The sequence below is a fragment of the Condylostylus longicornis genome, unplaced genomic scaffold (assembly GCF_029603195.1).
Source record: "Condylostylus longicornis isolate FDR11 unplaced genomic scaffold, ASM2960319v2 ptg000001l, whole genome shotgun sequence".
NCBI lineage: Eukaryota > Metazoa > Arthropoda > Insecta > Diptera > Dolichopodidae > Condylostylus > Condylostylus longicornis.
This window is the reverse complement of record NW_026577970.1, coordinates 5,314,038-5,372,501: the sequence shown is the minus strand read 5'-3', so window position 1 is coordinate 5,372,501 and position 58,464 is coordinate 5,314,038. Positions and strand designations below refer to the sequence as shown.

Here is a 58,464-nt window from a genome sequence, read left to right as displayed (position 1 = left end):
ACCGATACCGATAAAAATATTTCAACCGATTAAAAGAAGCTTTTTCATACAAATTTTTGTTTTTGTAAATTGGAGAAAAAGTTTTTTTTTTCTAATGACATTTGTTTTCTTTCAAAAGTTATTTTCAAAAAATTTTTAAAACTATTTTGAATTTGGTTTTGATGTGCTAAAAAGTTGTTGTAAGCAAATTATTTTCTGTTAAATTTGTAAAATAAAAATATACATATATCGGGAAAATGTCGCGTGCATTATATTTTGAAAGTGAAGAAACGGTAGTAAGTGAAGAAACGCAAGCTATTCAAAGACGACATATAAGAGATTCAACTAATCCATTGGATTTAGACAACAAAATGTATGTTTATGTACCTATTTTATTTTATTATTTATATAATATGTACACATTTTTTAGGTTTATCCAGAATTTCAGATTATCATTCCTTGCCAGGTTTAAGTCCTCTTCCATTTTTTCTACTAACCGCGCAATTTGTTTTTTGTTGCTTACGATTTTACTCCTAAATAAAATATATGAATAACATTTTGAAAGAAAATAATTTAGAAAAAATGCTTACATTTTAAAAAAGCAATTAATTACACCAGTTTCCTTGATAAAATGAAGATTTTACAAAAAAAAAAATCTGTCGTCTAAAAATTTGTACCCGCTTTTAAATCGGTGAAAATCCGACAATTTATCGTTTTCATAATACCAGCTAATATGTTTCCTATACAGGAAAAAAAGCTTTCCCGACTCCGATAAAATTTACCGATAAACAATGTTGGTAATACAAACACAAAATTTTGCCGATAAATTATCGTTTATCGGCCGATACCGATATACATAATAGAGGGGATTGTAATTTTGTAATCAGAGCTACTGTCATTTTAGGTAATGCAACTAACATGTTATGTCAAAATAGTAAACTCTAACTGGTGATAAATTCATTTTATAAAGTCAGTTTAACTAATTTTGAACTACAAATTAAATTAAAGAAATTTATTACTTAAAATTGCTTGAGTTTTACCAATGTCTAAATTTTCATTCTTTTATTCTGCCCCTTTATACAAGATTTTATTGTAATTTGAATACGATAATATTTTTATATAATATTATATATTTGTATAATTGTATGTATATTTGAATAAGTGTAAACAAAAAAACTTTGTAAATAATTTATTATTAATTTATTTGTGAAACAAAATATTAAAAAAAAATTAAATAAATAAATTTAATGTAATGTTTGAAAATGTTTCAAAAATATATGAAAAGTAAAAAAAAAAAATACAAAATTATTTTTATTTTTATTTGTGGGCACTTAACCTGAGTTTCCCTGGATTTGTACAGCATTCCATGAACAAGACTTTTCCAATGTTTTATATCACTTTTTACTAGAATACTTCACAACAGAAATTTGCTTCTGAGTTCAAAAAAGGCATTGCACGAATTTTAAAAATGAAACTCAATTCATATTTCGAATTCTAGACCTATTATTAATGATAACCAATTTACTTAGGAATATGTCTTGAATTCTCCAAAACTGTTTTGATATAAATAAATACATTGAGCAGTTTAGTACATTAATGACATCATAAACCAATTTTCAAAATTTGTTGAATAAGCATCCAAAGCTTATGCAAAATTAACCCACTTTTCCAATAGCAAATTTACTGAAAACCGAAAAAAAAGTTCGCTAATAATTTTTCTAAATTAATGCAATATTTAATTTTATTACTTATCTTAAATATTTTGAAGAATTTTTAATGATTCTTTAACAAAAAAGTAATTATTCTACTAATTGTCGTATGCAATAATATTTTCTAATTGTTAAAAATAAATTTCGAGTCTCGAATTCTGTCTTTTTTATAAAAATTGAAAAAGAATATTGAATCTTCAAATTTTTGTTAATTATTTTATTTAAATTTATTTTAAACCTACATTTTTTACATTTTTAATATTTTAGACATTTTAGAATTTAGACGATAACAAAATTTTTAATGTATTCTAAAATTATGCTAGTTTTTTTTTCCTAATCCCATCACCTGCTCTGATTCAAATCAGTTCTCCTGAAAGTATGCAAATTTTTTGTAGAAAAAATTTTCAGTAAGTATCAAACTTTTGATGTACGTTGTATAAACTTGTATAACAGTCTGTTTAACAAAATTTATAAACTTGTATAACAGTCTGATTAACAAAATGTATAAACTTGTATAACAGTAATTAAATTTTTATTTTGAGAGTAAAAATTATTTAAAAATAAAAAATGGTTTTTATTATGTTTTTAATTATTTTTATTTTTTACTTTATTAAATATTTTATATATATACAATCTAAAAATTATTAATATATCAAATATAAATAAATACAATTTGCAAAAATTTAAAATTAAAAAATCTTAAAATGCAAGTAAAATATAAAAATTAAAATAATCCCATTATAGTGTAGACTTAAATCTCATAAAGATGAATTGATGACGGTAGTGGTAGAACAACCAAATTTCATGAAACTAAAAATAAAATAAAAATGCAAAATGGTGATTTTTATGTAATCAGTAATTGATCCAACTCTCAATTATCTATTGAAAAAAAAATGTGTGTACAGAATATCTGCAGCAATTTTAAAATCCCATTGAAATTTTCCAATTTTTTTTTCTAGATGATAAAGAAAGAGGAGCAAGTTCTGATATTCATAACTTTTTTTTTCCTGTGTTTTTTTTTTGTTTTTTTTTTTTCAATTAAATATTAAATTTATAAAATTGCCTATAGAATGTTTTTCTTATAAAATGCATTTAAATGTACTTAAATAATTGTGAGGAAAAATTAATTTTAAAATGAATTTCCAATATTTGAAAAAAAAAAAAAATGTTGTGTATGCATTTTGGAAGAGAACAAAAATCCTCCTTTTAATATTTTTAATAAATAAAATCTTAATGTTGATTTGTTTGTGAATTTGATGTTGCTGGTGAATTTTGTGATGGATTTTTATCTAAATTTACGTTGTTTGTGTAACTGTTATTTTTGTTATTATTATTATGAATTGCATGATTACTAATAATTCTCAATTCGTTAATGAGACGTTCAAAAGCTCTCAAATATTTTGGTATAACAGCAGAAATTTCTGAAATTGTTGTTTGAACAGCACGTGTTGCATCTCTTAAGAAAATATTAAACATATTTGAAAATGTATTTGTATTATTAATATTTGTTGTTATTGGCCGATAAGGACGAACTGTTGTCTTAATTGAAGGATATTTAGGTGTTGTATTTATAACAATATTAGAATTTTCTGGTTTATATACATTCATAGATTGAGAACCCATTTGATTTGTATTAAATTCTGTATCGATTTCATTTTCACTTGTATCACGTTGATAATATACATCACGCTTTCTACGACGACGACGGGGTCCATGTTCTGGTACTGCTTCAACAGTTATTTCCTTAGAAGTTGCTTGATCATTTTCTGCTGTTGAAGTTTGAATTGATCCAACAATAAATTGTGAACGTCTTCGAAGAATATTATCTTCTGGCATATTTTCATTTGTTATCATAATATTGTCGGCTATGTTCGGTTCTGGTGTAACAATCATTGGTAAGCTATTACTTTCAGTTTGAAATGATTTCTCTGGTTCGGATGACTTATCATTACTATTAATTTGCATTGAAGTTGATTGTAAATCTTGGTATGGATTTTCAGAGAATACCATACCGGGTTGAACATTCTTTTCTATAAATGATTGTCGAATATCTGAGTAACTAGGTTGATGATTTTCATAATAATGTGTATCTCCTTCTGGAAAATATGAATCACCAACTGTCTGTTCTATATGCTGATCCATCATATTATGTTGGTCATCCGGCATATTATCTAATTGATCACCTGCGCTGTCCTGTTGAGCTTGCTGTGTTTGTTGTTGCTGTTGTTGCTGCTGTTGTTGTTGCTGTTGTTGTTGCTGTTGTTGTTGCTGCTGTTGCTGTTGCTGCTGTAATAATAATTGTTCCTGCAATAGTTTCTCTTTTTCAAGTTGTTGTTCTTGATATGCTTGTAAATATGTGCTTTGTCTGTACATATCTTGTGGATCATTCGTATATCTATAGAACTGTTGAGGATATTGATCTCTTCTTTGTAATGGATTTGGACCATAACCATTATATTGTGGTTGAGAAATAGCTGGATAATTGGGTGGAGCAACATTACGAATTCTATATTGAGCTGGTGGAACTGGACCTTGTACAAATTTTCCCATTGGTCTTGGTCCTAAATTAGGTCCTGGTTGACGTAAAGTATAACGTATACTATTCCTGTAAGGTGAATTCGGAGCGACAATTTGACTATAATTTTCTTCTTCTGTAGCACCTTCTTTCGGAGCATATTCATCATTTGGAAATGGTGGTAATTCATCTTTTCGGTCAGTGATTTCATAAGAACGACGAAGAGCACCAAATGGCGCTAAGAAATATGTTGCTAAACCAGCAGCAACAGTTAAACCTACAAGTCCCATTCCAACTGTTGGCATTACTTCCCGTGCCAAATAATTGTAAATTTTTGTTGCAAGTGGCTTCTCTTTATTTGTAGTTGATGATAATTTAGATGGTTTTTTTGACAGTTCATTTTTATTTTTATTCTTTTTAGATTTATTTTTTTTAGGTTTTTTAGTAGTTCCAGGCGATCGATCAGCTGGTAAATCGAAATCAGCATCTTTTGGTTCCATAATTAAAAATGTTGTGGATTCAACAGTGGTGGATGAAACTTCAACCGGTGGTTCTGGTGTTGTTTCTATTAATTCTGTACTACTCGATGGTGGTTCTGTTGTAGTCGTGGTTGTAGTTGTGGCTTTAGTTTTTGGTGTTTTTACTGTTGGAGCCATTGTTGCCGATGCTTTTTTAACTATCTTCTTTGCTAAAGTTTCACCAATTGTTTTTACAGTTGTTTGCTTAGTAGGTCTTGCAGTAGGTGCTGCAGTAAGTTTTTCATTTGGAATTTTTACTTTTTTATTATTTTCTTCCAATAGTGATGGTATTTTAGTTACTTTTGCATTTGGTTTCTGTGATGGCTTTACAGATCCATTTGATGAAGATGGTTTATATTTTGGTTTCATTGTTGTTGATATTTTTGGTTTTTGTATTTTTTCAACTTTTGCCTCTTTATGTAATGGTATTGGAGTTGGTGTCATACGTTTATCATTCTGTTCATTTTGATTTAAGAGTATCCATGTTGAAAGACTTCCCTTTGGTGTTGAAGTTTCAATTAATTTACTATGAACATTTGTTGCCGCTGGTATATTACTAGCAATTTCACGTTCTAAATCTTCTTGTGTAAGTGGTACAGCAACACCCATATGAAGTGTATCATAATCATCAGTATTTGAATTTAATTTTGTTGAACCAATATTCTTTGGTGAAGGTTTTACGGCTGACGTTTGATTAACTTTATTCAAACTTTTATGTAAAATGTGAGGATTTGAATAAGCTCTAAAAGAAAAAAAAAATATGTAAATAAAAATGAAAATTAATATATCATAAATAGAAAAATGTCTACACGTATATTTGTAAAGATATTGGGGCAACTGAAAATAAGAGTTTTAATGTGATGCTTTATATTCGATGTTAAAAAAATAAGTATAAGAATTTAGTGAAAATATAAGGGATGAAAAGAATAGCAGTTTTAATATGGTTTATTAAATTCAATAGTTTTTAAAATTGTTGAAGAAGTGAATTAATTTTACAAATGAATATAAAATCTTAGAGCTACTTACATTCTTTAATGAAGTTTTTAATTTATTACGTTCATGATTTATAATACAAATGTGTGTTTTTTTAATGTAAAACATGCAATTTATTTCACATTATTATTAAAAATTTTAGAAAAATATTTTAACTTCGATATTGTCAATTTACTCTATATCGTCAAATTATTATGTAAATTTGACAAATGTCAAAATATATGTTAAATTATTTTTCTTATCGTTACAGTAATTTATATGACAGCACATACTTACGTAATAATTGTGATATGGAATAAATTACAATTGTTTTGACATTATCGAATGTAAAAATACTCTGAATTCAAAATTGCAATAATACGTAACTAATTCACAATTCACTCTTAAGTTGTAATTATTGAAATGTATAACAATACGGTATTACTGCATTTTTGAAATTAGGGAATATTATATGTGCTTAATTTAGTAAATATTATAAAAACTTACAGTTTATAACAGTTTTTCTGAAATCTTTAATCTAAAAAAATATTTTTACGTGGATAATTAAAACTACAATGTTATTTATTTCTTATATTTGAATTTTTTATTTTTAATTATTTTATTTTATTAAAACTAAAAAAAAAAATTTATTTTAATTATTTCTATAATTTTTAGTTTTGAACTTTGGTTAAATAACAATAAATTTATTATACAAAATAAATACAGGTATGTAAAAGTCTTGTTAAATATTAAAAGAAGCTTTTGTACAAAAAGAAATTTTGTTTTTTTTTATTATTATTATATTTATTAATAATAAAATTAATAATGTTATTCTAGTTTTAGAAGTAAAAGAGTAAGTATTTATAATTCCGAATTATTTAAAGAGTAAATTAAATTTTTGTTTAGAAGGTAAGTCTTAATTTTGAATTAGAAAAGAGAATGTTTTCATTAAGAGAGGAAAGCGTTTTAATTTTATATATATGTACACTTTTTAAGACTATTTTATGAAATATAAATTATTTATATTTAGATAATTTTACAGTTACATTATTTTAAACGTTAATTATTTAGTGTTTCACTTCTAAATTACAAACATTTAATGTAAGCTAATTAAATTTATTTATTGCATGAAATAATACTAAATTCACAAAATATTACGAATTATTTAATTAATTCAATTAAGAAATACTAAAATTTAATGTAAAAATCGATTGTATATATTTACTTATTAGCTGTGATTTAAATCAGCCTGACATATAGTCCAAAAAAAAATGGTTATAAAATCTACAATCGAGAGATTTTTGAACACACAAAATTCCAACTCATGTCAGAAAAATGCAATACAAATATTTTATTGTCAATTGTATTACGATCATACATGATAGTGTCAAATTTTTTTTGGTTCACAGTTAAGATTATGACACATTGTATTTACGACGTCACATATGCAATTACGATGTCAGGCACTATGATGAATAATAACAATATTTTGAATTTAATATTATTTCATTCCAGTAATTGTACGATTGTAAATATTTTTTTATAAAAATGTTATCATAGTTTTTAGAAATTACATTTGTTTTATATATAATATTTTAATTTACAAATTACTATTCATTATTATTTAATATTTAAGATTATTACATTTAGTTTAATAAATAAAATAGAGAATTTTACATAGCAGCTAGAATAATTAAGATAAAAAATAGAATATAATTTTTTTTATTTTTTTTATTTTGAATAGTTCGAGTATTGAAAGCCAAAAGCAATTTTCATTTTTGAAATTAAAGAATAAAGACATATGAAATAGTTTAACATTTACAAATACATATAGAGAATTTTAAAGAATTTCATATATAGTTATAGACTATAGAGTATTACCAAATAGTTATAGAATATTACAAAATTTTCTTTATAGAGTAAAATAAAAGTATAGAGATAAAAAATAAATTTATTTTACATTTTAAAGTTATTTTCATATAAGCTTTTAATTTATAAATAGACTTAAATTTAAAGTTAATTTTTTTGTTTTTAATTTAGAAATAATTTTATAAATAATAATATAAATTACATTGTTAAAATACTATATAAAAAAATTAATAATAATTTTAGGTTTAGAGACAAGCGTCTTTAAATAATTTAATTAATTTTGTACATTTTATTTTTAATTACAGTTATTATTACAATTTTTTATTAAATTTTAGATAGAATATAAGGTTTATAATTATAGGAATGGATTAACAAAGATAATAGCTATATATAGATAATGAAAATTATTGAAACTATTATTTATAGAGAATTTTTAATTTAGCATATAGAAAGTAATACATAACTTAAATATTAAAATAAATGACGAGATAGTGATCTGATCCAAAATTTAATTTTTAAAAATAAAATTTAATACTGAAAATTATATTAAAAATTGCATAAAGAAATTTTTGTTAATATGGCAACTTTACGTAGTGGCATTTTTTTAACACATAAAAATTAAAGGCATTATTGTAAAAATTTAAACTTCAATTCCGAATTTTTCTTCTTCTTAATATTGAAAACTGCTTTGCTTCAGTTGAAATTGCCCCTTGAAATTTAATTTTGATTTCAAAAATATGAAGTATTTAATATCGATATTCTAACATGGAATATTTAGAGAATTGTATAAGTTTCTTAACTACCTAATAAATTTTTTTCTTATTGTGCATACACTGCGAAAAAAAAATTTCAGTCATTTTAATAAATGCATTGCTTTCAAACTAATTATCTTTGGTCAAAAGTAAAAAAAAAAAATATTTTTTATAATTTTAAATTATTTGAAAATTTTTCTAAAGATTTTTTATAAAATTGTTCTATTTTCTCTAAATATTCCATTTGCTCAGATGAAATGGAACGCGGTTCTCTAGTTCGTTTCAATTTCAATTGATTATTTCGACCACTAGAAGAATTTACTTTTCGAACTCTACTATAATTTTTTAATACTATTGGTAAAATTGTAGGTTTTGGCTTAAGTGTTAACTGTGGCTGTGGAACTAAAATGGGCTTCTGAGCTATTCCTTTAATCGGCCGTATAATAACTTTATTTTTTGTTTTTTTATTATCAACGTCACTCGTATTATCATTTCTTCGATATGGAAAATCTGATGTTTCAATTCTAATTGGATCAGAAACATAAATTTCTGGTTGTGACCATTCATAAGATTGTTGTTGTGATAATTCTTCTGATACAGGATGATGACTACTAGTTATACCAGAATTTATATTTGAAAAACTATGATGGTATTTTGGTTTATGATTTTCTATACTTTGTGAACTATAATAAGAAATAGGAATACTATGATATTCTGGTTTATGTGTTTCTATTGATGAAGAATGATAATATGAACTTGGAGTTTTATAAGTCGTTGTAATATATTTTGGTGTAACAATTTCATGATTAAAAGGTTTTTTTAGATGATGATGGTTTGAAGTATGACTATGATGAGATGGTGTCCAAACACCATGTTTTACATAACTATTGGGAGTTTGAAGTTCATATGATTGCTGATAAGTTGTTACGGGTTCTTGATGATGATGATGATGATGGTAATGATGTTCCTCATATTTGTGTGGTTGAAATTGTGGTGGATTATAATGATATGAATTATGTTGTTCTTTGGGATAATGTTTGTGTGGATGATGATATGAATTTGGATGAGTAGGCTTATTGGGTAAATGTACATGAACAACTTTTGTTGGATGATGTTTATGAATTTTTTTTGGTTTCAAATATCTGTGTCGATGAACTACAATTGTGGAACCAGGTGACCTTTTAGGTGTTTTAGCCGCATCACCAATCACAAACGCTGCCAATGGGTAAACAATCATTGCAAGCATTGCACTTTTAGCTAATAAAATTCCAAGAGGTGATAACATCATCACCCAGAAGCTAAATGTAAAGGGATTAATTATTGATACTAAACCAAAAAATTTCATAAATACCAATGCAACCATCTGCATGCCAGTATAAAAACTATTTTGAAGTTTTTTCTTTTTACGTTTATGGTGACCACCTCCTCCACCACCACCTCCGCCTCCCCCAGCACCAATACCATGTGCTCCAAGAAGAATACCATGCGGATCTTCAATGATTGCAATAGTCTGTGACTGGGCACCATGATGGCCACCTCCACCACCAAGTCCTCCACCTCCTCCACCCACGAAGCCTCCGCCACCTCCTCCTCCCCCACCACCAGTAGCTAGACCACCAAATGGTGATATCAGATTTCCCCCTCCAGCGGTAATTGGGGTAGCTACCGATAATGAACTTGCAGGATCGACAATTGCTGCAGCTGCACCAAGTCCACCTCCACCCAAACCTGCCCCACCGAGCCCACCTCCTCCCAAACCTGCCCCACCAAGCCCACCTCCTCCCAAACCGGCCCCACCAAGCCCACCTCCGCCCAAACCTCCTCCACCAAGACCTCCTCCAATACCGAGGCCACCTGCACCTATTCCCGCACTCCCAAGTCCTCCTCCACCAACTCCTGCACCACCAATCGCCCCAAGGCCCCCTCCGCCCAATCCTCCCCCTCCTATTCCCAACCCCGCTCCTCCAAGTCCACCGCTTCCAGCAATGGCACTGCCTAAGCCACCAGCTCCAAGAGCACCAGCCCCAAGGGCACCAGCTCCTCCAAGCCCTGCACCAACAAGTCCTGCTGCGAGACCTCCACCCAAACCGGCACCAATTCCAGCACCTAATCCTCCACCCAGCCCAGCACCAAGCCCTGCCCCAAGCCCTGCACCCAGTCCGTTTCCAAGCCCTGAACCGAGACCAGCTCCCAGCCCGCCACCAAGAGCGCCACCAGCAGCACCTGCTGCACTTGCTGCGGCTACAGATGCAACTGGAGCCGCAACAGCAGCACCACTCAATATGGCTGTTCCGGCAGCACCACCTGCTACTGCAGGTGATATGAAAAGCGGGGATTGTTCGGCTACTACGGCTTGTGACTCCAGAAGTGCTGCTTGCTGAGTTTTATCTTTGTTCTTCTTTTTATCTTTTGCAGTTTTGTTGGGATCATCTGCTGGATCTGTTTCTTTATTCAGATTAACATCAACTTTCCCGCAAGGTCCAAGATTTGAATGCAAATTTAAAGTAACCTGATCAACTGTTACTTTAACATCAGGGCATTTATTATTTGGTGGAGCGATTGCCTCTGATTTTACATTTGATTGAATGTATGGATCTTCAGTTGTACTACCATATTGGTTTCCAGTTTCTGTCTCTTCTGAAAAGACAGGATCTGGATCAGAAGGATCTTGGAATGATAAATGTTCTGGTTGTGGTTTTTTTCTTTTCCTTTTTTGATTAGAAAACAAAAGTTCCATATCTTGTTCCAAATTATTTAAGTTTGATGAAATTTGTCCTGAAGAATTCCATGTGGATAGATTATTCTGATTTAATACAACAATTTGCTGTGATTCCTCTACAAAACTGGGAAACGTTGGACGAACTTCGGCATAAGGTTGACTACCATTAGAATTTTGACTCATATAAATATCTGGCGGATCCTTTTTGTGAGGTCGTGATGTTATAATAATTGTGGGTGTAGGTGATGTTGTAGGTTTTATAAATTGATCTGAAAAGCTATTAAACATTTGTTGCTGAAATGGATCAGGTGGAGTTTGATTTGGTAAAACGGCAGGTAGAACTTGAAGAAATTGTTGAGTTGGAACAACAGTTGGATTTTGTAATTTCTGAATTTGTTGTTGTATTACTGGTGTTACTGGTATATAATAATGCAATGTTTGATGACTAATTATGTCACCTGCATTTTGAAAATCTGGAATTATTTGTGTGCTTTCGACTTTAATTGGTTGCTGCTGCATTGATTGTGGGAAATGTGAAAATTTATAATTCAATGAATTTTTTGGATAAATATTATATAGAAATGAATCGGATTGTTTTTGTTCCACTTCATCTGATGATGACAATGGTTCTGTTAGATTAGAGGCAAAATTTAATATTTTCGAATTTGTAGAACGATCGTTCAGTAAATAGTGTACGCTTTTCTTAAAGAATTCATTTACAATATGATTACTTGATTTTTTATATTCATTAAATAATGGATCAACACTATCTTCCGTAACAGAAGTTAAATTAATAGAATTAGAAGTAGTAGATTCTAATGTTTTAAATAGATTTAAGAATGTATTATTAGAATTATCTAAATTAAGTTCTAAATACCTGCGATTTGAATATGGTAAAACAGTTGGTTGAATTTTATGTGTTGGATTCAATGTCGTTTCTATAATTGACTCAGTTGTCGTTTTCATAATTTTTTTAAAAGTTTCATCTAATTTTTCTTCATTATCTGAACTTTGATTACCATTTGTTGTTGCTGTAGTTGTTGTTCGAACTGTTTCTGTCGTATTCGATACTGTTGATTTTGAATTTCTTGAAAATCTAGGTGGAATACGAACACTGTTTACTAAAAATGTTGAATGTGAATAAAGAATTGCTAAAAATAATATCGTTGATTTCCAATTCATTTTGAATTTCAATGTTTGATTTATCTAAAATGAAATAAAAAGAAAATATTTATTAATTTTTTAATTAAAAGTTTTGATCAAGTTGAAATTTGAATAATTATTAAAAAATAGAAGACATTTCTACTTTTGTGACATAAAAAGACTAAATGATATTTTTGGTTTTTAAATTCTTACACTCAAAAATTTAATTTTTGTTAGAGTTGACGAATGTTAGAATAAAAAAATGATTGTACAGAGAAAGGTGAACCCATGACAATTTTTAGAATTTTTTATTTTATAAAAATCCAATTTTATAAAATAAATGGAGAAAAACTGTAAATATCGGAAAACACAAAACGCCTCCTTTTCTCACATGTCTAGGATAAAGACTGCCCCAACAAAGGTGTAAATCATTTCATCAATAACAGAAAATGTGAAGTCATCTCAAAAAATATTGAAGCAATATAATAGTTAGAGCTAAACCCTCAGAATAAGAAAAACGACTACCTAATCAAATTCGATACAGCATAACATTAGTTGCTATCATTTTCTAAAAATTTCCATAGCGTCGCCACAGTAAACTATATGACATCCCAAAGCATAAACCGATTTCCTTTCTATTCGAAAACCCTCAATTTTCAATCTTGCGCAGTTAGTATGGTCATATAGAAATCATCTTTAAAATTCGATAATAAATTAGTAAAACAAATTATATTTGAATTTACTATTTATGCAAACTTTTTACAAAATATTGCCCCAAAAGATAACAAAGTATAAAGTTTTTTGTTCTAGAAGAACTCAAATTTACTGGCCGTGTAAACAGTTAATTTAACAAGTGAAATTACTATTATCATTGATCTTTAAATAGTCCAGTACCGAAAAAAATCAAAATGGTTCACCAGCCAACAAAATATTCAAATACAAATTATAGATTTCCATCTTTAGAATGAGGTAAAAAATTAATTTAAAATAAATTTAGGTTTCCAAAGAAACCTAAACAGTTCTTAAATTTTTCTTAATGATAACCAAATAAATAAAATGTATTCAAATTTTTTTTATACAGTTTAATCTAATATCTTCAAAGTTCACTAACGTACCTACCAAAAACTGAATTAAAAAGGAAATTGGGTTAAAATCTTTCATAATCGTTACGAAAGATACACCTTTTTTTTATTCTACAATTTCTATTATTTAAATTTTGCGGTTTTGACCTGATTCGAAACATAAATAAAGTACCCCAGTTATACACATACATACATACAGCTTACATTTTAAATTCTACGTGTTAATAAATTCAAAAGAATCTTATTTTTTTCTCTTCCAAATATGGAACTGAAACCAAAATATAAAAAAAAAATATTAAAATTAGAATGGTACTAAAATATTAATCATCATTGCCATGCCAGTAAAATTCATGCTATTCAACAATCGACACCAACTTTAAAATTAAAAAAAAAATGAGAAAGAAAAAAAAAAGCAGAGCGTAAAGAATGTGAAAAGACCCACATTTCAATTTTTTTTTCTGCTTTTTTTGTTTTGTGTTTTTAGTTCGTGAGTGTGAAGTGAACGAATAATAGAATAAAACGACCAGTTTACAGGGGACATTGACTTTCATATTATGAGCACCACAAAGTTTAAAATTGTTTTCTTATTTTGTTATTATTTGTTTTAATTTTTATTTTTTAATTCTACTTTTTTTTTTCTGAAATTTCTGAATGACATGCATGATTACAGTGAAGTCTTGTTTTTAAAGAAACTCAAATTTGTTCTTGCACCCATTTACTTGTTTTAAAATTTGACAAATATTTTTATTATTTTTTAAATTCATATTAAGTTGATTGTCCAGTCGAGTTATTTCCCATTATAAAATTTTTGTAACTTGGAAGTTTTCCATTATTCCATTAATTGCGTTCCATTGGCATGAAACGAATAGTTCGTATTTCGTAAATAGAACGTGTTTTTTTTTTATTCTGTTATACAAGAGATGTTTTCTGTTATACAAAAAACGTATTCTGTTATACAGGAGCGAAAACCAACCTACAAATTTAAATTTGAAGTATTTGCCATTCATCCTTTATACAACAAAGTAAAAAGTAATCTATTTTAAAGTAATCTATTATTTATGCCTATTACAGTTTCTTTCATCCAAATTTTTTTATAAATGTTTTATATAATGAAGAGTATGGCTAGGTAAAAATATTATTGTGCGCTTAAAACAATTACATAATACAATAATTTTTATTTAAAATAAATTATAAGTACTTTGTTCTGCATACTGATATATGGTAATTTTTCTGGCGCCAGTGAAATTGACATATACTATATTTGATGATGATCTAGACTTTAAAACCCAATAATTCTAAAAAGCAAAATATTAGAATTTAGAAAAGAAATGTAATTATTATATAACAGTACAAAAAAAAAAAACAAAAATTCATTGAGAAAATTTGAATTACATTAGACGCGAACTATAGAAGAAAATAATCAAAAATATTGAATTGTGTTTGCACTTAGAAATTCAGAAACAAGACAATTATACCGAAGTTTTACTGTTTTACCACACATTTTTGTTTTTAAATTAAATTAAAACTAGCTTACGGTAAAAAAACTGGTCAAAAACTGTTATGTGTTGTACATATTTTGTTTTTATTTTATTAATTTTGGCATTTTTGTTGTTTATGACGTGAATGAAACGCTTAAAGCGTTTAATGTGGTCAGAAATCATACTAACATGAGAAGTTTATAATTTGTTGCTTTTGTTAACTTATGTAATTGATCCGAGGAAGTTGATGTAGAAAAATTATGTATTTTTAAATTATTGTAATAATATGGAAGAAGACAGAAATGCTTAAAAAATAATAAAAAATGGTAATTGTTATAAGAACGTTATGAAAGAAAGAAATGAGAACAAAATATTAAAAAATTAAATTGGCAGAAAATAGGTTTGTAATTAATTATGAAAATTAGTAATAGAATATTATAAAAAATTGGTGGTCTTCATAATTATACAACCATTAATACGAGTAATAATGTGAGTAAAAAGCTGGAAAATAGAATTTTAAAGTTTTCAAAATAGAAAATTTTTTTTATCATAAAATTTTTACGGTCAAATTTTTTTAAAAAAATTCTAATTCTTAAATGTCAAAAAGAATAAATATCGTGCAAACTTATTTTTTTTTTTTGAAAAATTCAATTGTCTATAATTTTCGTGCAATTTACTTACACGCCATTGTACCTTTTGTTCATAAAATCATAACCTTTATAATATTTTTTATTTATTACAATAAACTAGTTGGTAACGGTATTTTTGAATGTAATATTCTTTGTATATTCTCACAACATGAGAACATTCTCTTTCTAACTGCCAAGAGGGAAAGAAATTAAAAAAGAGGGACTATAATAAGAAAGTTATGATTAAACAACTTATTCTAAACTGAATGATATCTTAATTAAGAGTAAAAAAATAGGGACTGACTGATTAAGAGTAATGAAAATAGGGAACGAAGGAAATCGTTATATGGACTGATTAAACTTTATAAACAATAAGTATTTTAAAACTTGCTTGACCAGGTTTATGTTCTTTCCATTAATATTGTGAGCGAATAATTTCGAATTTTGCCGCTATTTCGAATATGTTAAGTAAATATCATTCAAAAACAACATTTTTAGACACAGGGAAAGATAATACAGGTGTCCTCCATAAACCTTCAGAAAAAGAAGATCAAGTGCCAAGGCAGAAAAATTAAAAATCTTTTTTCATTTAATCAAATCCGACCCACTGACCTAATGGCTATCCAGGTGAACGTTCTACTTCTGGTACATTTTTTCATAAAATATATTCTAGGCACATGCTACACCTTTCGACTAAAACGCGGTAAACAATTTACAATGCGAACGTATGCAATACACAGACTTCTTTCAGCAAAGTGAAGACGGCTTAGTTGGCTGAATTTAGTTAAAACAAAAAACTTATATTCAAATATTTTAGAACGCCTATTACAAAACAGTTTATAACAAAAAATCTAAAGAGTGGATCATAAGCCTAATCATATTTTCTCTATACATATATTTGTATATTAATTATGACCAAAAAGTTCTAATGTTGACATTAAATCAAAATAACTATGAAAAGAAAAAACCTGACAGCCATTTATTTGTATGTAAACCTTAAGAGTACAAAATAAGGGGCGGAAATAAAGAATAAAAACATGCAATCAATACTCATTACAAAGTTAATGATAATTTAACAAACCGTTATAAATTAATGAGAGAATTCGAAACTGTTTGTATGTAGGAATGTAATAAATTTGCTCATAACTATAAATATGAATCGAAAACAAAAGATGGGCGTAAAGCCGTAAAATGTTTTTTTCTTTTTTATATTTTTTAACGTTCTTTATGTTTTTCTTTTTCCGAAATTGATGACATGACGACATTAAAAAGAATTGTGTTAAATGGCATTGTTAAAGAGAGAAATAATAAAGGCGATTATTAGTCAGTTGGAATTTGGAAATTATTTTAAAAATGGTATTGTTATAAGTTGTTCTTCATTTGGAGATCTGCATGAAATCTATGTAAATCATATTGACTCTATACATAAATGGTTAATAAAACATTGTTTCAAAAGAATGTCATTTAATATTATATTTTTTTATTTAAATATTCTTGTATATTAAGTTTTTTATATTATAACATTAACCTAATTTAACAAAAGACTTATTATGTTGCATTTAAATAATAAAGAGATTTATTGAAACAAAAAAATTAATTCTTTAATCGTGAGAAAACTTTAAATTTTACATAAAAATGCATTATGATTTTCAATAAAAATAAAATAAAAAATCACAGATTTGCTTTAAAAAACTAAAACGTCGCTGTTTCATTAAAAGATAATCGTGTATTAGAGACATTAAATGGATGTGGTCACGTTAATGAGAAAATAATTTCCATTTTCTTTTTAATCAAGTAATTAATAAGATTTTAATAGATAAATTTTTTAATTAAAGATTCAACTGGTTTGTGAACTTACTAAGGTTTTTTAATATGAAATTCGTAATGTAAACGACCAATAGCCTAGACAACAACATGTTACTTTATGCGTATCAAAATTGGAAAAGTTATAGTTCAAACATCGATCAAGTTTTAAATTTTATTATTTAACACCTAGATTTTCTGTACTAAATTCGAATGTGACGAACGTCGCCCACAGTATATTTTAATGTTTAAAATCATATGAATTATTGTTGCACATGGTCTTTTTTATATTCTAGCTAAATTGACCTTAATATAGATAACGGTTTTAAGAGTTTTTTTTTAATTTAGTTTGTCTAATTGAAATATTTTACGAGTTTACTACAATTCTATAGCTATAGCCTAATTGTTTGGAGTTAAAAAGAACTTTTAACATTTTTCCATTCCATTCGTGAAAAATAATTCTAAGAATGTCTGAAACAATTGAAAATTTATTATACGAAAGTAATAATTCTGACTGTGAAATATATGATGAAAACACATTAGAACAATTGGAATGTAAAAGTGATAATTAATGGGAAACTGTGTATATCAAGAATTTTCTTTATATCAAGAATAGTTTTTACTTTTATATAAAATTAAATAATGTATACTAAATTAAATACTTAAATTTGATTTTATGATAATTCCACACATAGAATTGCGCTAAATTAAATTGTCTGCACGCGTACTATTCTTCGAGATTTAATTGTAAGGCAAGGGCTTAAAAAATAAATGTTAATTTCAAGTATGGACTTTCAGTGCTACACATTGGAACACAACGCATTCACATAACATGATTTTTTTTTGAGCGAAAAATCAATAAAAGACACTGTTGAAATGAATTTTCGGGGAATTGTATTATAAGCTCATAAGCACTCAAAAATCAAAGTTTCAATGGAACTCAATGGACTATGCCAAAGCTTTTTTCATTGCATTCATTTAAGCGGGGTAAATAACAACCCCACGAAATACAAAAATTAAACTTCTAAAATCACTGAAATTTTTATGCACTCACTATGCAATATGACAATATTTTTGACAAATGCCAAATAATTTAAATTTTCTGCCAATTCCATTTTTATGAAATATTTATGACAAATAATAATAAATTTAATTAATAATATTAAAGTAAAAATTCAGATAACAAGAATTAAGATCAAATACAAACTTGCAAAACATATTAAAAGTGTCATACGCAACACAATCATTGTAAATTTGTTTACGAAAATGCGATATTGAATAGTCGCTTTCACGCAATTTCGAATCGGACTATTGTGAATGCGCTTTTATTTACAAAGACTATGCAAATTAACGCTGAATTTAATGCGAAAACTTTTCAGAAAAAGTAAACGCAAAATTTATTATATTTAAAAAAATTGCGTTTTATTAAAAAAGATTTAAAATTAAATAAAAATGTTAATTTTTTTAATAGAAAATTAAATGGTATTTTCTTAATCTTTTTTCATTTAAATCTTTTATATAAAATAATAGACTAAATTCTTTTATTTTTTAATATTTCAAAAGCTGGCTTACTTTTCTAATGAAATTGAAACAATAAGAAAGAAACAATAAGAAAATTTTTATTATATTGTGGAGGATAATAACATTATTGGCGACCCCAATTTTAACATTAGAGCTTATATGGCCAACTCTTATATACCAAAATATGCTTTGTATATTGTTTGAATGTAATTTAAATCAAATAAATCAATGAAAATTATTTTTAGGAAATTTCGTTTAACAATTAATTTCGAAAAACAAAAAAAAAAACTTTTATACAAATAAAAAACTTTCTCAAAGCACTCGCATATTCCAAATTTAAAATGTGACGAAAAAAAAAAACGTAAATAAATTCCTAAACGTTTTGAATTCTTAAATTCGCGTTTTTTTGAATTAAAAGAAAAATAAATAAAATTTTTCAACAATTTTCTTTATTTTACTTAAGTTTTTTTTTCATATTTTAAGAAAAATCCCTAATTATATTTTAAAAAAAATTGCTTTTAAAGCAAATAAAGGTAATTTAATGACATTATTATGACCATATTGAAATTTATACATGACAGAGCCGGATTCATTTTGCACCTCGCCCTAGAATAATGCGCATTATAAGAAACAGTAGACATTTTATAAAGAAATTTTAATTAGAAGATTTTACATCCAGCAAACAAATTTTATTTTCAATTATTAGCAGGGATGGGTATAATTTCATGTATATCGATATTACGTTAAAAATTATCACGATTTTCGTAGCGACAGTAAAACTGTAGTATCGATGTATTTATGCAGTATAACCGACTATCAATGTATTACGCAGTTTATCTTTATATACCAGATTTCATTCTAAACTAAATGTAAATTTTCAATATTTCTCAAATTTTCATAATAAGAGGTTTAGGCAACAAATTCATAGGCTCCATAATGTTTTTGAGCACTAAATTTTAATATTTTTAGCCAAAAACAAAATTAAAAGTGATTTACCAATATTGCAGCCCTTTTGAAAAATTGCATTGAAAGCTGAATTCTGTTTAGCCTAAAAATAATCTATCCAATCAAACTATGCATAAATGATATGTCAAATAAACGTACAATAAAGTTGGTGTTTCGTTTTAAAGAGCTGAGAATGTAAAGCTTATGTACTAAAGAAATCTGGAAATATATGGGTATACTGTGCTCCCTATATGTAAATTTTATAACAAATGCTTATGGAAAAAAATTAATATAGGTAATGAAATGACAGTTAAGAGAGCTCCATCTTTAAAATTATCATTGTTGCCTCCAATAGTGTTGACAAATAATTAAAATAATTGGAAATTCGTTCAGGCCTGATATACAATAAAAATATTATTGAAAATTCAATTATCTCAATCATAATTATGAAAAACCCTCACCAATTTTATTCTTGCATACAATTTCAGTTTTTTATTTGAATGTCTTAAAGCTGACCAAATTTTTTCCCTATAACAAAATTTTTTTTTTATTTAAATTTTTTTCAATTTTAATTAATTATTCAAAATCTTAAAGAAAATAAAAAATAAATTTTAAGTACATGTACCTATAACATATCAACAATGAGTAAGGTAACTATGATTAACATTACGTAATATTAGAGTTTTTTTTACCTATATTTCATCAAGTACTCTCAACATAATATTGTGCGTAAATCTTAATAAAATTTCAATAATATTATGATATGGCGTCCTCCTTAAAATAGATTCAAATGGAATTTTTTTTTTCCTTTCCTTTCTTTTCATCTTAAATTTAATGGCCCTTGGTATGTACTTTGAATTTCCGGACATAAGCATTTTTATATTTTTTTATACATTTTTTTTTTTGTGAGACAAAACCGTATAACAATAATGTAATGAAAATAAAAAATAGCGACAAACCTTTTATATAAGCGCATAATAATTTGGTATCATGTATGAAAATTTTTTTATTGTATACGGCAATCGAATAGCTACTCAAACTGAATCAGAAAATTTTTGATTTCTAATAAAAATTTTGAATTTAATTTGGGCAAATTATGACGATAAATTAAAAATTGTACTTTTAGTAAGTTCTAAATATTCTTGAAGAGCATACCAATTTTTGCATTTCTCCTAATATGATACTCTAAGTTTTACTAAGACTCTATCACTCCTTTCTTCTTTCTCATTGACTATTCTCAGTGACTATTTTACATATTATGCGTGTTGATGGTGACTTTCTTTGGCTATTCCGTGCTTTGCCTAAGCAATTCATAATACAAATTGTAATGTAACAACTGAGATATATAATAATGAATAATCAATATGAGTTAATAGAGTCTATTTTTGTTTTATAATTTGATTTTATGCTTAAGCTAAATTCAATGCTATGTTAGGTCACTTTCTTCTCTCTTAACACTTAAAGTGTAATTTTTGAGAAAGAACTCACGTTGTTGCCGTTCTGTGAACATGACAGCAAAATATTTTATTTTTATTATGAAAATCCTTAAATTTGTAAATTTTTCTTAAATTTTTTCTTTGGTAAAGGGCAGATGGACGAAATTTCTTCGTCCATCTCAATTTTCATCTTAAATTTATAAGAATAATGTTTTTTTTTGTTTGCCTTTTATTAAATTTTTTAACAACATACATAAATCTTTCACACAACATAATTTATTGGACTTGATTTAAATCGAAATTTAATGCTAAGATTAGCAAGCACTACGGGGTGATGACATGAAGAATTTTAACCATATGCCCTTTTAGAAATTGGAAAGATGAAAATAAAAATTAATTGTTGTATTTTCATTTTATTTGTAAATTTTTTAAGGCCCTTCGTCACACCTTTTTTTGTTTTTTTTTATTTGCTGTATCTTTGTAGTATAAAAATTTCAAGAAACAAAAATTTAATTGAACTTCTTTTTTAGAAAAAAAAATTAAAAACGCAACAAAAAGAAAAATAATGACCAAAAGACAAAATCATCCTAGCAAATTTTCAATTCAATACTGAATCACTTGCTCGATTATACACACACGCACACAACCATAAACAAACTAACAAAAGATTTAAGTGAAAAACTTTCTTTTCCGACTCTTAAAGAATTTCAATTTTTCTTTAAAAATAAATGAAAAGGAAAAAAAAAGAAAAACAAAAAATGTCACCATAATAGCACATTATGCATTTTTCAGTTATGGTCATAAATGCAATCTTATCCAAAAATCCAAAAGGAGCGGTGTATCTGATGGTTTTTTGAACAAACACAAAATGTGCTCAACTTGTTTAAGAGAAGAAAATGAAAAATTTCTTTCTTGCTTTCTTTGGTTTAATGTAAGTTGAGGTCTAAAGTGTAGCCTTTAAATCGAAAACTTTTTTTCTGGATTAAGAAATAAATAAAAAAAAGAGTAAATATTTTTTTGTTTTTGTTTTTGTTATTTTTCTTAAGTTACTTTCTTCTCTCTTATAATTTTATTTCCATTTTTAAAATTCTGGAAAAACAAAAAGATTATAAAAGACAGACGATGTTTATTAAAAAAAATATGCTTGAAAATAGAAAATTAAAATTTTTACGGTATACAAATAGACACACATACACACGTATAACAGAAATATATATGGAAAGCCTTTACAGAAATATTTATCGAAAACATAAACACTGGGTGTAGACAAGCCCATTAAATTTCATACTATGTGCACCAAATATTTAAAAAAATTATAGGAAAAGAACGGAACACGAGTGACAGAATACTTACTTCGTTTACGTAAATGACAATGATACTTTTGATAATGATACTTTGAGAGCAATACTCATAGAATATTCAAATTGTTGCCACTTTCTTAGATATCAATACACCACAAGAAACTTAAAATTGAGAAAGATGCAGAGCACCATTTATTTGTACAGACTGAGATAACCTTTTAATACGTACATGTGCTATTGAAGAACAAAATAAATAAATTAAATTTAAAAGCCGAACGATTTTGCTGCGGTATTGAAACTTTAAAAATTCCGCATTCTAATAAAAAAAAATTGCACTTGTTCTTTTTTGTTCAAATGGATGTTTCTTCTACACCTAACTAGTCGAATCTGTACTCAAGAATACCAGCCTACATAAAACAAACCTTTCTTTAATGGGAATTCAGATACTAGAAATTTTTACTAAGGTTATCAACTAATTGATTCAATGAAAAGTATGATGAATTACTTTTTGAATGTAGCTTTTAGTATGTATTTTTAAAAGATAGATTGCATATTTTGGATTTCACATCATTTTTAAAAACACGGAAGCTTAATTTATTGTATTGAATAAAATTTTTGACTTTACACCTTGTATTATACATTGAATAAGTGCATAACTATATTTGTTAATTACTAATAAAAGAAAATGCATATAATGTGCATATACATATACATACTTGCTATATATTACATGATTGCTATATATATATATATTTAATTTACTATGATAACATTAATAAATTGCGAAAATTTCACTATAAAATTGTTATTATTAATCATTAAAAAATTTTACTCTTAAAATTATACCAGAAATTATAAATCATTTGATATTTTTTTTTTCTGTGTTTATAAGTTAATAAAAACAATTATGGTCATCTGGATCATTTTATGGACCTCATAATACCACATATACATATATTAAAATTAAAAGTGGTCAACATATTAAACCGTAATTGTCATATTAAATATAGAAATGCACAAATGTATAGATGCCAGGTGAAAAATCAAAACAAACAAGCAAATTTCTAAGCTCGATTACACCATTTCTGTTTATTACCATGATTTTTTACCATCTTTCTATTTTTCTTCACCATCTTTTTATTCTTCTTCTTTTTTTACATTTTAATATGCAATAAAATGTAAAGATGCACATAAATGTATAAAAAATTGTAAAATTTCAGAAATTTCCCATGTCTAATAATAGAAATTCAAGATACAAATAATTACCAGTCAATTTATTAAAGAGTTGAGGGAGAAGGGGAATGGAAACTTAACGAATTTTATTAGATATTTTAAAGTGATAAATAATATTGTTGAAGGTGGTTTACAAAAGTAACAAATAGGTGGCAATACGTGTACTTGTAACTGCATTAATATTTTGTGTTTGTTTGTGTGCGTCTAAGTGAGGTTTTTAAATATTTTGTTCATTTTTTAATTTTTAACATAAAATTGTTGTTAAACTTTTTTATGTACCATTAATAAAGGAATTTGAAACATTAAAAGCTCATTTCAATATTTTTTTATCATATTTTCACATGACAAATAACAAATTTTTTTCCAGTGAATTAAAAAAGATTTTTATATAGTTCTTATTTGTTAACTGACCGCATATATATACAATAAGAAAGGTATTGTAATAGCAGCCAAATTTCGCATATCAAGTTTTCAATGGAAATGCATTTTCCCATATTATACAGTATAGGACATGCATTATTTTTAGAAACATGTCAGTATGTCTGTGTACATTTTGGAGATGTAAGATGAATTAATAAACTTCTGGAATTTATAACTAAAGAAGTTTATTGAAATTGAATATTCATCAACGAATTTATCAACTCGGATTTTGTGAATTTCTACTAAAAATCAGATTAAAATCATAGCTTACTTATAATTTGAAATAAGTGTTTGAAGAAAATTTCCAAAATTTTACAAGAAAATACACAATGCGGTCAGTTATGTGTTGACCACAGTACATTTTAAAAAAAATGCTCTTCTCTATTAAATTATTTTGATATTCGGAACATGATAAATGTGATACTCATGTTAAAAATATTATCAATTTGAATTTTATCTTGTCCAATTTTCTTACTATTTATTTTTTATGGCGGAAAGTATTTAAAAAAAAAAAAATACGTCATAGTATACGTGCGCGTTTACACCCATTCATTCAAAAATTTCTCGAATTTATTGACAAGCATAAAATAAACTCATGTAACATGTGGTAGGCCATTTAATATTTTATTGTAATATTTTATGAATTATTCATTTATGCGTATACTTTACAATTTTATTCTTTTAATGGACATATTACCTGTGTTGTGTGAACAAAAAAATATTTTGTTTATTTAGATTTTTACCGCATAAATATTTTAAAACCTCAAATGTATAGCATTATCTTTGAGTATATTTTAATTTGAATACAGAGGAAATATTGTTCAAATATAGCTAGAAAACCCTAAATTTTAATTACAAAATTGAAAAGTTAAAAAAACTTATAAGTGAATTACATAACTCGGAACAGCTCGGAAATTCACTAATAATTCAATATATTTATAAAAATTTCAATTAAGCTATGGAAACACTTCAAGAATAGTCCAGTGGTCGAAGTGGGATACTCAAAGTGGTGGGAATGGTAAAAAAAAAAGTATTATTTTAGTTATTTTTTAAAAAAATAACTAAACAAAATTTACCAAACTTTGGAAGTAAACTAACGAGAATATTTTTATATTCAAAATTAAATCAACTAAAAATTGAATCAAAAACTGTGCAAATTGTAACCAAAGAAATGCATATACTACTATGTAGTAACGAAAATTTCACTAATAGAAAAAAATGATACGTTACTATTTGAAATTGGTCTTATTTAAAATTACATATATTTAATTTTTTGTTAAAAAAATTTTTAAAATTCATTAGAAAATTTTCTTAAATTTTAAAAAACATGTTCCGGAACGCATTTTTCTCTCCTATTAAGTAGTGGGATGGATTTCCAATTATTTAAAAGTACTGGGATGGCATCCCACTCCATCCCGCCTCACTTCGAGCACTGGAATACCCTAATAGCACGCGCTATTCTCCAATAAATTAAGAATAACTTAATACTGATAAAAATAATTGGCAGCTTTAATGACATGACAGATAATTATGTAAATCAATGTACATTTCAACTACTTGCATTAAATTAAAATTTAAAATAAACGCAATAAATGCAGTTAAAAATCATGGTTTATAATTCGTAATAAACAAGTCTAAAACTTCAATTAATTTACCATATCACTAATATAAATTAAAAATTAGAGCAGATATAGTCGACCATGTCAACTCCGTGATACCTGTACAAATAAATGATTTTAAATGTCGGAGATAATTAACATACAGTTTTATACAACCTATTGCTTTTTATATATCTAGTGTTATTTTATACACACCATATAAAGCCATACAATTTAAAAAAGTTTTATTGAAAATGAATGCCACATCACCAAAATTAAGGCAACAATTGCTCAAAATTTGAGCAATTTTTGCCCTAATAGTTTCTAAACTATAAATAAATAGATTAATAAAAAATCAAGAGTAACCACCTTACCAACGTATTTGCTTGTGCAAATTTTCAAAACTCTTCGCTGAATAATTTCTGAGATATGAAAAAATAACTTTTGGAATTGACAGCTATCACAAGTGCTCATGAAATCTGAACAACTTTCAACGAATATAATTTCCATTTTACTATATTTGTCTTGCAAAATTTCAGTACTGTAAATTGAACAGTTTTTAAGATTTAGCCAAATAACTTTTCAGGTTGTATGACAGCTACCAGAAGGCAATTTCAACGACTTTAATAAAACACGATAGCCCTAATGATATATTCGCTTGTGCGAAATCTCAATACTATAGCTTATATAATTTCTGAGATATAGCCAAATAAATTTTGGAGCTGTAGCCAATTAAATCCAATTTAAATAGAGTTCCGTTTATATTTCATTTAAATTAGGTTCCGGAATTTAATACTATAAATTATTTGTAAAAATTTATTGAGCTTAGCTCAATTAGTTTTTGAGTTATTGCTGGGACGGAAGGTCAGACGAATAGACGGGTACACATGGCCAAATCGACTCAGAATTCAACGTTAATCAAAAACATATTCTTATGTATATCTCAGATCATTATTTCTTAGCGTTACAAACGGTACTAACAACAGTATTTTCAATAACAATTTTTAATATCTCTTCAACTAAATTTAAAAAACTTTATAGAAATTTGAACAAGTAAATATGTAAAGATAAAATTTTATATGAGAAATTATTTTGAATAGCTACATAAATAAAAATTGTGTATTTACATAAATTGATTAAAAATATTTTAAAATTGATTTTTTAATTTTTCCCATTCGATTTAGATTTCATATCAATTTACAAATTAGAAACACCTTCATTCAATTATCTTTCATTTTTAAAAAAATGACACATAAAATTGTCACAAAATAAAATTTCATTTAAAAATATTTTTTTATTTCATTCATAAACAATGATTTTCTTTGAAAATTTTCTTTTGATTTATAAGCATTATATTAGAAAATCAAATTTATATTTATGTGTATAAAATTTTATTTTAATAATATATTTGCATACATAAGTTATTTTTATAAAACTAAGAATAAATTCATTTAAAATGTATTTTAAATATTTTAATTTAAACAATCAAACTCTGTTCAAATGAACTTATGATGGAGAATTTATAAAATATTTCCATAGCACTGAATGAACAGAACAATTGTTATAGCAAGACCATAAAGTACGTAGACGCGTCAGATGAATGCCACCATGAACATTTGAAAATCCTAAGTAAAATGATAGGTAATTGAGCTATAAGGAGTGTAAAATAGTTTGTGTGAAATAGTAAATTGGAAATATGACCTATAATTAGGTGGGCCTTTTCGCAATATGACAAAAATTTGACAATCATGTCAATTAAGTAGTTGATATTGCAAACGATAATCATTTGTAATAAAACAATTTTTGCAATTGACATAAAAAATATTAAAACTTTGTTAATCACTTAGGCATAGGCATTAATCTTTAAAAAAAATCAAGAAAAAAATTAAAATGAACTTGCTTTGCGTTAGCAACTTCTATTGGTATTAATAATCCTTGCAGTATGACGACTTAGAATTTATGATTCTTGCTATATGCTTCCTGTTAGTTTCAACTGAAATTTAGTGTTTGTTTCAATTCTACTCAGGTTCATTTAAGTCTGGCATTCTATATAATTTGAAACTTTACTACATATTCCCCGACATTATGAAATTTTACAATACATGTCAAAATTTTATTTTATGACATCTATGAAATTATCAATTTTAATTTTATCTTATTGGAATTGTTATTTTTATTTACTTCATCATTTTTTTAAATATTTAAATTAATTTTTTTTATGAAAAATATAAAATATTTTTGAACTTTCCTAAACAACTTAATAATTTTAAAAAATTTTATGTGTTTTACTTTTAATACAAAATATAGTAAACTTGTCCAAAAAGCAAAATTTTTTTTCTATTATTCAAAAAAACAAATTTATAATTCAAAAACAGTAAATTATATAGAGAAAATTCATGAACGCAATCATAACCAAACAATAAAGAACTTACGTTCGTTGTTAAGGAGACAAAAAAAATATCAAATCAAGTGAAGATCAGTAGCATGTCATTATAGAAAGAAAGATGAAAATCTTGTAAATTGTGAATTTAAAAAATGAAAAATTTGAATACAAAAACCCTAAATTTAATTTTTTTTTTAATTTTTTTCTTTGTAGTTAAAATGATTACGGTATCGGGTTACAAACTCAAATGAAAGTCTAAGTATAATAATTATTCAATATGATAAATAATTTTTTTCAACTCATAAACAATTCAAATAACTTTTAAAGGGTTAAGTAAACGCACAAAATAATATTATTGTTGCTATTTTGGAAGCAAAAGCGAAAAATTTTTTTTTTATCAGAACTTAAAAATCAAAACCAAAACGGCAACATTATTAAATTTTCAGGAAAAAACATCAAAAATTTCACTTGAACTTTTCCTCTCATTACTAATGGCAAGCGTAAAGACATTTTTTTTAACTTATCCAAATGGGTAAAGTTCAAGAAATGTCGTAAATTTAAATAAAATAGAAAAAAATGAAAAAGAAAAATCAAAATTTCCGTATTCCAAAGGTGTAATTTGTTTTTTTTAATTTTTACATTTTGCGTCTGTTACGTGCAAATTCTATTTACATACATATATTTTTTTTGTTTCATTGACAAACTTGACATTTTCTGCCAAAACTAAACTCTCTTTTTTGTTTTCGATTTGTTTACGTTCATATTAAAAATAATCAAAAAAATTATCATGACATAAAAAAATAAAAATTAAAAAATTATTTTCCACTTTAAAGATTTTTAATCACAACTCTTGAAGTTGTCATATACACTTAGGCAAAAACTCTTTCTTTTATCATTGTATATAATAGCGCATATAAAGGCATATGTGTTAAAACTGCTTCAAATTATTTTTCTATTATTATATCTGCCAAATAATTTATGTCAATGTTATACTTTTAATATGGTTTGTATATGAATTAGATTAAACATAATATGATGAAAACTTCAGACAAACATACACATATGTACATACATATACGAATATTTATTTCAAGAGCATGAAATCATTAAAACTTGTAAGAATCAAATATGTATAAAAAAAACCTAACACGAAAATTCAAAGCCCATAAAACACATGACACTGCTTTGTTTTTTTTTTAATAATTTAAAACAATTTTAGAAGAGAGAAAGAGAAATGTGAAATTTTATGTTTGATCAAGTCATTAATAAGTCTATTATGAAATTGAATTTTTTATTGCGTACTAAAATTAATCGATTCTTAAACGACCCAATGCGACGACCTAATGCACTGCGATAATTCAATGCGATGTGATTTGTATTTTGCGAATGGTTTCTTACACAAACATTCATTCTTTTATTGGAAATAAGCTAATTTTTTGTATACAAAATTTTGAGGTTTTTTTGGACGAATTTCTAAAAAAACTTTCAATTAATTGAAAAAAATTTAATTTAAAACTTCAAAAATCAATTTCCCCAAAATTAAACATTACTACGCAAAATAAGTGGAAATAAATTATTGTCGACATTTAAACAATTTAAAAACGAACGGATAAAAATTGGAGTTAAATCAAATTTCTCAAAGAGAGAGAGAGAGAGAGAGGAAAAATTCTGGATATTTTTTTATAATTCATGATTTTTCCAATTTTCAAACAAAAATGTTTTCCAATTAAACTGAAATAAATGTAGTGACCGATTTACACTTAAATAGAGAATGAAACATATTACATGAATTATTCATCTTTGAATTTGGTATTACAAAACATGCGGTAAATTTGTTATACACTACATGCTCTCAATTCATCTATATATGTACGTACATACATGAAATGATAGAATCGGAAAACATCAAATAATCAAAGTTTTGTAAAATAACTTTAATTTTTTTTGGAAAAAATCCAAAAATTCAAATTTTATCATTATAGAATAAAATTAAGGAAGTATTTAAAGTAGTTTTGTATAATTGCAACAATCGTCAGCAAAAAATAAAAGAAAATAAATAAAGATGGGAAATCAAAGACAATTTTCTCTTCTTTTTTTAAATTAAATATTCAAGAAAAATAGAGAAAAAAAAAAATAAAGTTTGTAATGCTTAGCTAAAGACTAACGATCTTTAAAGAGAAAATAATTATTATTGAAGGCACATTCTTCTGTTTTTTTTTTCTTCTTGTTGATTTCAGTAAATCAACTCGATCAGCGTGAACATTTTTTTAATCGTGCAATATTAAACAGAGAATTAAAGAGAATTAACAGAGGGCTAAATAAGGTGTTACCATTTTGTTTCTTAATAGAAGTTTAATTTGTTTTGTCATTTTATTTATTACTTTTTCTCTTTCTCTCTCTCTCCTATACTTAATGATTTATATATACTTAATGATTTATAGACATATATAATGTTATAATACTCTAAGTGGATGACAATCAATTAAATTTCATTCTACAAAAACAAAAAAAGTCTCTTTGATTTTCTATAACATTTTAATTAAAAACGAAAATTTTGGTCTAAATAGAAGTTTTTAAGTAATTGTGCATTACAAAATGTTAAATAGTAAATTTATAGTGTAGAAAAAATAAACCGGAAAATATTTTGACACGCACGCATAAATATTCAGTCGCATATTTTACAGCATTTAAAACACTTAATATGTGTTTTGTAATTTTAATTAAAATACTGGAAAAGACAATATTGTATTCATTAATTTATTAGTAAAAGTAATTCAGGTTATTGTCAAGTTAATAATAATTATTTAATCAAAATAGTATCTAAGCAAATTTTAAACAATCGCATTGCATACATATAAGGGTAGTCCTGAAATGTCATTAAATATAGCATGTTGAGTTCTTACGGGAATATATTTTTCCATAATAAAACATGTGAATAACCAATTTTTGGTGAGATTTTACTATGTCTGTCTGTTCACTTAAATATCTTCATTTACTAAACCGATTCTAATAAAAAATTTTTATTTATGTTTACTTTAACGGTCATGTGACAGATTCATAAACTTTTAAGGTATGTCGCCAGGTTTCATAAATGAAATACATATATAAAATGATATTATAATATAAATGAAAGTGATGATCGTCTCCGTTCCATTAGAAAGTGAACCTCTTCTTATAAACAATAATTTTTTTCAATTCAAATTTTCTGCCTTAAAGTCTAAGTAAAATACCTAATAAAATTATTATTTTTTATATAGTTATACCAATTTCAATTGAACTTAATATCCCATTTGCAATCTTATACTTAAGCATATAATTAAATTTAATTTTAAAATTGACTTAACCACGCAGCATTAAAAATTTTTATTTAAATTTATTTAAATTTTTCCAGCTTTAAATGGCACGTAATTACTAACGTAAGTATACTTAACTCTATTTTCTGAGAAATTTGACAGTAATCTACGGTATATACTTCAACACAAGGGAGTGTTTATTATTCAGTGATTACGTTATCTGCAATATTTTTATTCTCTATGTTATGAACCACACAAATGGTATGCATGCTATGTTTTCCTTTTAAATATTTTCATGTATTATAAAAAAATATAAAATCATAAAATCGCTAAACTTCTTTTAATTTAGGGTTATAAATTATAATTAAGAAAATTTTAAGAAATAATTTCAATTTGGTAAACGTGTATTGCACATTTCTTTAATATGAATATAATTAATTTATATAAATATAAACAAATTATTTGACGTACAGTTTTCAGAGATTTCAATAAAGAATGAAAACGCAAAAATTACCAGATTTCCTTCTAATGACTTGAATTCCGTAATTTACTAATACATATTTTAAGTAAATTAATAAATAAATTGCGACATTAACGCAATATTAACTTTGTTAGCTAAATAAATATGGTCAAGAATTAACCGCAAGAAGTCATATTTCAAACTGTTATTTCGACAAATAAGAGAGAATTAAAAAATTTGACAGAGATTTGCAGTAATTAATATTATACGATATAACGCTATTTTTGTGTTTACGCGAAGTTAACTTAAATTTTTCACAAATTTTAATAGATATGTAAAGTCAAGTGATTTGCCCAGTCAATGAAAAGAATTGGCGAGAACAAATATGTTGACCTCACGAATACCGTATCGTATTAGTTTGTTAAAGTAACTTGCTCCCCAAAATTGTCAATTCTTTTTCACAATTTTTTAAAATATAAAATTTTATTAGAAAAATAAAGTATGATTTACATATGCCCCCAAAATATAACAATATTAAGTTTCAAAAAAAATTAATATATGCAAGTTTGTACGTCATTAATTTTATATGCTTAGCGTCTACCACACACACACACCACTAAATAACGGTTAATGATCTACTAAATTATCATGTGAATATGAAAGTCAAAAATTTAATTTCGTTATTTTTATTATTACTTGTAATAACTTATAATTATTAATAACAATTAAATGTAGATGTAGATGTCACTCAAATAATACACGAATTTGTATGCTTATTCTTATTTGATATTTTTTAATATTTTCTTTATATAATTTGAAATTATTCATAATTTTTATTATTCATGATGGAATCTGTAAAAATATACTTATTAATTATAGCCATATTAATTTCTATTATAAACAAAGAATAACAGTAAATATTTGACTATAAAAAAAAGTTAACGTACAAAGAAAAAAAAAGAGGTAGCAGAGTTTTAATCATTAATTTCAATACGATGCAGTAGGTATCGTATAAAACCTTATTATTCATTCAGCGGCAAGATTAGCACTTGTTAAGCATGTTCTTCAATTTCACCTCTTTAATTGTTATAATATTTGTTTTATATAATAAATCTAGATCAAAAAATTTATATCGTTCATTAAAAGTCGCATATAGCTAGTGTGCCACCTTTATATTGTAACTATGTAATTATCAAAAATTAAACCAAAAATTATTGTATAATCTGTATGTATGTATATCATTCAATTGTAATTTAAAGAAATTTTCATATTATTATTAAAAATTTTCAAATACTATATTGAAAAGAAAAAAAAACTCTCATTGTGAATAAATTTTGAATCTTTTATATATTTCTATATTATATCGCACTCCACCTTGTGTAGATAAGAAAAAACAAAGAAAAGTTTTAATAATAAACACATTCACCTGTCACGTAATCACTTTCGTCACAGTAACATTATAATTATACTATACAGTTAAATTAAATAAAGTTATTCTTCGGGAGTGTACTTATAAATAATCAAAACTGAATTGTTTTAAAAATCCTTTCAAAAATTTAAAAAAAAAAATTCTCTCATACATAATTTTGACCACAAAATAAAAGAAAATTTTTCAAAAAATTCTCAGTACCCAAACACTATACAATATACAAAATGAATTCAATTGTATTCAAATTCAAATATAATAATTAAAATTAAACAAAGTACTATGATAATTATTACAATATCGCGGTATATTTTTTTTTTATTAAAGAATGGTACACGTACAAGTAAGTACAAAAAAAAATAATAATATTATTAAAATAATTCATGAATTTAATTTTATCTTGTAATTACATTTTTTCGGTTTTTTAACAAATACAAATTTTAATAACAAAATTATAAAATTTTATTGAAATGTTATTTTATATAAGATCGCATAATTTCATAAAAGAGACAGGATTGAGCATATTTTTTGACTGGTAAACAAAATATAAAATCTATATACACTAATAACAATTCACAATGATAAATTTTAATTTATACAACAAAATAAAAAATTTAAACAAAATTATTTCTATTTTCCGATATAATCTAAGGATTTATTTCATTCATTTATGAGCAGAAAACTGACATAATATTCGTTGTTTTTATTAATGTTTTATTTAATTCCAGAATCTTATTTAGTGACAAGCACATTTCTAAAAATTTTAAATTTTATTATACAATGTTACATAACGACCTCTTTCAATTCACAATCAATAAATCATTAAATTTTTTAAGAAGAAATTCAAATAATCTTTCAAATATTCAATGATTCGACATTAATCGAAATAATTACTTGAAAAATATTTTTGACATGCCAATTTAAAATTAATTCAACATCACTTTCTATTAACAACTTTTCGCTATAAAATAAACACAGATAAAATGTCAATGACAATTGAATCTTTTTAATACCTGCAATCATTGTCAACATTAGATAACTGTCAAAAATTTTCTGTCTATATCTAAGTATGTGAAATGCTGTTGTCAAAATTTAGCATTGTCGCTAGTGAATATAAATTTGTTCTTACTAAAGTATACTTATGTATATGAGTTTTTTAAAGTTAAAATTGAATCCGGTCCCACACAACAATTTCAGTACTATAGATTCGAATAAAGGAGAACAAATTCTTCAAAAAGCAAGCTATGCCACGTGTCGCATATATTTAATCATAAACCTAAAGCTCCTTTCAAAAAATTCTAAAATAAAATTTTCATAGTTTGTCAAAGTTGTCAAAGTAAAATGCTGCCAAATTAAAAATATTTTTAAACATTTTTAATTCAGACTTCTAACAATACAATTTGAATATTTAAAAAATAAAATTATTTTAAATTTGTACATTTTTTGACAATTTTTGAAATATTTTTTCCTGAAATACGTACGAATACATTAGTATATAAAATTAGTTGAATCTAATATTTTAGCAAGATCAATTGACGTTGACAAAACACGTATTCAAATACCAATATTGTTATTCATCTAAATAAGAGTTTATTCTTTAATATTTAGCGAGAAAAACTTGTAATATGTATTACGATTATTATAATATATTCACGCACAATTATAAATACAGATATATAGAGGTCAACTTGAAGCGAATGAACTGCGTGGAGGTTGGTGAAATTCCTGCCTACGACATTGTATGCAATATTAAATAATAATTATACAAAAATATTACAATTTCTATGCAAATTTTTAATTATAGATTTAACAGGTAGAACAGGCTCGGAACTTATATATTTATTTTTAAATAATTTATTAGATTTATTGTGCCTGCATTATTTTCAATATTTTTATATTTTAAGAAATATTTGAAAGAAAAAACAAAATTCTAATACCTATAATTTTAATTTTTCTTTTCAGTATTACTTTTCAATTATATAAATTTGTATGTATGTAATTATTTTTCTCCTTTTTCTTTTTTTAGGTCAACGAACCACGAGTATGTACTCAAAAAAAATTTGCAATTTATGTTGATAGCTATATCTGCATATTTAAATCCAATATATTGAATTTGCATGCAAAATAAAGTTGAAAAACCAGAAATTTTGTACACCTGATCAATTATTTGAAGTTCTTATACACATATATGAACATTATAGAATAAAGTGCTTTATTAATAAAAACTATTTACCATCTTCCACGTCAAGTTGATTTATGTATACGTACATGTACTTATGTGTATTAAGTGGTTGTATGTGTGCAGTATAATTGAATATAATATAGAAATGATAGATTATGAATTTAACGTATATAGTAAAGGTAAGCGTATAAAGTGTAGAAATTATTTTTAGACACAATAGAATTTATTGTATGTATACAAACATGGTATACTCGTACATATTATATGCAATTTATTATGAGTAAGTATACAAAACCTTTACATAATTAAATTATAAATATACAATAAAAATACGAGAATAGCCATATTATTCGAATATTTTATCGCGAATCACATATAATATTGTGAATTAAAATTAAACCTCACCTAAAATTTTTCACTATTTTTTGCATTTGTATAGTGTCAATTTGTTATACTTAAAGTCTTAATTTCGCTTATGGTTTTTTATTTCTTCTTCTTTTTCTTTTGAACGGAAATGAAATTTTTTTTAGCACTATTTTTTTTTTTAAATATGCGTAATTACTTCCATACATTTTTCAATCTACTTTATTTATTAATGCGAACAGGTGTGTAAATTTACTTCAATATTTTATAAAATAACATTGTACATCCTATTAATCTTTACAAAGGCTCATAAGTCACAATTGATTCTAATATGATGGTGATTTTAAAGTTTAAAATTTGCCTTGGTTATGTTTTAAAACAGAGTTTCTCAATATTTGCAAATAAAATTAATTTTGTTTTATTAAATGGCGAAACATTCTTGATCTTTACTACAATTCTTCGAAAATTTGACAAAACCGCAATAGCCCAAGTTTTAGTAAATTTTGATCAAAAATCGAGATTTACTGTAGTTATCAAATGTTTCACAAATAATAAGCAAAAAAATTAACTTATAAAATTCTTCCAGATTTTGGTAAAAAAAAGGCGTTAAGCAAATGCTTTAATTTTTTAAAGATTCAAGAATTACTTCAAAATTTTTTGTTTCTTATACATTTATGTCAATCTCTTAAATGTCATATTTGATTTTTTTCATTTCTTTCAAATATTGCAAACATTTCTACCAAATTCTTCACTCTTTGCTCAATAACTTGAAATAAATCCAAAACACGTACATAATTTTTCAACAACTGGTGAGTTAGCATGAATGATTTGCTTATAACTGTTGAAATTGCAGAACTGGGATTGAAAAATGAAATAATTTGACACAAAAATGAATTTAGAACAATTTATTTTCACTTTAAGGCTGGAAAATTGTAAAATTAGTTCTTCAAAGACTTAATTGAATGAAAAACCCTTTATACATCCGCATAATATGATTAGAATTCAATAATTGGGAAGCAAAAAGAAAAATAGAAATATTTTATTTAATTATTTTTTTTTAAATTAGATTCCGATTTCTTTTTTTATTCTTGAACTCAAATATATTCTCTTCCATAGATAGAGTGGAAGTAACAATATTTTATTCAATATTTCTTTTTATATCACGTCTATCTATATGCATTTTTTATTAATGTAGAACTAATATAATGTAACTCACCTTTTTGCTATTAATATTAAATCTCATATATATACGTACGTATGTATATTCATATATGTTTGTGTAATAAATTCTAATGCGGAAAAGAAAGTTTTCTATTTAATAAAAAACAAAATTTGTGTTCCAACTGTGGCAATCATACAATAATTTTATTTTTTCCATTTTATTAAAGGTATTTGGCTCATATCAGAACAACAATAGAATAAATACATACAACAAGCTTCATATAGATATTACATACATATGTATGTATATGAGTATAAGTTTATTCTTAGCCATTCACTTAATTAATATTTAGTTAATAAATTTACATACGATAGAAAGAATAAAGAATGAAAAATTATTGTGAATATTTTAATGCCCATTCACCTGATATTTACCTAGATATTTGTGTGGGTATATATGTAAACGACTATAGTAAATAGAATGTGATATTTAGAAATGTGTCATAAATTGTGTCAATACTTGAATTTTTAAATAAAAACTTTCTTAGATTTTTTTCTATATACGTGAGTTTTAGAAGAAAAACAAAATGAATACTTTTTCTTTTACTGAAATATAACAGAACTTTTTACTATATTTGTGCCGTTTATAATGTTTTTTTAATATTATGACAAATTTGACAAACCTTTGAATTCGTATATACAAGGTGATTTTGTTAAATCTAAAATATTTAAGTTTATATCAATTAAAGAATCTAAAAGTTAGTAAAAGTTTTGTTTTAAAAATAGGTGCTAAAGTCAAAATGCCACCCATAGTCCTATAGAATACAATGCCACCCGTGAACCATCTATCTACATCATTACTCAAATAAATCTGAAGCACATTATTCCTTGTCTTTTTCAGTATATAAAAATGTAAAAATTACGCAAGAAGCGGTTTTTGAAATTAATCAAAGATTTTAAAACGTAGAATACGGCAAAAATAATTGTAAAAAACTCAATACAATGTTTATTTTCTTATATATTTTTAAAAGAATTTATTCGTAAACAATATTTGAGCATTCGGGCTGCTAATTGTATCCAGTAGTAAAAATAGTTAAAAATAGTTGAGCTGCCAATTACTGCCATCGAAAAACTTCATTATAATTATTGGAGACGAAGCAATTTTAGATTTCCCAATTTAAGTTATGACAATTAGTTGTACTAACGGTTCTTTGATTCCTTTGTATTTTTGCATACTTTTCCAACGTAATATGGAAGTATGCTTGTTATTATGTTTAAAATTTCTAAATAAATGTAATCACAAATTTATTATTTTCTATACACTTGGTCAGTATTTTTTTATTCAAATATTCTGTATATTCTACATTTACTGCATATAATTTATGTAAATATAGAATTATATTATTGTTGAAATTATAATTAAAATTTTTTACTTGGTAAACCTGGTTTACTTGGTATAATAGAATGCATTCATTCAATAGAATAACCAAGTTAATTAGCATTACAGAAGTAGTTTGAATTCATTTCAATTTTGGTTTATTAAAAAAGAATATAATTATAAATTTTTTATTTTATTTTTTAATTTTTTAAACGATTATAATAAATTTAGCTATATAATATTTTTCAGGAATTTATAATTAAATATAAAATATAGGTCAACGTCATTTTAAAAATTCTTGAATATTCTTAAAATATAAAGAGATACCGAAAGAAGTTTCGATGTCGGCTATTATTATGTTTAAGTTTTTATATACAGGTTGATTCAGAAAGGTATACAACAACATATACCATCGGTAAGAGGATCGAAAATGGGTAAAACATTTGTTCCAGACTGGTTGCCAAATCTCAAGGTTTTCCGAGCTGCAGGTTATTCAAGTTTTTTTTATTATAAATTCCGTTCTGAAAAAAATGGAGACTTCAAACAAACAGCTTCTGAAAGGCCTAGTAAAAAGCTTAAAATAAACGTGTTGCTTAGGCCAAATCAAATCTTTCCCTTGTTTTATTTTTTTCAGTTTTTTCCAATTAGATAATTTCATAAGAAATTTTTTTTATAGAGTTTCACCAAGCTTCTTAAGCTTTCTTTAAGCTGCGAATCTATGTCAAGATTTTATAGCCCCTATTTTTCAGAATTTTTGATTTTTATTGATTTTATGCGTTGTAATTATCAACTATCATTAATTTTTAATGACAAGAGTCACTCAAACATTTGACATTTTGAGAGACATTATGATTTGAAAATTACAAACCATCTGAATTTTATTGTTTTTATTGAAACGTAACCAACAATAACAAAATTGAAACGAAATTTTATACAAACTTTTTAATTGAACAACAAAAATTGAATTTAAAAAACTTTAAATTTTTGAAAAGAAAAACTAGAATTTTGTATGACGAAAAACAAAAAAAAAAATCTAGTAATCAAAAAATTTTTTTCGAAACTTTTCTTGGTAAGGAAAATTGATAGGTTTTTTATTTTTGCCAATTTTTATAAGAAATGGTACCTATATGGTTTGAAATTTTTAAATGCGTTTTTCTCAGATTGGGTGCAATTTAAAAATTTAAAAAAAATATTTTCGAAATCTAGACACCATTTCGCATCTGAAGATATTAAAATTATCCAGCTGGAGCGAGTTTTCAAAGGTATGCCATATAAATTTTGACATTTATTTTATTAGAAAAAATTGTTTTTTAATAGAAAAATTTAATTTTTTTTAAGAAAATGGAGTATGGAAATGATATGGAATTAACATTATTAAAAAATAATTAATTAATAAATAATTTAGGAGAATTAATAAATTTTCAACAAATTTTTCAAAAACTCAAATTGGTATACGGTTTGGTAAGAGGAATTCCAGTAAAGGAATTAATTTGAAATATGCGATTGAATTGAAATAGATTTGAAAGAAGAAAAACATAAATTTTTCCGAACTAGGTGAATTTCATAGGAAAAATTGGTGTTTGTTTTGAGAAATTTGTAAAATTTTTAGATATAGGAATATTAAATTGAATTTAATTTTAGTTTTATCAACATGTTGTTTGATTTTAATTAAATTTTTGGCTCACAATATTTATGGTTTTTGTGCTATACCTATAACTGTTTGTTTAAAATCCCCATGTTTTTCAGAACGGAAATTATAATCAAAAAAACTTGGATAGTAAAAATTTCGTAAAAAATTCCTTAAAATCCCTAGAACTCGTAAACCTTTGAGATTTGGCACCCAGTCGGGAACAAATGTTTTATCCATTTTCAATCCTCCAACTAATAGAATATGTTGTTGTATATCTTTCAGAATCACTCTATATATATGAAATTATTGAATATTGTTTTAAATTTCTGAACATAATTTTAAATATTGTATTATGCAAATATAATACATTAAGAGGGTAAGTCTAAAATTATTGCTATTAATATTTTCCTTTCAATATTCCTCAAATAATTTTACATTCAGCACTAAATTATTAATTTATTAAAACGTGATGAAACTTTTATCATAACATTACCTTATTATAATTATTTAAAGTATGAGATAACATCAAAAAACTTAAGAGAGAAACTACATGGAATTCAGTGGAAAATTTTCCATTCACAATAGTAAAGTATATTTTATTTTACTAGTCCCAATTCTGGATTACCAGAAATTTTTCATAAATGAAAACACAGTCATTTTCTAAAAGTCCATGAATATCAAATCATTGAAATCATATCTTGTTTAAGAAAGAACAAAAATTTCTAAAAATTGTCTATTAAGTCTAAATCCAGTTATTTAAATAAATGCAAGTATTGCTATAATTTTAATAATCAGGGATTAATTAAGCAACTTTAACTTAAAAAAATTTCTCTTTCTCAGAAAATTCTTTCATTTTATTTAATTTCTTTTTTTCTGTGCTTCTTTGTTAATAACCAGAATTCTATAGAATTTTAAAAAAGTCACCAAAATGGTTAATCAACAAAAAAAAAACCCAAAACTTTAAATACTTTCTTTTCTTTTTTCATTTATTCTTTTTCTATATTTACTTTTTTAGTATTTAGGTTAGTCGGTTGATTTGGGTGGCAAAAAATTAAAAAACAAAAATCACTTTAAAGTTCTTGAATATTTTTGTAAAAATTAATAAAAGAAAATGAGCGGAGCTAAAAAATAATTAAAAATAAAAAAAAAAAACTTGTGCAACTTTTAATGGTGTGCCCCATTAAATTGTCATTAAAGTTGGTTATTAAGAAGGGCCACAATCAGAATGTACAAATATTTTTTTTATTCAAAATCCTGCATTCATTTGACGTACTATTGGAAACTTGGTGTATCATATTACATGACGAGTTTTAATTCACCAACAGCGTACACATTTGGCATACGATATGAGTAAAATTTTTTTATGTAAAAATTTTAAGGCTTTTTTTGTAAATTTTAAGGGAAAATAATAAACTTCCGGTTTTTTTGTTTATGTTTTTAATATAATTGTAAATAAATAATTGTAGGTGTGTAACATACATACTTACATGAATTTCAAATGAGAAACTTAAGTTTTGAGAAAATTTTCTTAGTGTCAGCTTTTGAAATTTGTCACATACTCATTATTATACCCAGACTTTTATATACTCTTATAAGCCTGTGGTTATAAAGTATGATATTTGCAAAATCTGATCTGAAAAAAATTTTCCCATAGAAAATTTTGAACTCATATTTCGCATTTATTAAAGTTGTTGCGAAAATTCAATTACAAAAAAAAAAGTTCAACGCGCAACAAATTTTACTTATGACTTCATGAATTAATTATTTTATAAATGTGTGAAAATTTGTGTTTACACATAAGAGCAAAAATTATGTAAGAAAATTGAAATATGTGGGAATATTTTGTTTTTTATGGAAAAATTTTTATTTTACTTTAATTATGGTTGCAGATTTAAACGAAAATTGATTCTAACACCTACGTTTCATGATTTGAATATTAAAAATAGAAGCCGATTCAAACATTCGAGTGCTCCAAATTTTATGTTTGTAGAAAAATTTTGATGAAAATTACCTTTGAATTGGGAATTCTCGCTTCTATTGCGAGTAATATTTTTATCCTCCTACAAACTTTAATAGCATATACATAAAATGGCAGGGACAATTTGCGATCGAATTATAGGGGCTTTAAAGTTTTAAAATAGGTTTATAGAATAATTATGATTTTTGACTTAATCGTGCTATTTAAGGATTTTCCGCGGATTTCAATGATGGGAAAAAATTAACAATATTAACTAGTTTCCTAGGATAATAGAAATTTTAGCCCAGTTATAAGCATAAATAGTATAATTTCAATAGCAATTCATTAATTACATATTATATTTTTTTTAACAATCTACTACATTTTTCCACCTATTTATGCCTAATTATATATGGATCTTAAATTAATTCAAAATTTTCTCAGTTTCTTAAAAGCAGAGGATGAGTAAAACATTAAAAATCTTTAAACTTCATATATTTTTTAGCCAAGGAATTCAATAAATTTTCTATTTTATTTATTAGAATAATTAAAACGGATATTAAATAGAACAACAAAGTACCTATGAAGAATTTTGAACTTAACATTAAATTTACCTAAATGTAATAAACGCCCCTTAACATTTCTTAATAATTTAAAATCGGTTTCCTTCATAGATTCCTTTTAAAATTTTCCAAAACAACATAATTAAAGGCTGTTAAAATTAAAAACAAAAACCTTACGAAATCAAATGTACTCTTTCTTATACTTCAAAAGTTCAAAATATTTTCCAAAGTTTGCTTGCTCTTTTTATTGTAATGCTCATAGAAACTAGACTAGATATACTAAATCTAGTAAAAATCACATATCATAATAATCAAGCTATAATCGCATAATTATACAAAAAAAAAATAAATAAGTAGATTAAATGCTAGAATCACGATTTTATCGAAATGAAATTATTTTAGATTTTATAGTGCACCACACATTAATCACTTTAGTATAATTTTAGTGTTCGATTTCAATTTTTCAATCAATTGGTGGAACCATATGTGTGATAAAAACTTTTGTAATTTTAAAAATCTTATGATGTTGTTTTCAATTTCCAGTTATACAGTCCTAGTCCTAAAATCGTGATCTTGGAATGAAATTGTTGTATGTAACAAAAATTATGCTTTAGTGGAAAAAACTTTTTTTTGTTTCTTCTTGTATTTTTTTTTTTTATTCTTTTCACATTTTCTCTTTGTTCTTATTACATTTCTTTTTGTTTTTGTTTTTCCTCATATAATTAAATTTTTATAGCACTATCTTTTTGAGGTTAATGATTTCAAAAGAAGTTTGAAGAAAATTAAATAAAATTTATTGAGGAATTTTTATAAAACATTGAACATTAATGTTTTTTTTTTTTTAAAAGATTTCGAAAATATTCATTTAAAGTTCTTATTTTTATAGTCCAAAAGTTCAAGTAAAAACAAAGTTCTTAATTTGTTAAGTGATTTAAAAAAAAAATTATTAAGACTTTTACTCAGAATTTTTTCAGTACTCGTATAACAATTAAAATTAAGTAGTTTCAAAATAGATTTCTTTTGTTATTTTTATAAGAACTTACAAAAACGACCTCCAAACTTGAAATTAAAGTGAATTACTAGTTCTGTAATAAGCATAATTATTTTTAATTCAATACCAAATTTAATATTATTTCAAATCCCTTTATAAAGTTCTAAGACTCCGAGTTATGTTTATCAGACCCATTGATAAAGCCAAGCATCAATTATTATTCAAATTAATATTGCACGAAAGAGCCAAAATAATCGTCATTGAGACGGCTATGACAATATGTGACTATAAAAATCGACTAGCAAAATCGCGTCTTCATTTAAGAGTTTATTAATTTCAAAGACTCAAACTAATTTGTTGTATTAAGTTTTACGAAAAAAGAAGAAAAAACGTAGCCAAAACAAGGGAAAAATTTAGTTTCAATACCAGTCTTTTATAAACCAGAGTTGAACATAATTTAAATTCCTGAAAATTACAAACCTCAGAGGATCTGTACCATATTGGTAATAAGATGAAAATAATTAGAGTTAGAATGACATCACATCATTTAAGACTTAAAATTTAAAATTTTGAAATATTTTCAATATTTTTCATTAACAAAGCAATTTTTTTTTTGTATATGTATAAAAATTTTTTAATTTTAATTAAAATTTAATTAAAAAAATAATTTTTTATTTAAAATATTAATAATTTTTTAAAAATTCTTAAATTAATTTGCGTTTTACTTACCTTATAATTTGATCAAATCACTTTAATTTTATTTTTGAATTTCAGATTTTATTATTAAAATTTTATCCAAAAATAATTATGAAGTTCATTTATTCTAAATAAAATTATTAATAAATTTAAATTTTTAAAAAATTCTCAAATTCAAATGAAATCCTTTAAAATTAGGCCCTTTCAAACAAACAAATACAAAATTTAATTATAAAAATTTCATATCGTTAATTTTTTTAATTTTACGTTATACAAAATAACGTATTGATTTTTTTACATAACGGTAAAATTTTAATTTTTTAGTTTAAAAATAATTTTTCACTCGTTTTTTCTTTCTTATTTTCTTATTATTTTCCTTTTTTGAAAATTATTTTAATTGAAATTTAAGAATGAAAATATTTTTATTTTCAAAATTTCTTAAATTTTTTTTTAATTCTTCAATTCTCAAATTTAATTAATTTATTTATAAATATAAAAAGAAAAATCAAAATATTTATTTCTTTCTGTGTAATTAAAAAAAAAAAAATTTTTTTTTAATTTTTTTTTATATTTGTCCCGCTATTCGACTTCTAATCACGTCCAAAGAAAATTCACAACTGAATGAAAAATTTTATTTTGAAAATTATTGCGTTGTTGTTGATGTTGAATTACCAATTTTGTTGACTATGTTGTACTTACTTGTATAGCTGCAAACATTTCTGACAACATTTTGTTGTTGTTGCTATTGTTGTTATTATTATAGTTCTTGTATAATTTTTAGTATGCCAACGGGTATAGGTTTTTGTAGTTATTTTTTCTCTTCTTATTTTCGAATTTTATGTACACTGGAAAGAATTTTATTACATTTGTACCAATTATAAGATCTTTAAAAATTACGTGGAATGGATTTTAGTACATTGTAATTACTGTGAAATTGTGTTATGGTATGAAAACAAGTACCACTTTAGCTACATGTTAATTTCCAATTCGTTGTTCATTCGCTTGTTTTTCCAGCCATTTAAGAAAATTTGGGAGATTTAATATTAAAATTTGACAAGCGAATAACTTCGAAACAAAAATTTTTCTCTCAATTAAAATTGAAGCATTGAGCTCACTATAGTTCCGCTGTTATAATCCCTAAATGCCTTAAAAAATTCAGTTTTTGAAAAATGAAAATTAATTTTACTGAAAACATTTGAAACTGCGACTACAACCTTCTTTTATTTGACAAGAATTATAAAAAATAATTTGGAATTTCGAACCTCTCACATCTCAAATTGATGCAATCCTCCAAATGTATGCAATAAATTTTAAGTAAACAACATTTTAAGAAATTAAAAATTTCAAGTACATTTTAAATATTAATTGCTATTATACTCTCGTCATCACAAAATATAAAAAAAGTATAATTGGTTCAATGTCAAACTCAAAAGGTTCTAAATTTTAAGAACACATCTTCTAACACTCGAGTAGTATGAACACAATACAAATTGGAAACTAATGTTCTTTTTTCTATTCTGTTCAGAATTCAGAAAAATATTGAAAATATTTTAAAATTATAGATACTGGATTACAATTGGAACAAATTTCTAACATCAATACTGCAATATTTTATTTCAATTTACATAAATTCCTAAAGTCTAAATTCTTAACTACATCAATATAATTTTTAATAGAGACGTTATTTTTCAAACTAATTTTATACAATATGCTAAATATGCACATAATAATATGTAAAAGAATTCTATATGTAACTTCTATAATATTTATAGAAAGAAAATGTGCTGAATATTTTAATAAAACGTGCCGTGCCATACTTACCGCATATAACCATGATATTCAAAATCAATTTGTCAGCAAAAATCAACTTAATCTACTACTCGTATTCATACAAGTTCAACTGGTTTTCTTATTAATTTTCTTGTTTTTATCCTAAATTCGCTCTTAGCCATATTTTTTACATTCAAGCCATCTACTATCGTGAAAAATGTTTAATATATTTTCATTTTTACACTTTGAACTTCATTATTTCTCTTTGTATAGCTGAATTCAGAAAATTCAGAGAATTAAAATTAGAGAGAGTTTTGTTTACTTAATTTAATTCTGTTTTTCTTTGCAGAATTTCTGCAAAATAAACAACAAATATTTTTATATTGGCAATGAAAAGTTTTTCTTGAATTTTCCAGACCAAAATTTTGTTTTCTTTTTCTTTTTTATGCAACTTACGTTACATACAAAATTTCAACTTAATTTTTATTACATTGTTGTGTACTTGAATTTTACACCAATCAAAAAATGCATTTGCTTTCCTTGTAATATACTTTTGCTATGTTTTGGGCCGGTAATAAAAACTAAATACAGAAAATTGAAATTTATCCCAGATTTAATTCATGAATTGGAGCTGAAAAATTTGTATTGTAATTACAATAGAGAGAGGATTAAGATCAAAAGTAAAAAAAAAGGAAAAAAATCTCGTTAAAAGTCGTTGAAAATTGCCTTAGAAAATTAGATTTTCCTTTTTCGGTTTTTCTTTATTGAAGTAATTTTGAAAATTTTCTGTATTGCAATTTTTGTGCTAAAGACCTTTTGAACTTTTACAATTCAATGACGCAAAAATTGGAACAATTCATATAAATTGCATATAGGTTTCATTGCAATTTAACTGGTATACACAAATGTGTATATGGTAGGTATGATTTTTATAATAATAGAGAATATTTCTATTTATTTTTTGAGAGAGCATTCAACTTATTTTAACTTTGTTTTGGTATTTTTTATGAAAATTCATGATATTGATGATAAAATGACGATAGTGGTGATCATATAGTTTGATAAAATAAAACAAGAGTTAAATTTGATTTTATTTTGTAAAAACTTAGCTTATTTCCGAATAAACTTTTAAGGTAAAAAGAAAACTAATGGCGGAGATTTAACTCGTGGATTGGAAAAAAGCACATTCCTTTCTTCAAAAATTTGGGTCTAAAAGTAGATTTATATATGTAGTGCTTAACCTTAAATTTAATTCTTAATGACAAAAATTATGTTCTTTTAAATAAAATCCTCGAGTTATAATATAAAATTGCATATTTTTAGGAGTAGCATTAAAAAGTTTTAAGGAAGTTTTACTGGTATTAATATGAAGTTATAGACTGCTAATTTATTTATAGTTATAACATAATTACTCTTTAAAATAATGGGACGATGGTTGTGAAAGTAACCGAGGGCCGCAATTTGACTTTTTCGAATTTTTAAAGGGAAAACAACTCAAGAGGAGAGGGAGGTAGAAATATGTTCTTATTTTGTAATAAAATAAAATATGTACAAACTGTTACAATTTTAGACTGACATGTACATATATAGAAAACTGAAAAGAACTCGATTTTAAATAATGATTAATTTAAAGGGTCTATTCAATAGATTAAAAAAATAGATCAGAATTTAAAAATTGCCCATAGTTTGAAAAGCGTCTTTACCAAAAACACTTGCATTTTCATTATTTTAGAAAAAGTTTTTAACTTGAAGAGGAAAGGAAACACATACGAAATTCATTTTCAAAGAATTTTTTCTATACTAAAATTTATTTGCTTAGATAATTGCACCTTTCCAGTTTGATTCTTTCTAGTTCTAAATAAAACTTTCACAAGCAGATGAAGGAACGGACACGCAAGTTGATGAACGCAATAAGATTTTCTCAAATTATTTTTTGAAATATGCTCAAAGAAGAGTATAACTCTGAAAAAATTGAGTTTATTATCTATTTTCGACTTCCATTAGTTTCACTTAATTGGACCTAACAACACTTATAATTTGATTTCATTATACATTAATGATTCTTTTTATTAACAGTTGTTAAAAAAATTTAAAGTGAATGGTTGATTAGAGGAACTTTTTGATTGTATGATTGGTCCTTTTCAAGAAAATTTCTATATATTTAGTAAGTGGAAATAAGTACACTAATAGTGAATACATTTTACTTTATGTTAAAGAAATCACTTGAACGGAATAAATTTAAATCTATTAATTAATTTTATTTCTCTAATAAAAGCATATAAAATTAAAATTTAATTTTTGGTATTGCAATTACAATTTAATTTATTTATTACTTTATGAAAATAAATGAATTAATTTTCACTAAATAAAATTTAATTTTTACTAGTCAACAATGTAGTTAGTTGGATTAATCAGGTGATTAACTTATAAGAAATTTGAAAATTTTGGATTTTTAAAAAAAAAAGTTGTTCACATCAACAATAAGGAACTCGACAAAAATTAACAAGTTAAAACTTCCGTTTTAGTCTTAGTCAAAATAAAAATATGCATCTATTCTAAATGAATTTGTTGAAAAGGGCAGATTGCGTTTGACATGACTAAATTGACCCAAAAATTCCCTTGCTAGCAAGAATAGATGTAAGTATTTTAAAGCGTCCGAAACACTTCTTTCTTCTGTATTGTACACGTCGTAATAAATTGAATAGACGGAGTATTACATTAGATGTTATTAGACATTTTATCATGAAAAATATTAAAAATTTATGATATTATGAAAACATTTGGTATTCGATTCCAATTAAAATTTTATAAAAGAAAAAAGGAGATATGGTACTTATCCATTTTAATTATTTTTCAACAACGTACCAAATTTTTACATTTTACATATACACAAATTAACATACTTTGATTTCCGGCTTACATGTAATTTGACTTCATATCATAGCAATTAATCTAATAGTTTTCAATATACAAACATATATTCTTGCGAACCATTATCTACTATGACAGTGAGTATAAAATTTCAAAATGATTCATACAGCACTGTTTTTGAACAACTTTTCTACAAAATCTAATGATAAAATCGTAATTTTAAATCAGAAGAATTCCTCTTCAAAATGAAGTTATTTGCTCTATACCAAAAGAAATCACAACAAATTCACTTTAATTACTATAATGTTATGTTAAACAAAATTGCAGTCTTAATTTCCAAATAATACTCATTTTATATTATTAAAAAAAAATAACAATATATGGAGAAATTATTAAAATTTTCACATTTTTACAAAAAAAAAAGTGATTTTTCGTTAAACAAAATATTAAATTCAAAATAAAGTTCTTCACTTGAGTCTTTCGTTTTACACAAATTGAAAAATTTATATAAAATTCAAATTTATAGTAACATTTCGAACACCAATTTCTAAATTGATAGTTTTGTTTAAAAATATGCAAAAAATTCTTAGTAGATGATGGTTTAATACTTATACAAATATGGCTAAGTATTCGTTAAAAGCGCAATTGAACTTAATTACATATAATAAAAACGAATTTAGCTTAGAAATTTAATCATTAGAGGCGCTATTGTGAATTAATATAATTAACGTATTGTAAATACTGACAAAATTCTAATTTTCAAATTCCTTTACTATAGTATTGGACTCATTGTATTATATTTGCTCTTCCATGTTTCTGCAAATAATATTTGTTATGCCATTCGAACCGCGATCAATAATTCAAAAATAAATTAAAAATATGTAAAGTGCCAAACTATTTGTATTTAATATTAATAAGTAATGGTGATTATACCCGTACGAACGTGTGTTCGAAGGGTATACTAAATTTTTAAATAAAAATAAATGGTATACCGTTTGTAACGCTAAGAAATCATAGCCTGAGATATAAACTCAAGTGTATAGTTTTAAATCGAATTCTGAGTAGATTTAGTTTTGCTTGTCCGTCTGTCTGTTTGTCCGTCCGTCCGTCCGTCTGACCATCCGTTTGACCGTCCGTGTGTCCATCCGTCCCAACGATAACTCAAAAACTAATTGAGGTAAGTTCACCAAATTCTCAGAAATTATTTATTATAGTAAACCCCAGAACCCAATTTAAATTGGATATACTCGGGTTACTGTCTCGGGTAGGTGCCATACATCATTAAAATTTATTTGACTATATCTTAGAAACTACGGAAGCTTTGATATTGAAATTTCGCACAAGTCAATATATTAGTAGGGCCAATGTATTTGATAAAATTTGTTCAAATTGCTTCGCTCTTTCAGGTTATAGTCTGTCCCATAGTCTGCTATGACATATTTTTTCGCAAATAGGATAGCAAATTTGTACGGGCATCACGGAGTTAACACGGTCAACTAATTTTTACTCGTTTTTTATTAATTCTAATTTTAAGTTGAATGTAACGTTTGATACGTTGAAAGTTTTCAATAATTTTTTCCATTTCTTACTATGTTAAGCATGGAGAATTCGTCTTATTCCAGTTCAATTCGACAAGAATTTTTTGTTTATCAATTTTCCTACTTTGAAATTTCCGTTTTTGTTATTTTGAACTTCAAGTCCATAAGAGAACCTTAGTATTTTATTTTTTTGAAAATTTTCAATAAATTTCATTTCCATGATAGCTAGTGCTGCAATGATATAGAAAAAATATATTTTACAGTTTTTACTAAAATATTTTTTGTTAGTTTTTTTTTTTTTGGTGAAAATAATTTTTATGAAGACAACAATATTGCAATTTTTTTTATTACAAATGACTTGTAAAATTGGAATGAAAATATTAAAGAAAAATTCATTTGCATTGTTATAGCGTGTACAATCTAACCGTACTCATGTATTACGTTGCTCTTACAGTATACTAATGCTCATGCACTTAATTTTGTACATATAAGTAATGTCAAGGCAGCAATTTATTACGACTGTTATGACATTTGTATAATGCACAGACATTTTTTTATTTTTAAAATCTAATTTATTTGTTAAAAAAAAAAGTTGAAGAAAGTTTATAAATTTTCAAAATTTATGCTTTCGTCTCTTTGTTTTTTGTCTTTTACAAAAATATCAAAATAAATTTTTGAAATTTTTCGCACAAATCTTATACACTTTTGAGAAACCCTTTTAATTGTGATGATTTTGATTTGAAAAAGTGAAAATATACAATATATACCCCGTTTATATGGCAGCTTCAAACGTATTGGAGTGTTATGTCTACGTAAATGTTATTTGACATAAAGCTTCATCCAACTTCACTCAAGTCAATTAAAAAATTTTCTTACTTGACTTAAAATGTAATAGCTAAACGTCATTTTCTGACTTCCAAACTGATTTAATAAAAACGCACCTTGAATTTTTAGAGGATTTCAAGTCAAATGCTTATAGCTGCTGTATAGACGAGGTAATAAGACTAGAATTGTATATCTGTTAATATTGTTATAGCACACTATTTAAGTATTTTAGTTTTAGGTAATGTATAAAAAGTTTTTGTTTTCTTATTCCACACCAGTTTCATTGCGTAGTAGAGTTTTAATTAGATAGGTGACTAGCCTGTATTAAGAATAGTGCATAGAAAATTCAAAAGACTGAGGACAAAAATCATCAATATTTCAATCAAGATCCAAAATGCAGCGAACTTAAGTTTGTCAGCACTTCAATGAAAAATTTTTAACAGTATTCGTCCACACTTAATATTTTGATTTAAAATTGAAGTTTTGTTTAAAAAAGAAGGTACTTTCTTTAAAAAGGCTACTGAAATATGAGAAAATCTATGACTTGATAAGACCTATAGACGAATTTTTAATATGATAAGCGAGACATGTCATTCCACACAACCTTTTTGTCCTCTATATTTTATACAAAAATTTACTTTTAAATTTGAAAAATTGCTTAGTTTAAAGAAAATTTTTAGACAAAATATAAATTTAATAATGATAAAAAATTTGAATTTTTTTTTATAATTTCATATAATTCAAATAGTTTTAAAGCATGACACACTAAAAATGAAATAGAACTCAAGGTACATTACATATTCTATCAGAAGAAAAAACAAACCTGTAGATCAACTCCTTATTGACCTTAAGTATGCAAAAGCCAAGAAACTAGCAAACAAGAAACATTTTAAATAAAAACTTTAAGCACCTGAAACGAAAAATTTTAACATTTTAATAAACTGAAAGTTATAAAAGCTAATATAGAGTAAAAATTATTTTGTTCCATTTTATTTTAGTATATGAGTAAAATTAACCTGCTTTCATTTATATTTAACCTTAAAGTTTAAATATAAAGTAAGAAGTACAGAAGTTATAATTAAAAGAAAATTACAAGTTCCATTTTAATTTTACTATAAAATTCTTGTTCAAGTCCACAGCATGAATAAAGAGTAACAATTTATATTAAAAGGTGTGCGATCATAAAAACGTGCACTTTTTTAAAGTTTTAAACTAATTTAAGTATTTTCGTGTTTTAATTGCATGTACAGATGATTATGAAATGTAGAAAATATAGCGAAAAGAATTAACGTTTTTCTACAATATTTTGTACTTTTAAATGAAACATTCTCAAAAATATTGATTTTATATAATTAATTTGAAAACATGCTACATCAGTCTATTTTAATCAACTCGAAATTTAAAAAACTACCAAAATTTTTGTCTAATTTGAAAATTAATTATTAATATCAGCCGTTTCCGGAATTTTTTGTAAAATCATAGCAATGTTTTAAAAATTGTAACTTAAATTAAAAAATTTGGTTTTTTTTTCTTTAAAATATTTTAATTTAAATTACAATATTGATATTTTCCCCACAAAATCAGAACTCCAGTGGTTTAACACGGCCATATTTTAACACAATCCAAAATTACTCTTAGCTAAATATGACTAAAATTATCAATACAAGCTAAACAAATTAAATTTAAAATGAAAATTTTAATTTTCAAAAGAATCTCACCATTTTTTCCAATACCTTTATCTGTATTAATGAACTTAGATTAACTAAATCTTGTTATACTAATTATAAAGTAGTAGATTCCCATTAATTTGACAGAAAGTTTAAATAATTAAATATTGAATATTTTAATGGGTATTCGAACTAAATAAAACTCTTCGATGTTTAAACACCTTGCAATTGTGGGTGTCTTATGACGATGGACCACTCTGTTCCAGTTCTCTATATTCCAGTTCTTTAGTTATCTATATTATTCCAGTTCTCTGTAATTAAATTTTAACCACAAAAAAGGAAATCAACGTCTCCTTAGGTTCCTCACAGAATTACTATAATTAGATTATAATTTGTTATAATAAAACAAAAGACTTTTACTAATGGGATTATGGGATGAAGGGGACACATTTTAAATGTTAATAGGGTTTTATATCTAAATTTCACTTAATAATTTGAATAAATTAAAAGTATGAGATAAGTGATTAAGTAAATTTGAATTACGAGTAATAATAAATATTTGATAACTTCTTAAAGATATTTTCAACTAATGTCTGCTAGTATAGAAAAATATAGACATTTGAAATTATTTGCGCACAAATGGGTGATATTTTAGGTGTTAAATTTTAAATTTTAAATTTAAAGATTAATCCTGGAAAGTTATGAACATAAATTAGAAGAACTTCATGAGAGAAATCAACTCTTGTTTACCAACATGTCACAGCACTATCGACAGAAACGTGGGTTACTCAATATTGTGGGTAATATAGCAAATAACTGAAAAGCACTTGGTTAAGTTTGTACAAAATTACAAACTTTTAACCTAAAAAGTAATAATACAGAAGATTTTAATACTTACGAGTATATACATTAAAAGTGTCAATTTTGACTCAACTTTTCCATTTTTCCGGTTGGAATGTCGCCACACATGTGTAAATAGTTAACCGTACAAAAGCTCAAAATAGGTTTTCAAAATTGTAACTGTTTCCGGGTGTTAATCTTTGAGTAGTGCAAAGTGTTCAATAGGGCAATCAGAAGTCTAGAAAACATAAAATAAATTAGTAAGCGAACAATTTAATTAATGTTTTCTAGACATGTTAATTAATCCCAATTATTATTACTGAATCTTTGTAATCAAGTACCCATATTTAAAACAAGTGATTAACTGCTTAGAAACTAATTTGTTAAAGCGCCTGCAACAAATCACAAGTGTTAAAAATAAAATCATGAATCAGAAAAGATTTACCCATTGTATTTTTAGAAAGCTAGCCACCAAATAAGATAAAAAAGTCACCCGTTACATTTTTTTTTTACCAAACGCAAATATAAATTTAACAATTATTCATCAGACTTCTGCTGCTTACAGAGATTTTTTTCTCAACAATTTTCTGTTTACCACTCAAATAAAAGAAATAAATGGCACTTTGAGCACATTATTTCAATGCATTTAGATACACTTCCATGTAGTTACACATACACATGCTTTTGTTACAAGCATAATCATAGTAAACAGCCTGTACATAATCATAGATCATTACTGTTTACTATTATTTTTTGTGATTAATAACCATGTTTATTATTTGAATATTTTTAATATTATTATTCTCCAGAGAAGAGAAAATATATTTGTATTTATTTTGGTTGATGCCATCAACACCTTATTCACCTTTCGTTTTGTTTTTGCAGTGTGCATTTGTTTTGTTATTAATTGAATTATGTGTCGTAGGAGGAGAAATGTGAGAATAAAAATTTTTCTTATACAAATTAGTTATATAATTTCTCCTTACGTACATAATATATTGTTTTTATCTAATTTTATTACAAATTTTTATCGTCCAAGCTAATCATACTCTGCTTTAATAATTTTTACCGACCGTTTATGTAGTGGCACCAAATTTTACATATCAAGAGAGGTGGAAACGCACTTCTCTATTGTAGGGAAGCTTAAATAAATTATTTTTAGAGAAATATCGGTTTGTCGATCTATGAGTGCGCGCGTATATCTTAAGTTCGGTCAAACCAATTTTTATGATATTTTATATATGAGTTCTTTTTGGCTATATGTCGCGGATTGAACAATTTTTGCGATATATCAAGCCTCGGGAACTATACCATTTTACGGGCCGATTTTACATTTTTGCTTATACAAAGAGAAAAAAATCAACCATCATTTTATATCAAATTAATTTTAAAATTTGGGATGTTCAAAAAATAAGCCTATTAATTTTTTGTAAAAATCAAGTCTAGAAACCGAACTTGGGGCCGATTATACATTTTTTACACTTTCTACAGAACTATTTGATGGAATTTCTTGAAATTTAATGTTTAAGTTCTGATTGTTATCGAAACTAACTGACGATATGACGCACAACGCGAAACTGTACTAATGAGCCAAATTTAAATTTTTCTAGGCATGATAACTAAAAGTTTACTAACGTATTTTAAATGGGAAAGAGGTGTTTAAAAGGCATTTTCATAATTTCTGTGATGACCACATTAGATTTTTAATTATATTTTTACTGACAGAAACTCTGTATTTTGACATATATTTCATGTTTCCAAGTTTCTATCAATTTAATTGAAATTTATTGTTTCATTGAATAGCGCAAAATGAGATTTTTTTGAAAATTTACTCGATAAAATCATGTATTCAATTAAATGTACCTTAATTTTTAATATACAGTTTTCCCGCTAGATGGCTTTTTATTTTATACATACTTATAAATATATGGAAAATAATTCCATATAAATTCAATTATAAATATATGATAGAAGTAATTACAAAAATTTTTTTACGGTAGATGGCTCCACATTTTGATACAGAAATAAACGTCGAATCCTCAATAAATAATATTGTAGGTTATTAGGCCTCTGAAATAATTACACCGAGTTTCATTAAGAGGAATACACGCAATATCATAGCATCTCATGCCATCAAAGAATACTAATAATTTTTATGCAAATTCTGACACTAAGGCAAGTCGTACATTCAAAAAGAATATTGTTTACATTGTGTCTATGTGTATATGAAGCAGAATTATTTTCTAAGCAGTTAATCACCTGTTTTAAATATGGGTACTTGATTACAAATTACCAATTTTATGTCTTTGTTTTTATTTTTGTTAAAAACAAAGTGTTTACATTATTTTTTTTTGTTTTTCAATTTTAAACTTTCAACTTTCTTATACTTTTTACCGCACCGGAACTATTTTAAAAGTTTTATTCAAAAATTGTAAATTTTGTCGGTTTATTTTTGTTTGGTTTTTCACTTTAAATAAATTTAAAGTACTTTAAAATTTGTTAAGTAAATCATTTCGAAAAATATATATGTGTGTGTATGTAAAGATTATGTGCGCCTATAAAATAAAAGTTGAAAAAAGTTTTTATTTAATAATAATTTTCAATTATTACTATTTTTACTGTGATAATCAAAGGGAAAAAAATAATTTTTTTTTCGCTATTTTTAATTGTTTGCCTAGTTAATTATGTTTGGAATTTGTTTGTAAAAAAATTTTCAAGCTTAAATTGATGTTGCAAAATTTTTGTTTACCATTAAAATTCAACAAAATAAAATAATTTTTATTATTGTTGTATATACTTTGCCTTCGAGTGTGTAAGTGTCTACAACACCTAAAAAATAGATTCTTATTAATGCGTTAAAGTATGAAAATTCAATTTTGTTTTTTTAATAAGTCATTGAATAAATCAGCAACAGTGCGTTTCTTAAATGGAAATTTGAAAAAAAATGAAAATAATCTTAAGTTAACCGTGACCAACAAAACAATATTTAATCAGTATTAATAACCTTTTTTAAAAAAATAAAGGTACTTGTAAAAAGAAAATAGAAATAAATGGCAATAAAAGCAAAAGTGTTTGATCAATTTCAATTCACATTTCCCTACAAATCAGTTTTTTTTTTCTATTTTTAGTGATTTTTTTCATTTAGTCTATCAATTTTTCTTTGTTAAGCAAATATTATTTTTTTTCGTTTATATGAACGAAACAAACAGTGAACAAGAATGATTTGTTAGTTATGGTTATTGTTTGTGTTATTTTTAATTTACTTTTGAAAATTATTAAAAATAATTTGAATTCATTTAATTATCACTTGACTTTAATGAAAGTAAATTTAATTATTTAAGTTCCATTCGGTTTCCAATATATACCCTCTTTTCAAACAATATAAATACATTAAAAATATTTTCGAGCCTCTGAAAACCCTTGGCAAGAATAGAAGACGTGACCAGATGACTAGAAGAAAATTGTTGCAATGATGAGATATTATATAGCGAGTGGCGGGTTATCTGAAAAAATTTAACCTAGAAAGCGAAAGTATTCCAAAGAAAATTCTTCAAACGATCAAAAATTATATTAAAATATTGTGCGTGTAACTTGATGTGTATGTAAGTTAACGAGGGATCAAATAGCGGGCATGTTAAAACAAGTTCAAACATGTTTCATCAGACATATTTTATCGTGAGAATTCTTCTACGCTGAATATTAATATTAAAACATGTTCAAATACGTTTCCAGCAAACATCATATTTCAGCATGAGAATTTCTTAACGCAAAAATATGTTCCCACAAAAAGTGCTGACGACATGTCTACGCTGTACTGTGAGAAATTTTTAGTTAGGAAAATAACATAAAATTAAATTTGCTAAATAAGCAAATTTTATACTATAAATTAGGTAACATTTAGATTAAGAATTTAGTCTTAGATAGTCTTAGACATTAATTGAACTAAGCATTAAAGTCTTAGAATAGTCTTAAAATTTAATTGTAAAGTTATATTAAATTTTAACCTAGTGTTGTGAAATAAAACGTATTGTAAAAGTAATCTTAAAGAAATAAAACGTATTATAAAAGTAATTTTAAAATCGAAATAAAATTATTTTTTTTAAACGAATTTTGACACAAAATTCGTAACTGGCGCCCGAGCAGGGACAGGTCGTAACAATAAGGTTCTACAAGTGAAGACAAGGTTAAATAACCCGTCATAAGTGAGCGTAACTCGTACCGCAGTAGGCCGATAGTAAATCTCGAACACTAACAGCCAAAAAGGAACAATACGGTGCCTCCAGTAGAAATCTGCGACCTGCGAACAAAGCACAACACAATCATCTGAGACTCCTGAAGTAACCTTCAGTAACACGGGAACAATAGGACATGCGAACCCGCGCTTTAATAGTCCTCATAATACTAAAGTAAGAAAATTTTTTTAAAAAAAGGAAAATTAAACAATTTAAAAGAAAAACTATTAACAATTCTAATTTAAATAAAAATTAATTAAATATAAAAACCAATAAAAAATTGAAATAAACTTAATAATTAAAAATTAAAAACTTAAATAAAAGTAAAAAAAAAAAAATTTAAATTAAATTAAAAAAAAACTTAACCAAAAATTAAACTAAAATTAAATTAATATAAATAACGGTGAATTAAATAAATTAAGAAATCAAAATTAATTTGACTACTAAAATTTAAAACGAAAACTAATAAACGAAAAAAGTAAAGGTAGCAATACCACCAATACACGTAAAACATAGAAACCCTATTACTGGAGAACGAGAGTTGATACGAATAATCAAAATCGAACTATTGTTCAACAAAAAAATTTTTTACAAATTCAAAGGCTTAAAAATAAAA

The 58,464-nt window shown here is 25.2% G+C and overlaps 1 protein-coding gene across 1 annotated transcript; it reads right to left on the bottom strand.

The window, feature by feature from the left end:
- Nucleotides 1-2,918: 2,918 nt before the first annotated feature.
- On the bottom strand, nt 2,919-44,232 carry LOC129619039 (proteoglycan 4-like). The gene is made up of 5 exons (XM_055534116.1): nt 44,139-44,232; nt 11,911-12,239; nt 3,962-5,463; nt 3,208-3,889; nt 2,919-3,144 (listed from the first exon to the last, which is right to left on the bottom strand). Exons 2-5 carry the CDS (start codon nt 12,213-12,215, stop codon nt 2,919-2,921), a joined length of 2,715 nt encoding a protein of 904 aa, XP_055390091.1. The 5' UTR covers nt 12,216-12,239; nt 44,139-44,232.
- Nucleotides 44,233-58,464: the final 14,232 nt, after the last annotated feature.

What these genes read in the sequence shown, in the direction of transcription:
- LOC129619039 (XM_055534116.1), bottom strand. Translation starts at nt 12,215, where the DNA reads ATGAATTGGAAATCAACGATATTATTTTTAGCAATTCTTTATTCACAT. An exon ending in ATTACAGCAGCAACAGCAAC is followed by an intron (nt 3,890 to 3,961) that starts AGCAGCAACAAC and finishes AAACACAGCAAG; the next exon opens with CTCAACAGGACAGCGCAGGT. An exon ending in ACAACAGTTCGTCCTTATCG is followed by an intron (nt 3,145 to 3,207) that starts GCCAATAACAAC and finishes TATTTTCTTAAG; the next exon opens with AGATGCAACACGTGCTGTTC.